Source organism: Onychomys torridus, chromosome 7 (assembly GCF_903995425.1).
Source record: "Onychomys torridus chromosome 7, mOncTor1.1, whole genome shotgun sequence".
Classification (NCBI taxonomy): Eukaryota; Metazoa; Chordata; class Mammalia; order Rodentia; family Cricetidae; genus Onychomys; species Onychomys torridus.
Window position 1 is genome coordinate 78,272,846 of NC_050449.1, and position 72,089 is coordinate 78,344,934.

Consider the following 72,089-nt stretch of genomic DNA (forward strand, 5'->3'; position numbering starts at 1 on the left):
AATTGAAAAAAAATCTAGTGCTTATACATATAATAGATGGTTAGTATCTAGAATATAAAAAGAACTAAGTAAACCAAACATCAAAAAACACAAAGGAAAGTGAGGTACATAGCAAAACAGTTCTCTCTCAAAAGATGAAACACAAATGGCTGAGAGACACATTTTAAAATATACTCAATATCCTTAGCCATCATGGAAATGCAAATTAAAACTACTTTGTAATTTCATTTTATCCCAGTCAGAATGGCAAAAGTCAGTAAAACAAATGACAATACTATGATACTGTCATGGCTAGGATGTAGGGGAAGGGAAATATTATTTATTGCTTGTGGGAATGGAAACTTGTACAACCAATGTGAATATCATACTGTAGGTGCCTCAAAACCTGAAAATCTATCTACCAAAAGACCAAACTATACTCTTTGGACATATCACCCAAAGACTCAGCATATCTTACTCCAGAGATACTTGCTCATCCACATTGCTGGTCTGTTAATAGTAATCAGAATTTGAAAATTTGCTTGCTCTTCATCCACTGATGAATGGATAATGAAAATGCAGTACATTTATACAATGGAATATTATTCAACTATTAAGAAAGTGAAATCATGACGTTTGCAGGTAAATGGATTGAGCTAGAAATAGTCAAAATGACTGAGGTATCTCAGATCACAAAAGACAAATATTGTGTGCTTTCTATTATATGTAGATGCTACCTTTTAAACTTTAGATATGTGTATTGTAATAAGAATAACTACAGAAGGTAAGTAGCTAATAAGGAATCAGGAGGGAAGAGGGATTCTTTCAATGAAGGGTAAACAAGATGATTATTATGAGGAGGTATAAGGGTAAATAGATTAGGATTAAATAGGGAGGGGATGGGAAACAAGGGACAGGGGTCAAAGAAGGAATATAGAAAGGGCAATTAACACTAAAGGCTTTTTGAAAAGCTATATGGAAGCCTACTACTGTAAATATTACTTATACATGGCATTTAAATGGAATCGCCATGTATTAGGAGAGACAATGCCCCAACTATGCACCTTATGCCAAGTGTCCTTTAATGTGAAGAATGGGTTAAACCTTGTTGAGTATCTGGCCAAAAGGATGTCATAGACCATCTCCCAAGCATCACAGGCTACTACCAAATCTACTGGTTACTCTCTACAACACTAGAGTAAGGCCCTATTGATGAAGACATCACTTACTTACATCACTAACACAGAGAAATTGAGCTGGTATCCAGCTAGAAGCTCTACTCCTAGTGACTAGTGTTCATGGAGTTAGAAGTTACTTTGCATAGTACCAGGGGAGAAGAGTGATGAAGGCCTCTTTTTATCAAAGGTTTCTACCTTGCATCATATAGAATATTCTCAATAAAGGGTAGGCAAACAGTAGTATCTGTTATCAACACATACTCATTTTATTCATAAGTGATTAGTTGTTTATATGAACTTCAAGGATGAAATCAGAAGAATGGGCTCCATAGTGGATGGTAGAAGTGGATTTTCAATTATATTGAAATTTTTATTTAAACCATTCTAATCAAGTATGAAAAATTATCCCTCTAAAACCATCCATCACTCACAAAATGATTTATTCTTTATAAACCAATCCTGTCATCCAAGCATTTCTCAACGGGTAAAGAAATATGATTGAAACATTTATGAAACACAACTTTTCTCCTTTCATTCTAGCAATGCATCTACATTTTTAAAATTTTAGCACCTCAAAGACAAAAAGGACCATTTAACTAGCAATTATACATAGTAAAAGCCAATATTAGATTATCAAAATGAAATTTCTTCTCTCAAGTAAGTATTGTTCTGGTAAAAAAATGAGCAGACCCAATTGTATAGTCAAGGAGTCGAACAACTGAAATGAAATACTGGAAAAGCTTTTGGAAAATGTAGGTTGAACACCTGGTGGTGTTCACTGGACAATGAAATCAGAGAAAGAAATTCATCTAAGAAAGAGCTAAGATACTATAATGAGCCTTAGGAAGGACTTTCAGCATTTTAGTAGTTTTAAAAAACAACGTACCAAAAGCAAACTACAGATTCAATGCAATCCCCATCAAAATACCAAGACAATTCTTCACAGACCTGGAAAGAATAATACTCAACTTCATATGGAAAAACAAAAAACTCAGGATAGCCAAAAGAATCCTGGACAATGAAACAACCTCTGGAGGCATCATGATCCCTGACCTCAAGCTCTACTATACAGCTACAGTAATAAAAACAGCTTGGTATTGTCATAAAAACTGACATGTGGACCAATGGAATCTAATTGAAGACCCTGACATAAGTCCACATACCTATGAACATAAAATTTTTGACAAAGAAACCCAAACTGTACAATGGAAAAAAGAAAGCATCTTCAACAAATGGTGCTGGCATAACTGGATGTCAATGTGTAAAAGACTCAAATAGATCCACATCTGTCACCGTGCACAAAACTTAAATCCAAGTGGATCAAAGACCTCAAGATAAATCCAGTTACTCTGAACCTGATAGAAGAGAAAGTAGGAAGTAGTCTTGAACGCATTGGCATAGGAGATCACTTCCTAAATATAACACCAATAGCACAGACACTGAGAGAAACAATCAATCAATGGGACCTGTTGAAACTGAGAAGCTTTTGTAGAGCAAAGGACACAGTCAACAAGACAAAGTGACAGCCTACAGAATGGGAAAAGGTCTTCACCAACCCCACATCTGACAGAGGGCTGATATCTAGAATATATAAAGAACTCAAGCAATTAGACAACAAAACACCCAAAAGTCCAATTAAGAAATGGCCATAGAACTAAACAGAGAATTCTCAACAGAGGAAGCTCAAATGGCTGAAAGATATTTAAGGAATTGCTCAACATCCCTAATTATCAGGGAAATGCAAATCAAAACAACTCTGAGATACCACCTTACAGCTGTCAGAATGGCTACAATCAAAAACACAGAAGACAGCTTATGCTGGAGAGGATGTGGAGCAAGGGGAACTCTCCTCCACTGCTGGTGGGAATGCAAGCTTGTACAGCCACTTTGGAAATCGATATGGTGCTTTCTTAGGAAATTGGGAATCCATCTCCCCCAAGACCCAGCAAAAGCACTCTTGGGCATATACCCAAGGAATGCTCAATCATACCACAAGGGCATTTGCTCAGCTATGTTCATATCAGCATTGTTTGTAATAGCCAACCTAGATGCCCTACAACTGAAGAATGGTTAAAGAAAATGTGGTACATATACACAATTGAGTACTATTGAACAGAGAAAAACAATGACATCATGAGGTTTGCAGGCAAATGGATGGATCTAGAAAAAATCATCCTGAGTCTGGTAACCCAGACTCAGAAAGACAAACATGGTATGTACTCACTTATAGGTAGATACTAGATGTAAAACAAAGGATGACTAGACTGCTACTCACAACTCCAGCTACCTAGGGATTGCCCAATGACAGAGAAATGGATGAGATCTACATGAATAACCTGGATGTGAGGGGGGTAATGAAGGGCAAGGGTTGAGGGAAAGAGAGCTTAGGGGAGCAGGAGAGCCCAGCTGGATCAAGAACAGAGTGGGAGAACAATGAATAAGAGACCATGATAAATGAAGACCACATGAGAATAGGAAGAAGCAAAGTGCTAGAGAGGTCCCCAGAAATCCACAATGATACATCCTCTGTAGACTGCTGGCAATGGTCGAGAGAAAGCCTGATCTGACCTAGTCTGGTGATCAGATGGCCAAACACCCTAAATGTCATGCTAGAAATCTCATCCAATGACTGAGGGAAGCAGATGCAGAAATCCACAGCCAGGCCCCAGGTGGAGCTCCAAGAGTCCAATTGGCGAGAAAGAGGAGGGATTGTATGAGCAAGAATTGTTGAGACCAAGATTGGAAAAAGCACAGGGACAAATAGCCAAACGAATGGAAACACATGAATTATGAACCAATAGCTGAGGAGCCCCCAACTGGATCAGGCCCTCTGGATAAGTGAGACAGTTGATTAGCTTCAACTGTTTGGGAGGCACCCAGGCAGTGGGACCCAGACCTGTCCTTAGTGCATGAGCTGGCTGTTTGGAACCTGAGACTTATGCAGGGACACTTTGCTCAGCCTGGGAGGAGGGGACTGGACCTACCTGGACTGAATCTCCCAAGTTGAGCTGAATTCCCAGGGGAGTCTTTGCCCTGGAGGAGATGGGAATGGGAGGTGGGCTATGGGGGAGGTGGAGGCAGGTAGGAGGGCAGCAGAATCCATGGCTGATATGTAAAATTAAATTCAATTATAAAATAATTTTTTAAAGAGCTTATAAAAATTATCTATAAGAAGAGAAATTCTAATGTAAATGGGCTTACTTGAGGTGACAAGAAGCTTGAAACCCTACCAATAGGCAAGGGAGACACCATCTGGTCATCCTTTGAGGTCATCTAGCAACCTATGGAAGACTGGACAAAGGCAAACAATAATAAAGGAAAGAAACACTGAAGATGGGGGCAACAAACAAAGCAGGGATGATGATGTGTTCGAATGTAGGAAACAAATCTCAGATGTGTTGGGATTGACCATTGATTGATTGATATGGGATGTAGACATGGCAATGTATATGAAGTACAATTCATGTACTGAAATTCATTTTTAATGTTACAGTAATACATGATTGTACTACTTTCTTGCTAAGGGGATAGTAATTCCTTTATATAGAAAAATGGAAGCCATGAAATTAAGGGATCTGTTACAACATTATTGAAACTTTGGTATTTAAGCCGTTTCATAAAAGGTAAGTGAAGACACAATCAAGTAAAACTATAAGGAAGGAATCAAGGCAGCTGATATTTTGCTGAGGCCATAGATTAAGTATGAAGTATAGACCTACTTCAGATTTGCTTAAAAGATGTGTGAATCTTTTAGTTGCTCACTGTTCTTTTTCAATCTGAGTCTGTCCTAAGTGAGCGTTACCATAAATGGTCAGCCATTAAAATGATCTATCTTCTATATCCATTTCAGTCAAGACTTCAGATTACTTGGTCTCTATCAGGCATATAACTGAACACACATGAGACCCTATTGATAAGAACCTTCTATCCCCACCTGTCACAATTACATGAGAAAATGAATAGTTTCATTATAATAGGTTTCAGTGCAGTTCTTTATGTAGCTGTGGCTAACTGGAGAAATCTACTTCTTGTTCAATTTCAGTTATCTCTTTCTTGAATGACTTTCTTTCTCAACTTTCATTGTCCAATGAATACCACCAATGAAAATCAGTTCAACCCATCTCTCTCCCAAGTTTTTATTCCATTATTTCATCTCAATAAAGTATTAGTAAATGCCTACTGTCAAACTCCATTGTAAAGAAGGGAATCTTTAATCTTCTCTATATTCCTTTACAGAATAATTCAAATCTCAAATAATACTTGTTTCTTAAATGAAGCATCACATCTCCTTTACACCTTAAAATGATATAAAAAGTAAGTCAGAAAAGCAAGAAGAAAACCATCAGTCACACAAAACTATTGTTTAAAAAAATCTTTAAAATTTAGCACAAGAGTGGATTATAATAACCCACCAGACACTTCTTAGTGTATATATAGCATGGAGCATGTTGGAAATAGAGTATTTATTTGGTGTGGATCTTATTGTATTATTACCCCAACTGCATTGAAATTGAATGCTTATATTTATTGTCAATTGTCAGCACCTGAATCATGACAGTTCCCAGAAGTTTGATCTGTAAGACAATAAATAATGAAGTCTCCTATTAATTCAATATTTTCTATTCCTATTAATGACAAAATAAAGCTCCTAATTTCACTGCACTTCACTTACCACATACCACTGAGTATGATTGGTGAATGCTATGATACTTCTATCCTAAATGTTGCCTGTAACTTATAGCCATATCTATAGTGTATCAGGGTTCCCTTTTGCAGATTCTTTCTTCCTTTCCTTGGGTTGCCTTTCATACTACTCTTTATTTCTTTGATGTATAGAAGCTACCAGTTTTGTTTTTGTTGTGCATGCTTGTACTATCACAGCAATACATTGCCCAGATCAGAGTTTTATATTGTAGATATTCTTGACTTTGCCTTATACATTGATCCATTTTTAATAAGATTTTTTTGAAGTGTGAGATAAGGTTCAAAATCATTCTTTTACCTGTGGATATGCAATCTTAGCAGAACCATCAATTGATGCAACAACCCTTTGTCCATTGTATATTTTTATAAACATTGTCAAAGGTTAGTTTTCCATATGTGCATGCATTTATCATTGCTTTCTACTCAGTTTAACTGGCCCACTTTTTGTGTGAGATAAATAGGAGACTGCAGTTAGAGTTTTCCTACCTGGCCCAGAGTCAGGACAAATCTCTCTCTCCCTCCAGGCCCATAGACACTCAGATCCAACCAAGTAAACACACAGAAACTTATATTGCTTACAAACTATATGGCCATGGCAGGCTTCTTGTTATCTAGTTCTTTTATCTTAAATTAATCTATTTCTATTAGTCTATACTTTGCCACTTGGTTTGTGGCTTAACTGTACCTTACATCTTCCTTGTCATGGCAGCAGCTGGCAGTGTCTCTCTGCCCCAGCCTTCCACTTCCCAGAATGCTCTTCTCTTTTGTCCTGCCTATATTTTCTGCCTGGCCACTGGCCAAACAGCATTTTATTTATACAGAGCGATATCCGCAACAGGAGACTCAAGACAATCACATAAAATTCAGGAACAAGGAAAAAAATCTCTATCTGAATTACTACCTTTATATTTTGTGATACTTACTCTACCTGAGTCAGTGTTCATACACACTTGTAATCATGAGAATTAAATAAGAAGAGAAAAAAATCTCTACCAAGTAATTTAGACATGCAAAACAATATAAATTGCCAAGAGAAAAAAATATCAATGCAATAAAATTGATAAATAATGGGGAGACAGACGCCCAACTGGACATTCTGTGTCACCAAATGAAGCTTCCAGTGCCAGGAATGAGTCACATCTTAACAAATTGTAGGCCAATGCCATCCAGTAGGAACTCCAGAACACCATGCTGTTGCCAAAACTATAGGTTACCCTCAACAAACTGAATGCAAGGCCCCATTGCTGAAGATAACACTCCCACAACTCATTGAATATGAAGTAATTATGTAAGAGTATAAGAAGGAGTTTAAGAGTCAAAGGAGATGGAAGACACCAAGGAAACAAAGCCTCTACACGTGGTACAATTGATGCACATATGAATTCACAGAGGCTTGGGTGGTGTGCACTGACCCTGCATGGGGTTCTAGAGCTGAGATGAGAAGTGAACACAGAGCTCCCATTCCTAATCCAGAAGCTAGCTTCAGCTGATAACCACTTGCAAATGAAAAATTAGTTTTCCTGGTAAAAATCTCAGGGAAAACAAACCACTCTTAAGTGCAGGCTGCATGCCCCCCACTCAGTATATGGTCAACACAAAACAAATTTAGTTGCATTTTGTTTGGTTTGGTTTGGTTGGTTTTTCTTTATTTTTTTCTTTTAAATTTTACAAGTCCTTTTCTTATCTTATGGCTTTCAGTTTTGGGCTTTATGGGATTCCTATGTGTGCGAATGAGTGTCTCCTGGTTTTTCAATGGATATTTTTCCTCTGTTTGTTTTCCCCTATTCTGATTTGTTTGGTTTTGTATTGTATCATTGTACTTTATTATTATTTTTGAGATGGCCGTCTTTTTCAGAAATGGTGTGGATCTGGATGGAAGGAGAGGTGCGGAGAAACTGGGAGGAGTTGGTAAAAGGGAAACAATGATCAGAATATATTGTATGAAAAATATTTTCAATAACAGAAAAAAGTCAATCAGGGTTGGGTAGATAGATTAGTTGGTAAAGAGCTTGTCCTGAAAGCATGAGATCTTGATTTAATCTGCAAACTCAGAGGAAGCATTATACAACTATAATACAAGCCCCGGGGAGAAAAGGACAAGAAGATCCTTGGGGCTTCCTAGCCAGCTGGTCCAGGTATCAGTGAGCTCCATGTACAACAAAAAACTCTTGTTCAAAAAATAAGATGGGAACCAATTGAGGAAGACATCCTACCACAAATCACAGTCTCCAGAAATATCATCAAAGGACAGTACACTCACATCTACTTTCACACATGCATGCACAGAAACACACACACACACACACACACACACACACACACACACACACACACACACACACCACACACATACACACATACACACACACCAATAAAATAATTAAAATTGGAAAGCACACTGAAGCACAGCTGTTACTGCTGATTTTTAGTTGATGCCACCATCAACAAACGTTTCCCTCTGCTTAGTTATCTGCACCCTCTCTTGTGATTATGTGTAAATTTTCCATGTGTTTCTGTAAGATTTTCCTGCTATGTATCAGCAATTACAGGGTTTATAAAAGGAGAAATCTACTTTGTAACTTGACTCCCTATCTCTATAAAGTCTCTCCCTCCATGTGCTTAAACTCTTGGATGAGATTCATCTTTTTTTGTTTGTTTGTTTTGTTTTGTTTTGTTTTGTTTTTCGAGACAGGGTTTCTCTGTGTAGCTTTGCACCTTTCCTGGATCTCACTCTGTACCCAGGCTGGCCTTGAATTCACAGAGATCCACCTGGCTCTGCCTCCCGAGTGCTGGGATTAAAGGTGTGTGCCACCACCGCCCAGTTCCAAGATTCATCTTAACTAATTTGATCATATCTCTGTAACGTAAGCATGAATAGGAGGCATGGTTCTCCCAGTTGCTCAATATCTTCTTAGTTTCATCTTTTTGCCATTCTCCTCACTGATTTCCACCCCTTGCTCAGTGTTCCTCATCACCAGTTCCACTTTGTACCCAGGGTAGAAGCCTCTGAACTCTGCCCTCCCACCTCAATGACATTATAGATACTTATCTGCCAAGCTTTCCTCTCTCCTCACCCATTTCACTTCCTTCATTGAAAAAGTCTTAATCCAACACTATCTTATTGTCAAATACTCAATAAAAAAACTTCATTGCATTTTAAATTGTTACTGAATGTCCTCTATACTCTACGAGTATAATTTCCCACTTAATATAATTCTAATTCTAACCTCTTTTTATATCATTATGTACTCATCTATCAAGTAGAAGCTCCTCTGTTACCAAGAATTAATTCTAATGTGTACCTCACCAGCACCATGTCTCCAAGGGCCAAAGAGACTTATAAGACCCACAAACATTCTACTCTGGAGAGGTGAGAGGCACATCCAGGCATTAATTGGCTGAGGGAATACAGCTAACTCTTTTCTGGTTCTTCTGGGAAAAAGAGAGCCTAATAATTATGAATTCATTCGTGCATCAAAGACTCTATTAAAACACATCATACAATTAATAAACAATGCATTTGCATGTGGATAGGAACACCATGACCCAGAAGACAAGAGCAGAGTGAATATTTTAAAGACGATCACTTAGCCCATGCCAAAACAATATGACTTAAATCTAACAGTGACATGAGACAGAGGCATCATGACAGCCTGAAAACAGTTTCCTGGCCAGGCTAAGTTTGTATCACACTTTCAGCAGACACTTCTAATAATATGAACTCAGAAATAGCACATTTTGCAAATGTTTCCCCAGGCACACATGCTTTGACATCAAACACACTTTTTGACAGCCTTTTCTGAGAAAAGTATCACTCTACTAACAGACATCTAAAATCTGATTTCTACAGCTCTGTATTTTCTGCGCAACAGTTAGAATTTGCCAAGAAGAAATAAAGGAAAAACAAACAAAGAAACAATCAAAGGAAAAACACCTTCAATTAAAGATGGAACTGAGAACAGAACATCAAACAGTTAGTAAAGCAATATAGCTCTGATAGTGTTATAATATAAAGATCAGTCCTCATGGATAATAAAGAAATCCAGAGAGAAATACAGTCATGTGTATCTTGAAATTCTGTTTTCTTAGCCATAAGAATTGAAATAAATAACTTCCAGATCTAAAGTTTTATGTAAAAACAGTTGCATGAGAATATAAGCAGGAAACAACTCTAAATTTTAAGGGGATTTTCTTCTATCAGTGCAAAGACAAAAGACTGTGTTCTCTTTCTTTACAAAAATGGCATAAGTTTCTCTTGTATTTTTAGTTTAATTATTTAACTATAATTTAACTATAAGCATTTATAGTTATCAATAGTAGATTCCATTCTCAATAATTAGAGATTTTTAAAACTCAAAATGTTTCACAGAACAATATTAAAAATTAATCTTAAGGGACAAATATAAATACAAGCATAGTATTGCTGTATACATTTCAATAAACATTTGCTAAGGGCCTTGAATAAAGACAGAACCCATCCATTCTGTAAACATAGCATAAAACTGAAGAGCTTTATACACAGACATCTGTTGGCTTGTTACTGAGGGGTCATATGTAAATGTACGTGTGTATGTAAGCAAATATGCTCATAGCCCACTTAAACTTCCCTCATCCATCATTCCAAAATTATTCTCCCTCATATTCATATATTGCCATTCTCTCCATAAGTGTTCACTGGGTCACCCTTGAAAACATTCCTATATCAATTTTATTTTAAATAAGGAAATATTTTATCATAAATGTATGTAAATGAAAGATATTTTAAGTAATACTTTAAATCTACAAATTTCTGAATAGTTACTGTGTGCCATTATCTATTGAAAGTACATCATTTACTTTGTGTTATTATCGCTCACAGGTTAGAGACTGCCTTGGTCTCATAATAAATTTGAGCATTTGGACAATGTTAGAACTGGCAGATTATAGGGGCTTTTGAAGTTGAACTTCACGTGCTGTGGATTAGGACATGGTCATGCCTACAATGTCTATAAGAGGAGGGCTTCAGTCTGGATATGAACTTCACCTAGTCTAGGGAGGTTATAGAAACTTTTGGATATGGAGTCTAGCTATCATATGTGGTAGTACCATAGGAACAGGATTTTAGCCTTATGTGCCATCACTGCTTCCCATCTATCTTTTTACTTCCTGTTTGTGTGGTGGAATCATTAGCCACACACTCACCACCAGATACTCACCCATTTTAGCCTCTGTGCCTTTCCTTCCATGATGGACTACATCCCTTTAAAGTGTGAGCCAAAGTAACTCTTTTCACTCTTAAGACGCTCTTGCTAGGTATTTTGTCATGAGGAAATTAACTAATTCTTTATTGAATTTTGTGTATTTGCAAAATTTGGTAACAGAAGTTCTAATGAAAATAATTTGCAGTAGGAATACACCCTCATTTTCTACCAAATAAGAGTGTATCACCTCTAAAATCTACTACAAAGTACAAGCTTATTTTCATGCCAAATATTGCTTCAAATTCCACTATAAAGCTAGCAAGTCAAATGGAACACATGCAAGATGAAACATTGTAAAGGCTTTTTTATTCACATCATGCTAATCTCCTCTGCTTCCCAGCTGCTTAGCTCCCCCTGACTCCCATTTTAGAATCCATTAGTAAGAAACCTGTTTCTTCTCATATCTTAACAAGTCATTTTATCTGAGTACATCTCATAGCCACAACTAATACTCAAAATGTTAATCATCTTATAAGTATTTCTACTAAATGTACTTTAAAGCACTGCTGTCTTTTATCCTCTTTATTTACAGCTTGTCTACTTATAATCAATTCTCTTAACGCAATTATATAATTGGCAAAATTTCCGGAAACTTCTGCAGACTCCACCAGCTTATAGGATCATCTTTCCTGATAATGAACCTCACAAATGATGTTAGTTTTCACAACTATGAAAGGAGGAAATGCAGTTGAACATTGGATTTATTCACTATTCTCTTCATTCTCACTCTTCTGAGCTTTATCACTTCCTCATAATTCTAATCTTTGCATGGTTTTATGACCTTTATACAAAGCTTCCCAAATTCATGGGCTCCAGGCCCTGCCCTCTTACCATGCTGTGTGCTGGCTATCAGATCCTGACCTACCATATCTGATGGACCCCTGGAACTCTGCCGGTTTGAATTGAAGCTGGCTATGCTGCTCCTCCAGTAGGTTCTTCTGAGGCCTTCTGTTGTCGTACTGCCCATCCGGTCAGCCAAGTTTAAATCTCTGGGGGAAAGGAGCTTTTCCTTCTATCGCCACTCACTTGCTTAGTACTGAATTTTGTTTGGTTCAAGCCACTCAGTATCTCTTGTTTTTTTTGCTTTCATTATTAATCAATGGCTCAGGTCTGGGTCTTTATAAGATAAAGTCTAACTAGATTCCTAACTCCACCTCACTCCCCAGTAATCACTAGCTACCATTACATTAAGCTTCTCAGACCACAAAATCAAGGCCATGAGTCCTTCCTCATATTACATAAAAACATTAAAATTTTTCAGTTGAGATCCACAGCCTTCCAAGCTATAAATCAAACTTCCATTTCCATTCCTAAGAAATGGCATTGCTATCCATCTGTCCAATTGCCCACTTCTTAAAATGATACAATTGTTAAATATGTGAAGTGTTTTGCTACATGTCACATGTCCTAGTTACTAATGTGACCTACTCTCCATCCCAACATTAAAGTACTGGCTCTCAAATTAAACCTAATCATTAGAAAAATCATCCTAATTTATTCATTAAAACATCTGTTTCAATCTGCAGAGCCATATACACATTCATTCTATACATACTAGCAATGTATCTAATTAAAGCACAACAATTAAGTAATAAAATGACTAATGAACATGAATAAAGAGAAAACTGCTAGAAGTCAGGATTCAGAGAAATGAGAAAAGTATGTGCTATTAAATACCAAATAATTCTGATTATTTGCCATAAAATGTAAATAAGTTTTTTTTCTTTTCATATCTTTTACATAGTTTAACATGATACCTTGCACCTGGGAAGAGATTAATAAATGTTTTCTAATCAGCTTTATTGCCTTTAATCATTAAAAAAAATAAACCAAAAGTCTTGAAATGTATTATTTTTGTCCCTAGCAAACAATTTTATTTCTTAGAAAAATCAACTTTATTTCTGAATATTAATGTTCATGAGTATGTCTGGGTATTAAAATGAATGGAATTATAAGCAACTTATAGTCTAACAGATTTTTAGAAATATAAAAAAGCAGACTGGAAATGCTCAAAGGAACCTGCTGTGATGTGATGGAAACTCATTGTTTGTTTTGTGAAGCCAATTCCTGGGACACAACACCTGAGGTCTTTGGAATCTCCCAACTGCTAAGTGTTTTATGAAATCAGAAGGATGCTTTAGGACCCCACAACAACCTGTGGATAGGGGCCCTGGTGCCAAGGAAAATAGCCATACGGTTAAAGAATTGGGACTTTAATCCCCATCCCCTTACCTCCAAGGAAAAGAGCGGGGCTGAAGCAATGATCAAAAATTTAATTAAGCATAGCAGCATAGTGAAGCCTCTAATGAAGCCTCCACAGAAACCCAAAATGATAGAATTCAGAAAGTCCTCATATTACTGAAAATGTCAATGTCGTTACTATGACACATCCCAGTTCCACAGTGACAGAGGCCCCTGTATTTCTGTACCCTTTCCTTTCATAGTTCACTAGACCCCTCTCAAGTATCAATCTGTACTACACTGGTAGCAAGCTGGGTATTTCCCCCAAGTTCCACAAGTCATTCTAGAGCTAAGAGGGAGACTGTAGAAATCCCTGATTTATGGTCAGTTAATCAGAAGTACCCAATGCCTCAATCTGAAGTGGGGGACAGTTCTGTGGGACTTAGGTCTTCCCCTGCAGGGTCTGATTCTAAATCCAGGTAGACATGACCATGTCTGAATTTAATTATTGAACAGTGGCTTCATCTGGTGTTGGAAAACTGACTAGTGAGCAAAAGAGCCCACAGAACTGCAATCACAGAAGTTTTATACATTGAGTGTCAGTAGTAAGGGACAAAGCACTTTTTCCCCCCCTGATATGTTTGTATGTGGGCATGTAACTTTTCATTCTGAGGTGTACAATTATTTGCTCTTCCAACAAATATATTCAGGGCCTAATGCTCAGGGGAAAGTATATGCTGTCAGATTTTTTTCGAGACAGAAGTACTCTACCTATTTAAAAATAAATAGTCAGTTGAGCCAGTCATGGTTGCACATGCCTTTAATCCCAGCACTCAGGAAGCAATGGCAGGTGGATCTCTGTGAGTTTCAGGACAGCTTGGTTTTCAAACAGAGTCCCAGGACAGCCAGGGCTGTTATACAAAAAAAGAAAAAAGTCCAAATAAATAAATAAATAAATAAATAAATAAATAAATAAATAACAGCTAGTCAAGATGAAAAGTAGATTACAAACAGCTTGGGTGAAATGCTATTTCCTTGGTCAAACTTTCTAAAACTCAGCATCTACTTCTCTTTTTCTTTTCTTTTCTTTTCTTTTCTTTTCTTTTTTTTTTTTGAGCTGAGGCTCGAACCCAGGGCCTGTGCTTACTAGGCAAGGGCTCTACCACTGAGCTAAACCCCAACCCCAGCATCTACTTCTCTGACTTCACCTTGACTCCTCCTTGAACAGTCCTGCTCTGTGGCAAGATCAATGTGTCTTCTCCAATTCATAAGGAAGTCTAGAATAAGAGCAAAGTGCGGTTTATCCACATAGAAAATAAGTAGACAGGTTAGTGATTCATGTCCAGCTGGACAACCAACAAGCGTGGAAGGGTGGGTTTTCAGGAGGAAAGGGCTGTTGACAGGGAGGCAGCAAGGTGAAGTAACTTATTTGAACAACTTTCTTTCACCCCATTACACAACTTGTTTTGAACGGATTGGTCTTGGCCCTAGGACCTTGTTTATACATTAAGCTATACGTGATTGGCTCCTAGGGCTCTTTCATAAGCTTTCCAGTGAGGAATGCCTTACTGAGTCAATCACGCGCCAGTAGAAGCTCTGTGGTTGCAAACTGATAAAATCCGTTATCTTGCCAACACTGTCTCTCCAGTGACCATACTTACCTGGAAGTTAAAGATTGAAGGACTTTTATCTGAAAGCAAACTGCAGCCTGTCAAACGTGATCCTTGAGGTTCACAGGTAAACTGTTCTCTCTCTTGGTTAAATTCCAACTATCTTCAATTTTATGGCCATACCTTCAGCACAAACCAATGTTTTATATCCTCACTTTAAGTGAAACAGCAAAAATATTTTTTCCTAATTTTTTTCAATTAATTATTTAGGTTAGTAAAACAATTTTTCTTCCAAGTTCTTTCTACTTTTTTGCTTTCATCCACCCTCCCACCATAATCTTGTTCCTGCCTCAGTCAGGCAATCAGAAGCAAACTACACCTCATGGGATCAGCAAGTCCTTTGAGGTAGTCAGCTGTTGGTCATTATGACAAAATGCTTAGATAAATTAATTTTTAAAAGAATAAAGGTTCATTTTAATCCATAGCTCAAAGGATTCAGCCCATGGCCACATAGCCCTCTTGATGCCTTTGGACATTTCGTAAGATACTACTTAATGTTAGGATTAAATGGTAGGAAAAACTGTTTTCCACACAGACATCAGGAAGCAAAGATGGAGACAGAAGGAGGCAGGGTTCCGATATCATTTTCAATAGCATGCCACCTGTGACTTCATTTCGTTCCACTAGTCCCTACCTCCTGAAGGTTCTGCCATTTCCCAATAATCCCACAGACTGATGTCCAAACTGTTAACATGTGGGCCTGTGAGAATAATAACCAAACCACACCATTTTTCTTCACCCATGGTGAAAGAGGATCTTCTGATTTTGTATGATGCTGGATAGTTTTCAGTCAACTCAGCTAAAGTCGTCTGAGAGGAGGGAATAGGCCTCCATGAGACTGGGCTAGAGGCAAGCCTGTAGAGCATTTCCTTAATTATTGATTGATGGAGAGCCCAGACCACTGTGGTTGGGGACATCCCTGGACTGGTGGTCCTGGCTTTATCAGAAAGCAGGCTGAGCAAACCATGTGAAAGCAAGCCAGTAAGCAGCAGCTCCTGCCTTCAGGTTCTGTCCCTGTTTGAGTTCCTGTTCTGACTTCTTTCAGTGATGAACTATCATGTAGACACATAAGCCAAATAAACTCTTCCTTCCCCAACTTGCTTTTTGGTCATGGAATTTCATTGCAGCAACAGAAACTCTAAGATATATATATAAAATCTACATCATAAGCTTCCCCCATTCTCTAAATATTTTCATATTACTTAAGGTCAATTACTTATTTCTATGCCTTGACTCAAAATTACAATGTAAGAGTTTCCTTAACTCTAAGAGTTGATGCTGTGAAACTATAAGGGGAAAAGCACATGAGAAAGAACCATGACATTGGTCTTGGCAATAATGTTTTGGAACTGACCCTAAAAGTACTCCTAACAAATTAGACAAGTCAAATTATTTGAACAAAAAGGCTCTTGTAGAGAAATAGAAACAATTGAAAAGGAGAAATAGGAGTGGAGTGAATGTGATCAAGGACATTTGTACACTCCTGTGGAAATATGATGAGATAAATTATTTTGTACTGCTAACTAACATGATATTAAGAGCAAAATCTAAGTAATTTAAAGAATGTGGTAAAATATTCCCAAACTATACCTAGGAAAGTTAATGTCCAAAAATGTATAAGCGCTCAACTTGATAGCAAAAAAAGAAAAAGAATGGGGGGGGGGAGGGGAAGAAAAACTGAGAGCAGAGAAAATGGGTAAAGAACTTATATAGACATTTTTCTAAAAGTGTCATCCTAATGACCAACACATGTGTTCAAAATACTGCATATCACTAGTTATTAGGAGATGCATATTGAAATCATAAGGGCACATCACCTCATACCTGATGGAATGGCTGTCCCCAGAAAGAATAGCAAATGTTGCTGAAGATATAGAGAAAAGATAAGCCAATTGTTCACTGCTGATCAGAAAGTAAATTAGTAAAGTCGTTATGTATTACAATTAAAAATTAAAATTGTAACTACCATTTGGTTCAGCAATTCTTCTCCTCAGTATATATCCAAAAGAAAAAAATCATTCTATCAATGAGATGTCTACAGTCTCATGTTTACTACAGCATTGCTCATGATATCATTCAGTCCAATGTAGATGGGCAGAGGAAAACTAAAAGGGGCACATATATATTGTGCAACACCATTTCACCAAGTAGTGAAGAGAGAGAGAGTCAGACAGAGAGAGAGAGAGAGAGAGAGAGAGAGAGAGAGAGAGAAGAAAGAGAGAGAAGAAAGAGAGAGAGAGGAAGGAAGGGAGGGAGGGAGGGAGGGAGGAAGGAAGGAAGGAAGGAAGGAAGGAAGGAAGGAAGAAAGAAAGAAAGAAAGAAAGAAAGGAGAGAGAGAGAAAGGAAGGAAGAAAGAAAGAAAGAAAGACAGGAAGGGAGGGAGGAAAGAAGGAAGAAGAAAGAGAGAAAGAAAGAAAGAGGGAGAGGGAGGGAAGGAGGGAGGGAGAGAGGGAGACAGGGAGGGAGGGAGGGAGGAAAAGGAGGGAGGGAAAAAGGAAAAATGGACCTAAGTACAAGGGGCACCCCTATAATCTCAGCACTAGACTCAGGCAGAAAAGGACATAATATCAGAAGTTGAAGACCAGTTTTTGTCCAGTTATTTTTTGTCACTTTGACACAGACCTCTTCATCTGGGGAAAGGAAATCTCAATTGAGAAAATACCTACATAAAATTGACCTGTAGGCAAGTACATGGGTGGCATTTCTTGATTAATGATTGATGGCAGAAACCCAGCTCACTGTGGGCAGTTGTACCCCTGGGCAAATAGTGTTGGGTTGTATGAAGAAGCTAAGCAAGTCATGGAGAACACACCAGTAAGCAAGGATCTTCGTGGCCTCGGCTACAGTTTCTGCCTCCAGGTCCCTGCCATCAGTTCCTTTCCTGACTTCCCTTTAGGATGGATTGTTACTTTTGGCCATGGTCTTTAACACAGGCATTGAAAACAAACAAACAAAGTAAACTGGGACAGTAGGCTATGTGGGGTCCTGTCTCAAAACCACAAACAGAGGCAAAACCAACCAAACAACCAAACTGGAAGAAAAAACCCTGTCATTTGCAACCTCACACATGTTAGCTGAAATACGTCAGACATGTAAGTAAAAACCCTTCATAAATTTGTATACTTTTAATCCAAAAATGTCACACTTGGGGGCAAAAAGCAGAATGCTAGCTGACAGAGGCCAGATAGTAGCACAGATAATGGGAAGACATTTATCAAAAGATTGATGATGGTAAAAGAGAACAGATGTTCTGTGGTATATACGTGTTTTAAAACATTATCTAAATTTCTGTATTATGTTTCATAGTTGGTAATCATGATGATGAGGAAAATGCAGGCAGTAGAGAACACTGTCCATTTGTGGTTATAGTTTTACATAAGACAGTTTAGTCTTCATATATCTGGGAAAGAGAAGTAGCAGGATTTCCTGACTGAACGTGAGTAGAACAAGGTGCCTTACACTCAGTCCTTCTTTTCTCACTCTATACTCTTTCTGTTGGCAATAGTATTCACTTGAAATATTAACCATCCAAATATTTCTTGCTAGCTAATATTTCTCCAATAACCTAGACCTGTGACCCCCTGACTGTATGAAATGAATCTCAAACTTAGTACATGCCAAAGTACACTTGGATTCTCATCCTCAGCTCTGTCCCTGGGGCTCTGTGGTTCAAACCCACTAACTGATATACAAATCTTCACAATCAACCAGCAAATGATGTCTGTGTTTTGTCTCTTCTACTAAACTGTGCTAGATCACACTATCCTCACAGGTAGACTCTTCTCCATTACCTCCAAACTCACTGTTGGTTTTAGTTTTCTTCTCTCATTGCTCTGCAATCTATGTCTCATACAGTAGCTAGATGGACAAAGTAACCCTTCCCCCCCATCAACTCTAAAACATCTTGGGTGTCCTCCAGGGGCTCTCTCATCTTGACCTACCTATTCTTCCTATTCAAACTGGCCTCTTTCAGTTCCTCAAATGTATCTTCCATAGTCTGACTGTTCCACTGATGTTCTTCTTTCTGCTCAGAATGATCTTTGTGTATCTCTCTACATCGCTAAAACTCTGCTGGGTTTGACTTTTAGTGTTGACTAAAAGATATATTTCCAGGTTCTTCCAGCAGCTCTTTGCTTTGTCTTCTAGTACATTTTGCATATTTCCAACTGGATTAAATCATTAAATAGTTAAATAGTTCTCTCTCTCTAACTCATCAGTTCCATGTGGAAGCTCACTTTTTCACTCACCTTTGTCTAGATCACCAGCACAATATCTGGTGTGCGCACACACACACACACACACACACACACACACACACACACACAAATACAATTTTAAGGTAGGAGAGATGGCTCAGTGGTTAAGAGCACTTGTTGCTCTTCAAGAGGACCCAGGTTCAATTCCCAACATCCACATGGCATTTTACAACTGTCTGTAACTACCGTTTCAGGGAATCCAACATCCTCACACAGACATACATGCAAGCAAAACACTAATGCACATAAAATAAAATTATATTTGTAGATTTGAGCCTACCATAATCATCATCAGAAAGGATTCATTCAGCAACTGAGCACATGCAGAGACTCACAGCCAAACATTAGATGGAGCTTGGGGAATTCCATGGAAGAGAAGGAGGAAAGAGGGCAGGAGCCAGAGAAGTTGAAGACACCACAAGAAAACACAGACCACAGAATCAACTAAGCAGGACTCATAGGGGCTCACAGAGACTGACGTGACTTTCAGGGAGCCTGTATGGGTCAGAGATAGGTCGTGTGCATATATGTCATGTTTGTGAGGGTTGATATTCTTATGAGACTCCTAACAATGGGAGTGGCGTTATGTCTGATTCTTTTGCCTGCTTTTGGGACCCTTTTCCTTCTACTGGGTTGCTGCTTCCAGCCTTGATATGAGGGTATGTGCCTAGACTTATTGTAAGTGATTGTGCTTGATATCCATGGGAGGCCTGCACTTTTCTGAAGGGCACCAGAAGAGGCATGGATCTGGTGGGGAGTGGAGGGGAGAGGAGAAACTGGGAGGAGTTGAGGGAGGGGAAACTAAGGTTGGGATGTAACATATTGAGAGAAGAGTAAATTAAAAATTCAAATAATTATTTTAAAAATACACTTAAAATAACCTTTAAAAAGTCATCAGTTTATGTAATTATAAAGGCCTTAATAATAACTATCTGATGGGGCAGCAGCGGTCCATTGGATTTCCTATGAAAGTCAGCATTTATAAACCTAAAGAAAAAACAACCACAATTGATCAGAAGTAATACCTACATGGATGAAGGCCAGAAAGGCAGGAGTCAGTCATTAAACACCGCTAGACCTGGTGCTCCAGCCTGGGAAAATACTTGTTCTGTTTGTTTGTCTGATGAAAAGGTTGGAATCACGGTCCTCAAATACGGTAAAAATGGGCATAGACTACGAACTAAATGGTCTCAATAGTCCCCTAAAAACCCATCTCTAGCCCGGACCTTATCTTACAAAGCAGGAGCAATTGTGAGAACTGGGGCTAAAAGCTACCTGTTAACAGCGAAGCTCCCAAGAGAGTTTGACTGACCGCAGGACTTTATCAGCTGCACAACACATGCTTCATCTCACTCATAGGCTGAGTGCCGCCTTTGTACAGGGACCTGCTGGCCCTTGGTTCCTAATAGGTGCTAAAAACTGAGCTGGGGCCACGAAGCCTAATTGATTGTAATAGTAGAACAGAATGTGAAAATTCTAAAATTTCTACAAATGTTAATATGACTTTCCAAAGGCTCCATCCTACATTCCAGAAGATATCTGTTCTAAGTATTAAATGAAACTGTCTGTTCTTAGCATTAAAACTTAGCACACAAATATCTTTTCAAAACATTTTAGAATAATTTCACCTCTCAAAAAAATTCTCAATCAATATTTGGCTACCTTTGAAGAACCTGGCAATCTTTCATTTGGTCATAATGAGGATCGACCCACTCACTTTCCTTCTGCTTTTGAAACTATATCTCAAGAATATTGTTTTTTTCCATTCCCCAAAAACCATCTGGCTAAGTCTATTCTCCTTCTCAATTGGGTTGAAAATTGGTATGGTCATATAGCAAGACAATCATATTACTAAATAAGCCCAAGCAACTCTAAGCATAATGTAAGTGGAACAGTAGAGAAAGGTAGCTGAAATGTATACCGAATCAGAGTCTTGGACATGTAGTCAAAGCACACACTGTGGTACCTGGTGGCTATTTGTTCCTCTGAAGGTTCTAATATTATTCTATGGTAATAAAGCACTCCATGGGGTGATAACACATTGCTTTCTATAAAAAGTTCATTGCTGAAACATCATAAACTATGATTATTAATGCAAATGTCCTGTCCTACAGTTAGAGGGAATAAATAAAAAACACTGACCTTCAAAACAGTAGAAGCTGAGACATTTATTAAGATTATATGCATGTTTGAGTTAAAAAAATTACTGATTAGTCATGAAATGTGTGTATATCTTAAATAGTGAATTTCCTGTTAATTTTTGAAATCCAGCTATGTTTCCTTTAGATGACAGTTAAGTCCTTATAATTGGGATTAACTAGTTTAGTCCTGTGAATGACTCTCTGAGGTATTTTATTAGAGATCTGAATGATCAAAACAGTGAAAGAAATAAGATAAACAGAAAATATGCCAGGATATAATTTGCAAAATCATTCCAGTAAAAATAAATAAATAAATAAAAAGGTACACCAAAGTATGTATTTGTAGAGGGAGCAGGTAGAAATAGTCAGTTCCCTAACTTATCATTTATACCCCATGTATTGCACATCTTCTCAAGCCGAGGCCAGATTCTGTATACCAAATGAACATATATCGTACTCACAGGAAGTTTACAAATTAAAGAGTTAATCTCATTGAGAGAGGTAGAAATAAATGATGTTACAAGGACATGTCATTGCCAAGTGACTAGAAGTCACCCTAGAATGGAAATAGTCTATACAGAGAATAGTGACAGATGCCAAGACAAGGATAGGTAACTACCTAGATGGAAAGAAGAAGAGTTGAATGTCTGCATTAGCCTTCAGATGAGTGACAGTTATCTTCCTTTTGACAGTCGCTTTGGTATGATCATAGTTACATTATTAACCTGGTACTGATGGGTCCTGTCATTTACTGTGAGAGGAGCCAGAATCTTACAACTGAGAAGAAAGGTAGTCCTTTCTGACATCATTTTTCTCATATAATTTTTAGTCCAACACCTAGAGGGCAACCCTCTGAGTGCAGCATCACTTAAGGGCTTTTAATGCTGTTTCAAGAACAATAGTCACAAACTCCTCCAATAACTTAGACTGTCCCACTGTAATGCTACATCCTCTTGCTTCTAGTAAGATGTGAGTGGACGTGTTCCCTGTTCTAGGTGTTCTCTGCACGCCTCAACCGCTGTTTCTCTGGGAGTCTGTGGAGCAAAACTAGCCAGCACTTTTCCTTTTCTTCAGCACATCTGTCTCTTCAGATGCTGATGAATGGCCCTACTCCTGGAAAATTTCAGACTCCCTGGAAAAACATCAAATTACATAAATCCAGAATATATTAGTAGGTAGAAGATTTACACTCTCCTTCCTTTAGTTTGGCATATTTGGGTAAAGCATCGAGACACTGTAAAGTCTAAGAAAATGGAAATCTTAATTTGAAATCTCTCTCTCTCTCTCTCTCTCTCTCTCTCTCTCTCTCTCCCCCTCCCTCCCTCCCTTCCTCCCTCCTCAGAATCCACTCATGTTTTCTTCCAGTGACTTTCCAACAACCACAGTTAGGTACACCATCAAGTCTCTGTGAACTTGGAAATAACCCCATACTGTGCACACACTTATGCACTTCTTTTTCTTTAACATGTGTTTCAGTAGGTTGAGCAATAGGATCAAGCAGGACTTGGTTCTTGCAGTCCCGGGAGTACTAGTATGAATCAGACAGTAGGGACATAAACACATATAGAGACATTTAGACAGCTGTGCAAATGCAGAGCAATGAATAATGCATAACATTTCAAAAGGTTAGTAAATATGGGTGTTGTGGGGAAAATAAAATTGAAAGTGAACTGGAAAGCCTTTAGGCTGGTAAAGGTGGAAGTGACTTGGAGACCAGTAAGGTATTCGGAAAAGAAATTCCAACAGGAGCCAGCAGAAGACCAGGAAACCATAGTGCATCTGCCTGTTCGTAGAAGAGGTCAGATCCCCTTTTATAACAGGCTAAATTTTCTCAGTACCCTAAGTATAAGTTAGACTCTCTTTGTCAAACCATGAGACAAATGACAACCTCATATGATAACCAAGAAAAGGGAGTTGAAGAAAATGTTTAGCTGTTTAGGACACTTGCTGTTCTTCAAGAAGAACCAGGTTCAATTTCCACCCCCCCACAACAGACAGCTCACAGTTCTACTTCCAAACAATATGATGTCTTTGGGTCTCCACGGGGACCTTCATATACCTGTTGTACACACATACAAGTGGACACACATACACACATAAAATAAAAAAATAAATCTTAAGACATTTAAAGTGATATCGCCAAAAAAACCAACCCTCTTTCCATTCCCAAAACCATGCCAAATCAAGAGGGCATTGAAAGTAGGCCTAGATCAGAATGCTAGATAAAGAATATCTGGAGGGCTATGCATTCCCTCCCATGTATCCTGGGAATTTGGGCAAACTAGTGTTATATTGAAGACAACCTGCTTCCTGCACAGATGCCAAGTTATATTCCTCCAAGTGCTGGTCATCTAAGAATAAGGCAAGCTGAGCTCATGATATCACTTCTTATTTAGTCTAACCTTTAAAACCTCCTCCCTGCAGTAATTAGGTACAGTAAAAATCACCAGTAAATGAAGGACCATTGGTCTAGCAAGTGGCCACTGGACCTTTGCCATGGATGTGGTTGCCACACCAACTCTTGGTATGCTTTTCTGTCCAGCTCATTACCACTAGCTGATTTGGGGAAATTCGCATCTACCCCACTACCTCTCTGCTCTGCTCAGATGTCACTAGACATTTAATCTTGTCAGTCAGTTCATCTGCCACATTAGCCTCATCCATTCAGCCTTGTCTCAGGGGCCTCCTGCTGGCCTTTATTTCTCTCTCTGGGTAACCCACTACTTCTGCCACAGCAGATCTATCAACTTGTAAATGTTTATCTGAATGTATTAAATGAAAGCTGCTAAATTACTCTATCAGTCTGGGAACTTTCTTCTGTGTGCCTTTAAACACATCCTTTCTCAGAATCATACATTTTATGTGAACCTTGGACTGTCATCCTAACTAATGTCCCCAGGTATTTGTTAGATTTTTGTGGTGGTGGTTGTTGTTTTCCTCAAATACACAGAAAACAGCCTCTGGCTGGGATGGATTTCAAGATTTCTTTCCGGTCAGTGTTTCCAAGGAAGTGTTCCTCACTTTGAGAATAAAGGTTGGTGGTGCCCTGTAGTTCTGCTACCAAACACTTTTTTTTTATGTGTATGCATGATTATGATGCATCCGTGTGTGTGGAGGGAAAGGGCGAGAATGGCAGAGATGGAGAGAAAGACCAGATATGTGCATGTCATGTGGAGGTCAGAGGACATCTCCAGATAGCAGTCTACACTTTCTATTATGTTTGGCACGGGTATCTACCAGGTAGCTAGCACACAAGCTTTCCAGGCTTCTGTCTTTAGTATTCCTCTCACCATGGGAGCACTGGGATTAAAGACACATACAGGGGTGCCGGGCTTCCCGGAGCTTTTTGGATTGGAACTCCCATTGTCTTGTTGTACAATGACCACTTTACCCAATAACCATCTCCCAGTCCCACCCCTTCGTTTCTCATGGTCACAGCCCATTTTATACTACCAAAGATAAAGACCATGATCCTCAATTTTAACAAGCCAAATTCAAGATATCTTGGTACAGTGGACCACAAATAACCCATTTTACTCCAAACATTGTATCTATACATGTATGAATATGTATATGTGTGTGTGAATAAGTAATATTTAAAAATTACTTTTACCTGACATAAATGCAAATTTGATTTTTAAACTACAGCACAGTTTTCTAAGTAGTAGGATAAGAAGAATTTGAAAGAAAGTTGTAACAGGAAAATGTAGGAAGAGGTCCCATTTTGGAAATACTGTTAAATTCATTTACTACTCAAGGTTGTCATCAGCATGAATCCTGACAACACCATCCTTAAAATAGCCAGCAAGGAGTCCTGCAGCTCAGCGTGCTCTGTCAAGCTTACTCATCCACTTCCTGACTCACAGATCATGGCTTTGTGTCATCAGTCTGAAGCATTTTCCTCTAAAAATAATTTGTGGCGCTCCATGGACCTTGAGAATGGAAAGGCACAGCATGTTGTTTCAGAATCTATCATCTTGTTTTCCCTTATAAACATTCAAGTGGCAAATTAAGCCACTCTAATTGTCAGTAAAGTCCTAATTCATCCTTCTTATAAATTAAGCCACTGTAATTGTCAGTAAAGTCCTAATTCATCCTTCTTATAAGGTGGCTCCTCTATATCTCAGTTTATCACTTCTCTTTGGGCATTAATAGAAAGCTTAAATATTTCATTCTTTCATGAGGTCTTACTTGATCCTATTTCTCCATAAATAGCATCATTTTATCTAAACAACTAAATCATTAGAATTATGGATTAAAAGTTTTTGCTAAGAAGTGATCAGCCTATCATATAAAAGCTGGAGGAGTGTATAACATTACTTTTATTTAGTTATCTGAAAAATATGCAATCTACTGCTTTTTCTATTTTGATGAGAAGCTAAATATATTTATCTGCTAAATCACATTCAATGATCTATGAACTGGAGGGAGTTTGACGTCTATCCCAGTAGAAAGTACTCAGAACAAATAAAACACTGGGAATAAACTGGAAAAGAAAACTTACATGAGAACCAAAGATGGGTCAAGCTTGGGTTAACTAAAATGAGTAAAGGAATAGTTTACTATTGCTAGGGTTTTTTTTAACTTTTAAATTTTATTTTATTTACTTATCTAGATTGAAGCTGTCACTGTGTACTGCAGGCTATCTTTGAATTTGCTATGTACCTCAAGTTAACCCCAAATTATCATCCTCTTGCCTCAGCCTCCTGAATGTGCGAGTCCTACATATGTGTTTCCTACCATACCTGGCTGTCTCTGATGTTCTGACATTGAAAGCAAACTTCTATTATTGCATCAAGAAAAGGATTAGTGAGCTCTATCACCTCTGTAAAGACTCGCCAGAGTCAGTAGTTACTTCCATTCCGTTGTGCTAGCAGCCATGAGCTAGTATCGTGGCTAGCATGCACAGAGCTCTAGCAGCCATGTTCTAAGGGTGTACCTCTACCAGAGAGCCCTGCCTACTGCACAGGGGCTGAGTAGCCATTTAACCTAAACCAGTCTTTGATTTATTGCAATGTTTTGCTCACAGAATATTCTTTCTCAAATGTCACAGTCAAGAACCACTGCCTTCTTTTATTTAGTTATTATTGTTAAATCATTAATTAGCATTCTACTAGCTTATTTTCATTTCATTCTGGAAGTATTTGCAAATCTCTGATTTTCTTTGAGTTCCAAATTGTACCAATTGTTTGCCTTTATAAGTCTAAACCCTGGATTTGCCTTTCTTTGATTAATATGAATTTTCTTTTTTTGTTGTTTTGTTTTCTTTTTGTTTGTTTGTTTGTTTGAGACAGGATTTCTCTGTGTGGCTTTGGAGCCTGTCCTGGAACTCACTCTGTAGCTCAGGCTGGCTTCAAACTCACAGAGATCTGCCTGCCTCTGCCTCCTGAGTGCTGGGATTAAAAGCATGTGTTAACACTACCCAGTTTAGAAATTTCATTTTTTAAATATTAAATAACTTCTATGTTTTTTTATGTCCATAGTCTTTCAAAAACTATAAAAATATCAGTTACTGAATTGGCTTTTCAATTAATTATCATATCAAACTTTTTTTCTCAAATTCTTGTTCTATGCTTTATGTTTATATATTTTATATTTAATAACAGATTGTTAATTTAGTATATAAACTTTCTATTGCTTTTCATCTCAGTTTTTTCAGAAAAGGTATTTATTGTAGAAAAAAAACTCACTTGACTTGGATAGTTGTCTTTTAAGCTAATTTTTTGTTTTGTTGTTTGTTTCTACTTCTATTTTAAGGTAACTGATATGCATCCCAGTCTCTCTGAGAATGTGATCAATGTATGTTTTTACTTTTAGCTTTTTTATTTTTTGTTTGTTTTATTTTTGTCTTTCTGTTTGTTCTTTGAGAATTTTTTCCAATGTATTTTGATAGTGTTTGCACTCTATGCCCTCTCCACCTATGTCCATTCCCCTTCTTCTTCTTCTTTTTTTTTTTTTAGATCTTTATTGACAGATAATTCACATAGTATACAATTTTGCTTTTTGCACAGTTTGATAGACTTTAGTCCAGCATCCTCATAGGCCCATGACACCATCACCACTTCCTGTTTTAGAACATTGCTGTCTTCAGTTTCTTTTTCTTTGTTTCTTTGTTTCTTTGTTTGTTTCTTTCTTTCTTTCTTTCTTTCTTTCTTTCTTTCTTTCTTTCTTTCTTTCTTTCTTTCTTTCTTTCTTTCTTTCTTTCTTTTTAAATGCCGAATGCTGTTTATTAAAGGAGGGAGGAGGTCTTAAATACAGGCTTACAGCACAATGGGAGAACACTGAGGATACACTGACAAGTAGCTTCCCTTAAGCATTCTGGAGGGTGGAACCCCACAGGGAATTAGCATAGGGAGAATGTCAAGGTCAAGGTCAGCAAGCAAGGCAACAGTTACCCAAAGGGGAGGGGGCGGGAGGGGCCCTAAAGGTCCCTCCCTTTTACTAAAAAAATGAGCTTCTGATTTAGGTTGCTTGGAACATCAGCAGGTCACCTTATCCATCATGGAGACACCTGCCCAGGCCACACAGGCGCTCTGTCTTAGGTTGGTGAGAGCCCCCCAGACATTACCCATCTCTGAATATTCATTATCATGTGTGAGCTGTTTCTCTTCAGATGGTAGAAATCTTTCAACTTTTACCTTTCCCCTTCTTTATCCACTCAAATTTGTGTCTTTAAAAAAAAAAAAAAAAAAAAAAAAAAAAAAATCTATCAAATGTTGCCCATATATTCTTGGATATATGACCATCAACCTACCAGGAACCATATTTATAATGAAAAATCCCTCTCACAGAACCTATCAATTGCCGGTATCTCCTTAGATAGGGATGGGACTTCATGCCTACTTCCTCCTTCTATGCTGGGATTTTGTCTGGCTTGAGTTTATGCAAGTCTTCTGTGTGCTAACTGTCTCTGGCTCACACAGTCTTTCTTCTCCCTCTTTCAAAATGATCTCTGAGTCTTGGTAGGATGGGATTGATATAGAGGTCCTGTTTAAGACTAAGCATTCTGCCGTCTCTTATTCTCTTCATTTTGGCCAGGTTCAGAGTCTCTGAAGATTCTGTTCAAGCCCAGTACAAAAGATACAGAGACCATTGTGTCATAGTCTTTCCAACTGAGGGGAAATGTTTGGTTTGACTCTGCATACAGGATAGACAAGACCATTGTAGCCAAGGAACAGGGTGGTAGTTAAAGGATGGAAAATTGCTAAGAGGAAGAGCAGTGGGAAGGCAAGATGATAAATGTTTTCTGGCTAAACCAACCTATGGAGAGTCTTACTGAAAATACCTAGGGTGACTATATACCCTGAAGGGGATGATGTGAAGGGGCTCAGAGGGTAAGGACCCTTATTAGATGTCCATATCAGTCAGAGATGAAGAGCTGCAGGCTCTGGTTAAACTATTCAATACACTTTGGACTTTACAAGGAAATGCACATAAGAAGGTTTAGCACTAACTAAAGTTTGACTAAGCAATTAATCTTTGTCAGGAAATAAGCAAGATTTGCCAACTGGTAGGAAGCATTTAAGATGTATGGCTAGGGAGAAAGTGAGTAGGCTGCTCAAAGGTCAAAATAACACTATTACTCCGGAAATTGATGTAGTTTTTCCAAGTGCTATTTTTCCTAAATTGAGGGTTATTTATTTTTAAGTGAACCCTGTATAAGTATAAAGCCCTGACATGCCTGGAAGAAAGATCTACTTTCTCAAGTGGCTAATGTCACACGAAATATACTAGCCCAACTTGTGTCCTCTACTTAATAACTTTACAAAGAGGTTCTCTGTTTGGAGCAAGTGACTAAATGTCATTTCTGTCATTCACAAAGGGGAGGGTCTAAGGAGCCACCTTGGTCCCGTTAGCTCACAACCAAGTCATGATTCTGATTACTGTTGTACATACTTCCTTTCCACCTGTATCTCTTCCCTCCTTCTCTGCAACTGGAGCCTTTCCCATCAAAGCCATGAAGCCTCCTTTGAGCACACTGGACCCTTACAGGCTCCCTCTAATCTGGATTATCTGTCAGTGCAGTTTTGTCTTCAATTAATAATTCAAAAGTTAAAATTCACTTCTATTGGTCATTTGCTATTTGCAATGGCACAGTTTTCTCACAAAGGACATGAACCTACTTGATATGTGCCTTTAGTTCTTAGCTGGAGTTTCAATTTAACTCTTCACTTGGACTGTGGACCTGCAAAGGATTTGTTATCTACTGTATATTTAAATATTTATTTAAATGATTTGCCCTACACTAAAGACCCTGAAGTGTCTAATTATTAATCTTTAGAAATCTTCTACTCTTACTGAGATACTTACAAAAACAAAATTCATAGAGATTGTCTTTTGTGAGCAGTAATTATTTCCAAACACATGAAAGTCAGTTAAATTCAGGTTTTGGGCAGAATCTGATGTCTATATCATGGATTTTAATGTGGTTATTAAGATTAAAGTAGAGGAAAGTTCCATTAATACATATCATAACAAGTAGTCTTTTAAATGCTTTTTAAATCTTCTAATTAATTTTTAAAAATACATCTAAAGTTCAATAAAATCTGAACAATTGTGATCATATAGCATATAATATAGTTAGCACAGATTATGTATAATAGTATTATGATTCATACATTAATATGTATATTTTAGTTGTATGTCAATTTATCTTTTAAAAAAAAGCAATGATTAAGATGGTTTTCTCCTAAAGCCCTTTCTACCTTTTGCAAATTGTCCTTCTAAATCAGAGACCTCTCCATGTTTTGTCTGGAGTTCCTGACTCAGTGTCTCTTTAACTGGGGGCAGTTTCTTCTAATTTTGCAGCCATATGGAATGAGCAACTCCACCTTTTTTGGGTGCCCTGGAATTACAGGACATGCTCTTTGGAAGACAGTTGCTCCAGCTTTTCTCTCTTGTCTGTTATTTAAGTTTGATGTTATTAAATAATGCAAAATTAAAACACTATTGGCTTTTACTGCATCAGAAAAGAAGGTGGGCATTTTCTTTTATTTGTTAAACATAGCAAAACAATACATTACTCAGAACTTTTATCTTTTTCTATTTCTAACATACGTTAAATCTCCTTTCACATGCTGAGAAGATATTTTAACTTCTATCTAAGCACAGATTCACTGTGAAACTAATTCTAATTCCCACAATCAGCTAGCAAAAATAAAAACCAATGTGGGACAACAATCTTAGATTTTCTGATGAAAAGGGCAATTTATATCAGTCAGATAATATAAAGTTTGTAGATCATAAACAATCCATTTTACAAGGCAAATTAAATTAAACTTAGACTGAATGTGGTAAATAATACTATATACAGTAGCTTTTAAATGTGAGATAAATAAAGTTTCAATGTGTTGAGGTGAGCCAAGACATACCTAGTACCAACACTGAGGAAAAGATGTTGTTTTTAATATCTCATTTTCAATTTTGTGCACTTTGGGACTTGATAAATTTTTAATTTTTTAAATCTTGAATAATAAAGTTAAAATGGCTAGTTTATATTCATCACCATTAGGGTACTGTGAATAAATTCTGTGAATACCCAACTTAATCATTTGCTCTGAAAAAAAAATGTTTTCAAATAGATGACAGCGCTCCTGCAAATAGTTGTCTTGTTCTTTCTCCAAAAGGAAGACTAGAAAGTGAAGAGTATGGACAGAATTCAGACTATAGTACTAGGGTGGTTTCTGTACCTCCTTATAAGGACATAGAACTATTGGATGCTTGGTTATTAAAATAACAAACTTATTAAATCATTAATTAATGGTGGTATCAAATTGCAATTATTACATACAGTCATTTCAACTATCAGATTAGATTGTCCCTCCCGAGAGAACTAAGCTATGTTAACATTTATTTATTTATTAGTTTACATGATTTCTTCTACTAGTCTGTGGTATTCCTAAAGGCAAGGATTTTGTATTAATTATATTTACATTATCAGTGTCTGGTAGGGTTCAGGCATTGTTGGATGATCAGTGTTTTTTATGTGCATCTAAATGAAAGGTACTGGCTTCAAAAAAACCAAAAACCTAATTAAGAAGATTAGGTAATCCTTGACTCCATAGGCTGTTAAACATGGTATTTCCTGCAAAAAGTGTTTAGAGATATCAATTTCACAAAACCTGCCATTTTCAGAGGATAAACTCCATTAAAAAAAAATAACAACAACAAAAAAAATCCCAACAATTGAATCTTCTAAATTCATATGTTGCCTTATGGATCTGGTTCAGTGCTTTATAATTGTGAAAGTTGAATTTGTCTCTTCCTTAAATTTTTCACTCAGACCTTTCTGTCTTTGGCTTGATAGTTCTGCATATGTGACATGGCTTCTCTGAGGTCCATCATTCACCCACTGGGTAAAGTTCCTTTCTGTCTCCATAGCCAGAGTTTCCATCTAAGCCAAGGCCCCAAACACTATACATGTTCAATTAGCAGCAACTTAACTCTGAGTTCAGTCAACAAAGTGACTGGGTGAGTTCCTGGTCACTGTTTGTCATCCAGATCATGATGGACTCACTACTGGCCTTGGCAGTGATCCTAGTACTTAAAACAGCAAAACACACGAAGATGCTACCTGAGCCAGTTGTGCACATGTGCAAATTCACTCCCAGTCTGTTTCTCTCTCTTCTCTTGAACAAAACTTCTCAATCATTGAAATTCCCCAGTCACTGTTTACAGAATCAATTATTGGGCGAGTTGACCTTAGTAATGAATAAGCATGTATTCTACTGTGGATTGAGGGCATTGTCTGCTTTTGGATGGGCCTTTAACTTGAACTAATCTGTGTTTGTGTTTGGAGTACCTGTTTCCCCAGAGGTGGGGAAACCAACTGTGGGAAACCAACTGTGTGCCCTTTATTTTTCTAGATTACAGACACAATAGACTTGCTTTCAAATATTTGGGGAGTTGTTTTCTTGTTCTTTGAAAGTGGAACTAGAAGCAACTTTGAATATTCCATATAAAACATTAATAATGGGGAAAATATAAAGTGCCTGTCTTAAGCTGTCTTGTTCTGTGTCTGCTTATCTTTGAGAAACTCACTATACAAAACAAGAGTAGTAACATATCTGAGAGGAATACTATATGTTCAAATGAAATATGACTTACAGTACAAAAGTGATGTCATAAGATTTGAAAAATTAGTAATAATTGTATGCAATTATCTTAGTATAGAGTGTGATAAATTAATTACTCTCCAATTTATAGTAGTCACTCACACATCCACATGCAGATAAAAATTAATAGAAGAGGTTAAAAAAAATTGAATTGAATAAGTAAAAAATTACCCAATCCAAACAAAAATAAAGGAAAGGCAAGATGAAGACATTTTAAAAACTGAATAAACAGAATAAAGCACTTGTGTATATTTAGATCTCATGATGCTGATAGGCACATTAAATATAAATGGTCTAAAATGACAATCAGTAGGTAGAATGTTGGCCTGATAGACTGGGTATAAACAAGCAAACAAACAAAAACAAAAGAAAGAAAAGAAAAAATATAAAACAAGGCCTAGTGTGTACTAGTGATATGAGAAGCAGAGATAGTGGGTGGATAGCAGAGTTTGAAAGGATACACTTGCAAACATTAGTATAATAAATTTTATGTGGCTTTACAATTGGTGGGCCAAGAAAGAACGTTTTAAGACAATGAAGAGCTAAGTGAATACAAAAATAAACAGGGACTTGGGGAATAATAAAAGAATTAACCCATCAAAGAAGTATATGACTACCCTGAATGTATACACGCACTTAAAGATTTAAGCCCTACTTATATACTTGAACTAACTACAGTATGCATTATTATGTTAATACATTTCAGTTGCAATGCAATGTATTATGTATAGTAAGTCTTGCATAGGCCAATCACATAAATCTTGAATATAAAAAGAAAATTTAAAACTATAGAAAATATATTCTCCAGACAATTGTTAAGGTTGAAATAAGTAATCCTAAATCATGTAGGTTCGAAAAATCCAAACTATTTGAAAAGAAAGTCACTAGAGATAAAAAAAAAAATTATATAAACCAAAAGGATAATGCTTTGGGCTGAAAAAATAAAATACTATGAGTGTGTAAAAGTAGTGTTTAGAGAAAGAGATATAGCTTTGGATAGAATCATAACTGAAAAGTGAAAAGATGGGAGACTTGGCAGAAAGAGAAAGCATCCATTCAAAAATCTATGAAAAGAACCAAGTATACTCCAAAGCAGCAAAAGAATGGGAATCATGGAAAGTCCCAAATTCATAGAAAAAGAGACAAATGATGACTACTCAGTGAACTTTAATTGCTGTGTTTGAGGCAATAGCATCCTATGAGAGCAATTAAAGTCCAATTTAACACTAAATGTATGTTCATGTTAGAAATGCAGGTGTATTATCTATACCCTGGCTTCATATTAGTAATCTATTGGTGCACAAATATTTAAAAAGCACAAATGACAGAGGAAATGAAAAACTGATTACTTTTTGAAAAGCCTAATAAACTGACTAACCTCAAGATTTAATAAAAGTACAGATAAGAGAAATTGTTTCAGAAAAGCAAGGATTAAGACTAGTAGACGGTGGGAGGGAGGGCTGGGGGATGGGAGGAGGGAGAAGGTGGGATCTGTAGGTGATAGGTAGTGAGTAGAAAAATTCTTAATAAAGAAAAATGAAAAAAAAAAAGACTGGTAGATCCATTTGACACCTTACATGCTATTTGACACATTAGATGATAACTGCATGTCCCTTTAAAGCCACAGATTATCACTCTCAATGCAAAATTATTCATAAAACTAGAAAATCTATTATTTTTAACAAAATTAAATTTTAACTAAAAACCTTTCACAGTGACTACGCTCATTTCAGAAGCTTCCTTAATGAACTGTATCATCTATTTCATAAAGAAATAATACAAATCGTACCCAAAATTACAAATAGCAAGGAGAGGAAAAAGTATCCTCTATCTATAGGGCATTGATATTATTCAGGTACAAAAGAGCAAGCAAAGTTACCAAAAGGATAATAAATTACAAATTACCTCTCATAAACACCTATGCAAAATTGTTAACAAAACAATTGCACATCAAACATAGCAAAAATTAGTAAACAACAGTAATAAACATCAAATAATGAATAGCAATTGAATGCATGATTCTTCTACTATACAAAAATTCAATCTAATTTTCCAATTTACATAAATTAAAGAAGAAGATGGAGCTTATGGCTATTTTTAAAGATACAGAAAATTTACATGGCAACATGGCTTATTTGGGACTGACACCTTTAAAGATACATTCCTTTTCATTTATATGTATTTGCATGTACATGTTTGAGTACATGTGCACCACATTTGTGCAGGAGCCCATTGAGGCCAGCAGATGGCCTGATTCCCTGAAACTGGAGTCATATGTGGTTATGAGATGCCATGTGAGTACTGGGAAGAGAACTCAGTTCCTCTACCAGAATAGTGAGGACTCTTAACTACTGATCCATCAATTCAGCCCTTGTGATTAACATTTGTAACAAACTGAAAATAAACTTTACAATCTGACATGCTATATACAAAAAGATTAGCTAATATTATTCTCTGTGGTGAAACATTATTTTTCCTCAAAGTTGAGACAGGAAAGCATTTTCCATTCTTTAATACATGCAAGAAAAAATAATAAAATCAAGGCTATGAAAAATATAAAGAAAATGAAAAGCACTATTCATTTGGTGATATGATTATGTGTATTGAAAATCCTTTTAAATCTATTAACATACTACTAGAGCAAAATTGAATGTGCTTTTAAATACTAAAACAAGTAGAAAATGTAAAATTAAAAGTCTAATTTAAATTAAAGATACTAATTAGTTTAGTATCAGTCGTGATTAATGTTATGTCAACATCACACAAGCTAGAATCATCTGAAAGGAAGGAACCTCGATTGGGAACATGCCCCCATAAGATCTGGCTATGCCTACATTTTCTTAATTAGTGACTGATGTGATAGGGCTCAGCCCATTGTTGTTGGTGCCACCCCTGGACTAATGGTCCAACATTCTATAAGAAAGCAGTAGGTCCCTGGGAGCAAGTAATTAAACAGCACCCCTCTGTGGCCTCTACATCAACTCCTGTCTCCATGATTCAATCCTCTTTGAGTTCCTGTCCTGACTTCCTTCAGTGATGGACTAGGATGTGGAAATGTAAGCCAAATAAACCCTTTCCTTCCCAACTTGCTTTGGTTTCATTAAAGCAATAGTAACCCTAACTAGGGCACTATCAAATATCTTAAATATTGAAGGTTGAATCTAACAAAATATATGTAAGGCTTCCTATTTTTAGGATCCCACAAGATTGCCAGGTTGCCCTGAGGATTATCAAGAAAACCCAACTGGTGGAACCATTTCCTAAAAAGTAAAAACTAAAAAGCAGAAACAGGAGAGTAACACCTGTCATGTGGTCAGTCATTGCTGGCCCTCAGGATCCCCCCTTTGAGGAAGGGACTTTTAATATTTATTCCTTCCAGAAGAACACCTAATGGCAGCACATGAAGTACATTTCATGATCAAAACTTATCATTCTATGTAGACAAGTTGGAAAGAATATGTTTAGGTATTTTGAAAGATAAGTGGTCCCCAGTACTGCAGAATTGCATGGTTCTGCTATCAATCCAAACTTTTTTAAGTGTTCCTAATCCAGATGACCCATTAGCAAATGACTAGTCAAGCAGTAGTGGAAGAACAATGAAGCCCAAGCCACAGAGACAGCTGCAACACAGACTAGCCTGTACGCCAGGAATAATATTGAAGTTGATCAGACATCACATGTCCATCACTTCTCCTGTTCCACCAAGACTTCTTCCTTTTTGTTTGTTTGTTTGTTTGTTTGCATTTAACAGATTCAGTTTTAGGAAGATCCACAGAATGAAAGCCCGGGCATCCTCATCTTTAGTGATTACCTGCACATTAGCAAATCTATGTCTTACCTTGGTCCATTGTTGTAAAAGCATGAGCAGAGGTTGGAAATATCATCAGAACTGCTGTGAACTGTTTGAAAGCAGCTCTTTGATGTGTTTTCCCATCCTGGTTTAAATACAAAGCATTGTGAATGAAGGTAGTTGTCAGGCTTAGCTGCCAAGGCTATGGGTGTGTTTATCTTATTTTTGGGGGGAGGTGTCTTTTAATTTTGTGTTCTCCTCTCCCTCCCCCTTTATGGGATCTCATTGCAGTGGTTAAATGCAGCTAACCACTTCTTTAGAATGTGCTCTTCAGCCAAGTCTAACAGTAGACAGTGTAGATGGACAAGCTTGATTTCCTGCACCAAAATGAGAAAATTAAATAAATAAACATCATAGCCCTCACTAATAATATTGTGACTTTGCTGTTAAGTGTAGATTCTCTGTCCCTACCCACCTACCCCCAAAGAAAAGAAAACAGCTGGTGACTATTTTCTATGGCATGTCTGGAAACTTCTGTAAATATTACATTTTAATAGAATATTTTTGTTATTCTAAAAAAATAAAAATAAAAGATAATGAATTTAATGAAAAAGTAGTGGGTCAATGTAATATAGTAATAATTACCAAGCTAAGCATATGTATGTCCAGTTGGTTTTCAGCCATTGTGAAACAAACAGAATGGTGGGAAAACTACCATTTTAATCAGGGGCGCTGTAACAAATAAGTGTTGTGGGGAAAGAAAATAAACATTCTCTTCAGATTCCATCTCAAAAATTCAAAGTGGGTCATGCTGGAAATCAACATAGAACCACTACAAACAAGGAAAATCTGTTCAAAACAAAGCACAACTTCAACTTCTGTACAACATGAACAAAGAGAGATTAGATTTACTCTCTTCACTGAACCAAAAGCCACAGAAGACACGTGAGAGAACAATTTTGAAGACACCAAAAACTGGAAAAGAACAGTAATCACTGCCTTGAGGGAAGGCAGGACCCCCTTCAGACCATGCAGAGCCCTCCTTTAGAAAGCAGAGCTTGGAGTACAGACCTCAAGGGATCAGGTAACTGGAGGGTGGTACATAAAGAGAGAGCTACCAAATGTCTTGTTATGCTGTGAGTTTTCCCACTTTCCTTCCTGAAGGTTATTAGATAAATCCAATTACTTGTTCCTCTTCTAGCCATCTTACACAGGCTCAAAACTGAGAAGTTGAAATAGTCAGTGTGGTGAATTAGGGTAAATCATTCTTTACCTCCTGATGGCAGTGAGAAAACAGACGGCCATCCGAAACACACATGGTAGCTATGCTTCCCCTGTGGATGGCTTAGCTTTTCTATGTCACAGTTCAGTTCCTTTTATGTTCTCTCCTAAAGCACAAAGAGAGCAAAGTGACTTGGTGCCAGCAGCTGCTCTGTTTCATGCTCAAACTGACAGCTGAATTTTAGCAATGGATGAAATCACTTTTGCTGGCAAAAATGAAGGTTCACAGAGCTCTTTACTACTAGAGCTGGAAACTTTATAAGGCATATGACATATATCCACCCATCATTTCCAAGCTACTTGTAAATTAAACAATGTCACATCTGTTTGGAGTTAGAACGGTTCTTTCCACTGCCTTTCCATTTCATCTTCATGCTCCCCATTCTTATAAATGTGTACATGTGACCAACTAAATTGCAATTAAATTGAGATAATTGTAGTCATATCATTGTTTTTTTATAAAAATATGTATGTTCTACATATATCATTTCAGATGATATGTAGAAAGCACTCACTCTATATGACATGGAAAATGACTGTGTCTTATAAAATCCTACTCACACAATTCATGACTTCAACAATAGACAGTGAATTTGCATCAAGCAGACATTTTTATGATCCAGTGGAGAATAGTGAACATTATATCTATCCTTCTCAAATATATTCTACCATTTTTAAATGTAAGTTCAAGGGATTTGCAAGTAAAGATATTGGTAAACAAAGTAAGGCTAGAAGAGAAAGTAAAGTGTGACGTGAAATTTATAAACTGAAGGTCAGAGTGTAGCCACAAAGATACACAGAACCAGCAGAGATGGCTTTAGGGATGTGGAAAAGGAACCACATGTTCAAGAAGAGACCACTGGACATTGGGGTTGGACACATCAATGGGACTTCAGTGGGGCCATCAAAACCTCAGTGAGAAGGTAGATTAAGGATGTTTCCTGTTTGTTCCAAACTATAAATATTTCTCTGAAGTTTGTACATATTTTCTGCTCACAGAATGGAGTTTCCAAAGGCTCTTGGTGCTTATGTCTAGAATGACTAAGAGGGTTTTTTTTTTTCTTACAGACTCTTGTCTGCAAATTCACAGAATCAATGTGTGCTGTCTGAGTTCTTAGGAACTTTAAAACTTTTTTTTTCTCCATTGTGGTTTATCGCTGTTCATTTCATCTGTATGAACCTGGGGAATTAGGATTATACTTTTGCTATGCTTTGGTTCTATTCCTCTAAACCTGTGTGTTGAAAACTTAATCTCTAGGGCAACAAGGTAGGGAAGTGTGTTCTCATGGGTGGTACTGAGTCCATGAGAGAGATATGCCTTCAGAATGGATTAGGGTCAGTTACAGATCAGCTTAAATATGCAGGATGGAGCTGGTTCTCTCACACCCTGGCATGCTATCTTGGGTGGTCATACCACCCAGGTCTGTGCTTCATATGATTCTCTCAGCATTTGACTTTTCAGCCTTCAGAACTGTATACCTAATAAATTCCATTTCTTTATGCATTGCCCAATCCCTAGTATTCTTTTAGAACAATACAACAGTCTTAGACAGTCTCTCTTGATAATCAAAGCATCAAGCTTTCTCAAATTCACTATCACACAATATGATGATCTGTGCTATGGGTAACCAGCCAACAGCCTGCCAGTTATTCTGCTTTTATCAGCTTCTTTTTGCTCTTCACTTTCTCGGATCTTCATCCTCACTTGAGGTCAGCGAGTGTTCCATGTTGACAATCTTATTCTGAAGATTTTCGTTCCCTTTTTGTTTCCATGGCATCTTTTTGTTCCCATCACATCTTTTCTCCCCCTAACTTTGAGTTTCTCCTTTATTTTTTTCCCAAATTTGGGTTGCTTTATTTCCACAGCACTCAGAAAAAAACACTATGCACTTTGGAACTGCATGGTGGTGTTTTGTTTTTGTAAGGTTGAGAGTAAAAGTGCTGAAGGAAAAAGATGACATGGGCAGGCTTTTGGGAGCCTGGGAGCCCAGGTGCCTGCGGTGTGACACCTTGTGAAGCCTTGGTGCGGTGGGGAGGGGCTTAGACTTGCCTGGCTTAGTGTGCCTGGCTCTGCTGATTCCTCATAGGATTGGAGGATGTAGGGATGGGGGGGTGGCTTGGGAGGGAGGGCTGGGGAGTGGGAGGAGAGAAGAGGTGGGGTCTGTGGGTGGTATGTAGAGTGAGTAGAAAATTTCTTAATAAAAAAAATAAGGAAAAAATAAAAAAGCTCACCTTACAACGACATGAATTTAATCCTCCAAAGATGGTGCTAAGTGTCCCCCCCCTCCCATCACATCTTAAAGTCTCTGTTTAAAATCATGCTCACCTCTGCACATCCTTGTACTGTTGATACAATCCTTACTATGGCATCTGTTGATAATACCAGAATTAATAACTGTCAGTATTGCAAATGTAACAAAATGCAGCAATCTGACAATAGTGAACATGTTAATGTCTCACTGGTCAATCTGTCAGGTACAGTTCAGGTGCTCTTCTTATGAATCACAGTTGAAAGATGATTTGATTGAGACACACAACTGTAGACAGCTACTTTCATTGTGTCCCTTCCAAGAAATTGAATCATATTAAGCATAACTCATATTCAATGTCTTTAGTGTGTCACAACAGCAATCTTCCATAAGAATAATGTTTTTTGGGGGGGGGGTTTGTTTTTTGGTTTTTTTTTTTTTTTTTTTTGGTTTTTCAAGACAGAGTTTCTCTGTGTAGTTTTGGTACCTGTCCTGGATCTTGATCTGTAGACCAAGTTGGCCACGAACTCACAGAGATCTGCCTGGCTCTGCCTCCTGAGTACTGGGATTAAAGGCATGGGCCACTGCCGCCCAGCTAGACAAACTTTTTTTAAACCCAATATATCATAAAAATTTCTGCTTTCAATGAGTGAATAGAAAATGTTCTAGAAATGTATTTCTATATATGATATGGGTCATCTGAATCCCCTGGAGAATTTTTTTTAGTTTCACATGTAATATCTTCTCCATATCATATAGATATTATTTGAGAATTTTCCAGAAGGATTTAATATGTCTTTGACTATGTACTTTTGAGCTTTCTTATTTCTTTTATTATGCTACAATCAGAAATACTTTGGAAAACAATAACTGTACAATTGTATGTACACCACACAGAGAAAGTGTGGGTGGGAGATTGCACTGAGGCCGATCTATTTAAGTGTTGTTAACCTTTGCCCCTGAATATAAGGGTGAATTGTGACTTTCAAATGGCTTCCCAAAAGCTGTAAGAAGTTCAAGAGAAGATAAGAGAAACTAAGTTGTTTTTTTTTGTTTTTTGTTTTTTGTTTTTTTTTTTTAAATGAAGCTATATTTTCTTAATGTGGTCCTCACAACTCTGGGGATTACATAAAGTGTTGTAGTGGTCACTAGGTGTCATTTCTGAATTTGCTTACTAAGTCACGCTTAATGATATGGCAAATAAGTTTAATATCCATACAAATTACAAGTCTAATGATGGTAGGAGTTCAACTAAGTCCTCATACAGAATCATCTCATTTCCATCAAGTGTACTGCAATTTTTTTCTACCAAATTATGCTAGAAAATTTGCATAATCTCCAAGTACTTAGTAGGTTGCTTCTATGGAAATAATGATATCCCTCATGCCCTCCTCAAATTTTTGCTGAGAAGGAAGATGCCTTCTCTACTCACTGTGTCAATAAACCATAAATAGAGTAAGTTCCAAAGGGTGACTGACAGAGTTACAGCCCCGTAGTCACAAGCAGAGTACTTTGGTTCTGGGTCTGGTAATATTTTTCTGGGTGTCATCGTATATTTAAATGTAATATTTTGAATTATTCCTTATGCCAATGAATTAGTGAACAAAGTAATGTGTTTATAATTTACAAATGTTTTTCTGCCTATATAAAGGTATATCTGAAAGTTTTATTTCAACCATTTAAACATTTAATGACACTAGCCTCTTACTGATACTCCAATACTAAGTTCAGACTTAAATACTGAGAATCTAGTAAAGCTAATAATGTTGGCACATGCCTGCCATCTTAATACCAAAGGTGCTGAGGCAGGAGAAACAGAAGCTTGATGTCTCAAGAAATGAGAAAGTCATAAAATGCTGTTTTTTATTTGTTCACAGTAAGAATGGTCCAAAATCTGGAGCCAGGCTTCCTTATCGTTCCTTGTGGGGAAGGTTTGTTCCTGTGTATGTGTGATGAATTTTGATGTTGAGGTGTGAAGAATGGATTTAGAAATTTGTAAAGATAGTGTGGTAGGAGTTGTGTTCCCTGAAATATTGTGTGTTCCCCGAAATAAACAAATCTGGGGTCAGAGAACAGATAGCCACTAGAACAAAGCCAAAAATGGTGGCTAGAAAATGGGAAGAGTAAGCCATAACAGAAGTTGGGGGGTGGTGGTGCACACCTTTAATCAGCACTTGGGAGGCAGAGCTAGCCGATCTCTGAGTTCAAGGCCACTTTAGAAACAGCTAAGCATGGTGACCTACACCTTTAATCCCAGAAACCCAACCTTTAATCCCAGAGAATGGGGGCAGAAAGAGAAAGATATATAAGACGTGAAGACCAGAAACTAGAGCAATTAGAGTAAAGCATGTAGTTAGTTAAGCATTTGGTTGGTTAAGCGTTCAGGCTTTGGAGCAACACAGTTCAGCTGAGATTCATGTGGAGGAGGACTCAGAAGCTTCCAGCCTGAGGAAACAGGATCACCTGAGGAACTAGCAAGGTGAGATAGCCGTGGCTTGTTCTGCTTCTCTGATCTTCCAGCAATCACCCCAATAACTAGCCTCAGGTTTGTTCTTATTAATAAGAACTCTTTAAGATTCATACTACAAGATAGTGCAGGGAGTTTCAACACACACTTTCTCGAATGCTAACTTACATGTCATAGTTCCTTAGTTAAACATGGGTACAATACTAAAGGTGGTGTTCAGATTCCATTAGTTTTTGCTAATGTTCCTTTCTAGTTCCAGAATCAAGTCCAGAACATCCATTGAAACTGGATGCATGCTCTAGTCTCCTTGAGAGTGTGATGATTTCTCAGTCTTTCTTCGTTTTCCATGACTTTGGCAGTTTTAAGGAGCAATGCTTAGTACTTTGTAGAATGTCTCTTAGTTTGAGTTTGGGTGATGCTTGCCAAGCAATTAGACCAACGTTATGGACTTCAGGGGAGAATCCCAGGTAAGTTTACTAGTTATCTTCTCCTCACATATCTGTCAGTACAGAAGGTGAACATGCATTATCGCAGATGATATCACCTTATCAGTTAAGATGATGTCTGAGAGCCTTTTATAAAAAATTCTTTCCCTCCGACAATGGTTCAACATTAGTCATGAAGTCCAGCCCACATTCAAGTGATGCAGGATTCATTTTATTATGACCTTTTTACTTAGTAACAAAGTTAATTTTGTGAATTTCAACATAATGCATTGATGCATTTTCTCTAAATAAAAAAGTTTTATAAAACATTAATTTTACCATAAGTACCTTTTACTCCATACTGCCTACTTTCTCCTTATGTATATCTAATGTAGGATAACCTAATCATTACTAAGGGGTAAGAAACAGTTAATAATTATGTGTAAATATATGGGAAAAAGACTGGAAGAAAAAGCGTGTAAGAAACTGTTAAAATTGCACTCGACACAGTAGGAATTTATCTTCAACCCAGTGAGTGTTACTTCTAACTGTGTTATATCTGAAAACCTAAAGTTCAAGAAACACGAATGGTTCCACAAATTTTGTCCACAGCAGAATTTTAAAGAATGTCTTATAATTACAGTTTTATAGCGTGTGCTTTCAACCATCCCTATTTTTAATAACAAACACTACATGCAGTTAAAGTTCCCAAATCCAAGCATGCACAACTGTGTTTGCTTGAGCTCAAAAGCTACGCTCCCCTGGATTTTAGCCTTTATAACTCAGCTACATGAACTCTGACCACAGTTATGAAAGTGATCTTGTAAAAATTCACTGTGCTGGAAAGTAGCTATTTGCTCACCAGAGCATCCTCTCCCCTGACTTTTCAAAGCAGCATCCTTGCTCTCTGCTTTCCTTGTTTAAGAAGTGGTAGCCTCTAGGTAATGGTTTGTGCTATACAATTCTGAGACTACTGGAAATGATCTTTCTCAAACAACAGTTCTACAGATGTGAGATGTTCTCCCCCACATGCAGCTTGAATCTGGAGGCACTTGGAGTATGAAGTAAGAGTCTTTACTTTATTGGCTCTCTGTGGGTTGTTTGGTTTCTTGGCAGGCATGTTTTGCATGTTGAATATTCCCCATGAATACTTTCTTTTTTGTTTAGTGTTTTGTGGCCTCTGGTACTAGTAGGTAACCAATAAATTAAGTAAAACAAATTAAATATCCCGTTCTTCATGCTTCGGTTGTGCACCTTTAAGAGAGAAGTATTTAGAGCCTAAATTTTCTACTTAATTGACTAAACTCTAAATTTTTGTTTTGCTTCTTATAAACCCTCAGCAAGTTTGTGATTTCCTTTGAGGGTAGGGATTATCTTGTTTATTTACTCCCACAAGGCTCCATACAGCACTCAGAACAAAATCGAACTTCAAAGTGGGAAGAAGAAAATTCTTTACTTTAGGTTTTACTCATTCCTAAAAATGTTGTGAAATGTTTGCCAAGAAATTAATACTGTAAAATCAAATCAAGGAAACAGTTCAAATATCTAATGGCCAAAAGAGTCACTAATGATACAGAAATATTCTCTTATATGCCTCTTACACTATATACAAATGGCTTTTATTTACCAATGTAGCCATTTTCTGAATTTTCTAAACTTTGAATCCCAACATTAAATGTCTATGTGTGTGTGTGTGTGTGTGTGTGTGTGTGTGTGTGTGTTTGTGTGTTTAACTGTTTCTTGCCCTTCAGCTGTTCTCTGTGCTGTTGTGCCAAGAAACCAACCAAACATGATGAATTATAAGGCCCCGGTCCACTAGTGTCTAACCTTGCATGTTTTCTAATTGTATCCCTCTTTGTTCCCATCTCCCCAAGCTTGGCTCTTCATCACTAGTGCACCGATCATTCATTTTATGAGTACCATTTAGATAATACTATATACAAAATGGTGGAACATGCAGGCATGGGAAAGAGCTTGTCTGGGAGCCTATCTCAATTGAGATCCAGGAGGCAGAGAGAGAGAGAGAGAGAGATACATTCAGAGGTGAAGGTCCAAGATGACTGTTGGAGATGGAAAATGAGGATGCAGCGTGAGGATGGGGACTAAGGAAGACAAAAGAGTACAACATGCTTTGAAGCTGCTTGTTAGATGATAACGTAGATTGTCTTCTCTACTGACAAAGTGGCAACACAACACTGAATGTCACACTTGATTGGAGGGGAAGGTAGTTGATGGACCATGACTTAAAAAGCAGGCTGGGTTTTCTCTTGGTTTATTTTTTCCCACTTTGAGGTGGAAAGTCCTGTAGAATATTCAAAAGCATGTTATTTAACATGAATTAGGCAAGATTCTGTGTGATTTTTTTTTTAATTCCCGTAATAGCCAGTACATTTTCTTCAGTTTTTAATAACCATTTCCTTAAATAAATAAACAACTGTGAATGAGAGAATAAGTAAATGATTGTAGTCAGGTCCCCAAATAGCAGAAAGATGTTTATAGCTTTCCATACTCCATCCTCTAAGTTGGCTCATGGTCACCTCCAGGAGAGCGAGTCCTTTGAGGCAGCAATGGACATATCCCATTTATCTTTGCCATGGAAAGGACTAAAAACAAAATAGACTTTTCACTGACCAACCTGTAACTGTCCACCTTTATTTGTTCTTTAATTTTCTGTTTATTAAATTGTTTTGTTCTCCACCTGACTTTTCTAAATAGCACTAATAGTATTTCAAAGCTCGAGAAAATCTGTAAAAAAAATAGGCTGTTCCTGGCAGAAGGCATCAAAATAATATGAGAAAACTAGCCTTTAATTTGGGGGTAAGGATGTTAAAGGACAATCAAATGAAATGTGCCATGACATAACTAAATATAACTGTTCTGTTCAGTTTTGAAATACTTAATAGTCTTGTGGCACCACGACCAACCAGGAACTTATTTTATGTCTTCTTCGCAAAAAAATGTAATCCTTCAGCTGCACACCTCCTCTCTGAGGCAAATAACTCTCACTGAGTAAGTACTTGATGAATTAATAAACTTATCCATAGAAACAAAGCTGTGTGCATGCTAGCTCTGGCCTGGTTAACTCACTGCATTTTGTTCTGAACTAATACAGTGATTCTATGTTGGAGCAGTAAAGCACAGGAAACCTCTTTCAAGAAAGTTATGATTCCATGCCTGTGTGTTACGCATTGATAAATGGCCTTGCCTTCCTACAGCTATGTTTCTCCCAAGAAATAAACATGGCAGCACTTGTCTCCTTAGGTAAGGATCAAAAATGATTGTGAGCTAATAATTTAGCAGTCCTAGTCCCGTAGGTCATGGTAACTGCTATTGTCTTCTCAAAGAGCACTTGTTGATTCCCAAAGAAATAAAACAGAATCACAAATTTGTGATAAAAATAAATAACAGCCAAATACCCATAAATGCCATCTTGGCAAAGAATGAAGGATGCTTTGTAATTCTGCTTTCTCCATTCTAATCAATCATTTGTCATTTGCTTTGAATGTACTGAAATCCAGGGCTCTTTGTGCAGATACTCAGTGTCAGCCACATGTGCCTGAGTTACTCAGAGGATTTCAAGTCTGATGAGGTCCTTGCCCAGAGACTGTGCAAGCCTAGTGACTTCTAGGTCCCAGACAATTCTGGTGAGGGCTGGAGAGATGGCTAAACAGTTAAGTCTGTACAGAGCTCTCTGAAGAGGACCTGAGTTGCTAGCATCAGCAGTAGGCTGTTTACAACCTCCTGCAACTCCAGCCCCAGAGGGATCAGATGACCCTGTCCCATGCTTACCAGTAGCAATCCATAATATTAATTATTCTTTTAAAAAATGATTTACTTCTAATTATGTGTGTAAGTATGTGCACATGGGCAGCTTGAGTGCACATGTCCTTGAGGAGGACAGGCAACATGAGTCATCACTCTCCTAGGGGTCCTTTCCTGCAAAGGTAAACAACAGGTGCCACTTAAAGGACAGAAGAGCGTGACTCACTGTTCTAATGTAGACTACTTTCATGAGCAGGAATCCAGAAGGGAGACAAAGCCCCTGTTATTTCTTTGGCAGCTCTTTTGTTTGTTTTTGACTCTGCTTATCTCCAAATTAGATAAAGTAGCAGAAATAGAGGCAAGGTTTCTAGAGAGGCCAAGATAACAGAAAAGCCTGTGAAAAAAATGTGCCTGAAGTAAGACAACCGCCTCCTCATGGGAGCACAGACTTTTTTCCTGGGCAGACAGGCTGGAGAAAGACACAGACTCTCTAGTCTCTGTTTAATTATGTCCCCAAAGGTGTAAAACCGAATGCACTTTTTTTTTTCTCAACTTAAATATTACTGTTATAGGAGGTTTTCAAAATATGTTTTCTATCAACCCATATTAAAACCTTCGATCTCTTCCTAGGGGATTGACAAGTCCTTATCTTTTTGTTCTCCTTTCAGTGTCTTATTTTGGTTTACAGACTTATAGAGACCAGATTAACAAGAAGTGAGGATGACTTGAAACAGGAACAAACAAAAACGACAGCCAGGCGTCAGGCTGATGCTGGGGAAAGAAAGTATTGTTTGGGGTCAGGAGAAGGAAAGCTACTGCACGGGTGCTGTGGGGCAGCCAGAAGTAGGTGAGCATCAGCAACTCAGCACACAGGGTCCTCTATGCTGTACCAAAAATAAAGCTTTCAATCCTATTAAAGTATATGTTGCATTTTACAAATATACAAGAGGGATTTCCATTGCCTTTTCTGTAACTAAACAATCTAGAGAGAACATGGGAATACATAAGCATATCCCTCAAAGACTCGGAGTGTTATCCTTTAAAAACATGTTAAAAAAAAAAATAAGGAAGCTGGCCTGATTATGCCTAGGTAGCTCTCCCTATAGATCTCTCTCCCAGCAGCTTCGTAGTTCCCCAACTAAAACGATCTGAGACTGTTTCCGCTCATCGTCCCAGCTGACTGTTGTTTCTGAACTCAGTCCAGAATTCTTCTTATCACTGCCTGAGGCTCCATAAATTAAAGTTCTGGGAGTCCTTCGCTGACCTGTTTTTAAGGGCTGTTTACAGAGAGTGGCGCTGGTGTGCATTCGAACAGCAAACTAGTGTGCAGAGACTCAGTCAACAGAAACGGTGGAAGAAAGCTTCTCTTGCTGGTTTTAAAAGTAGTTCAACACTCTTGGAGCGAAGGCTCCGAGGGTACAGCACTTGTTGCTCATGCTCAGGACGGGGCTTTGGTTCCCAGCAACCACTTGGTTACTGACAACATCCCTAACTCCAGTTCCCAGGGTCCAACACCCTCTTCTGGACTCTGAAGGAACCAGGCTCACATGTGCTGCACAAAACACTCATAATGTCAAAATAAATATTTCCTTAAAAAGTAGCTCAAAGTCCTATTGTAGGGATTTTAGGATTAGGGAGAGCAGAGATTCCCAAAATACACAGAGTGAGCAACACAAAGACTAACCCAAACAGGCTCATGTCAAGTTTGCAGGATATGGGATGTCCTTATTGAATGGCCACTAGGGTGTAGTTTTATGTAAACTATACTTTATAGAAGCAGAGCTCTAGAAGTTATCTGAGAAAAAAAATCCAACAAGAAGGATGCTCATCACAAGCAGCACGATTGGTTCATGTACTTCTCTAGCTCATCCCAAATGTACCCCCACTCCTCCCTCATAGAAGATGAGGTGGAATCAATGCAGAATAAACTATTTGCAAAAGTAAACCACAGCTTGAACACATCTATGTGTAAGTAATTTTGGTTTTTAGCAACCACAAGATAATTTCTGAAATTAGTAACCACAGTTTAAGGATTATAAATATGGAGGCAACAAGATGGCTCAATGGCTACAGATGTTCGCTTGATCATCTGAGTTCGACCTCTGGGAACCACATGGTAGAAGACAGGTGATTGTGTAAGTCGTTCTTTGACTTTCACCTGCAGTGGTACGTGCACACGGTGCCATCGTCCCCACACACAAGTAAGTAAATATGCATAATTTAAAAATAATTATAGTAATTATGCCAAGCATAGTTCAGTTTTGTGGTAGGGTTTAAGGCCTAGAGGAAAACATTTAATAGAATGAAAAGTTCTCTGATTAATTAAGAAAAAAAAGCCTGTCAAATAAAGGGAAATTTATAATTAGAATATACAACAATTCTATATTTTTTGTCAACCTTTACTTACAATTTTAAAGTTCATAGGTGAGAAGTATGTGTTAAAATATGCTGGCCATGCAAGCCTGGGAGAAATGTTCAGTGTCTCCAACAGCCCTCTGATAAGTCAGAAGATGACCTGAGATTAAGGTTCCAGGAAGAACACAAAATGCAGATTACTCTAGTCAATGACATAAGTGCCACCTTCAGGGGAGCCCAGAGGACAAAGGAAACAAAACTGACAGCCTTGACTAGTTCAGGTTGTTAATAGGGCAAAAAGTGTCAGAATGTGAAAATTGTAACATTTAGTGGAGATAGATAAATGCTCTCTCACTTTGACTACTTAACAGTACAAGCCTTTAATTTTGGGAATACTGAGCAATGGTATACTGCAATTCTTAAAAAACTGAAATCCTATGGAAATCAAGGGTTTCTGTAATTCTCCTTCTGCCTGTTCTCTAGAAGTTGTACTCTGGTGTGTTTTTAGTTACAGGCTTTACTTTCCCAGAGAGGATCAACATTATAAGAAAGTCAGATTCATTTCCAAACTCTCAAAATTAAAATGCATGCTATGCCCTCTTTAAGTATTTAAAGCTCTGTAATATAATTACCTAGGAAGAATTAATATAGTTTACAATACTAAAACCTGGAAGGTTATACTATTTGAAGAAATAGAATGAATTTAAAATGGTCTCTATTTCCCAGTTGTTTCAATAGGACATTATGGTTTTCAAGTCTTTAAACTTGTGATGAAGAGAACTGGAACATTTTGTTAAATTCATGAAGAAAATGACCACAGGACATTTTCTCAGCTTCCTATCAATATATGGAGAAACTTGTGACAACCAAATCCATTGAAACAAAAACCTTCCATGGTTTCTAGTACTATTGTTTAATTTCATTTCTAGTTTGGAGACCACGGCAGTCTCATTTTCAGTTCTGATAAGTGAACAGAGAGTTCCATTCCAAACCTTACTGGTTTCTCTCAGTGATCACTTCTTCAAAGTGTAGAACGCTGAGACCAGAATATCAGCACCAATTTACTCCCTGAATCATATTACATTTTACTTGTGCTTGTCTGCATTTGTGAATGCAGTTCTATACAAGTTTGTCTGGTGTGTAGTTTGATGCAAGCAACACTGTGACACTACAGAGCTGTGCCGTGTGCATCAGGATGCACTGTAGGACTGTAGGACTCTTCCTTACCACACCCAACTTCTAGCCTTTTATCATACTTCTGTTTCTTTAATTTTCTCATTTTAACAATTGAAGGGGATCATATTGATGGCCTCTTTATTTGCACCCACACACCTTGGGGAGGAGCACATATTTCCTGAGTTCATTTACTATATATAGCTCATCTTACGACAGTCAGAAGGACTGAGACCAACAAAACAGTAAAAGCTTAAGAGGATGTATGGAAACAGGAGTCCTCAATCACTGTTGTTGAGACTGCAAAACTGCTATATCCATGATAGAAATCAGTGGGGAGGGTTGTCAAAATGCTAAAAATAGATTTACCATATGATCCAGCTATACAACTCCTGAGCATGTTCTTCAAAGGACTCAGTGGCCTACTATGGGATACTTGTTTGGCCACGTTCATTGCTGGTCTATTCACAATAGGTAGGAAATGGAAATCAGATGTGAATTGGCTGATAAATGGATAATGAAAATGTGGTACATATACACAATGGAATTCTATTCAGCTACACAAGAAAATGAAAATTTCAGATAAATGGATAGAACTGCAAACTATTATGAGTTTAGTAACCCAGATCCAGAAAGACAAAATTAAAATGCCCTCTCTTGTTGTTGGAGTTTTCTCCAGTCCTTCCCGGACCCGTGGTCAGGACAAAACTCTCTCACCTGCCAGTCCTATATCTGCTTGGACCCAAGTAAACACACAGAGACTTACATTACTTATAAACTGTATGGCCATGGCAGGCTTCTTGCTATCTAGTTCTTATATCTTATATTAATCCATTTCTCTTAATCTATAAGTTGCCACAAGGCTTCAGGCTTACCAGGACTTTACATCTCGCTTCTCATGGTGGCAGCTGGCAGTGTCTCCTGCCTCAGCCTTCCACCCTCAGAACTCTCCTCTCCGCTTGTCCCGCCTATACTAAACTTCCTGCCTGGCTACTGGCCAATCAGCATTTTATTTAATCAATCAATTAGAATGACACATTCACAGCATACAGAAAGACATCCCCAGCACTCCCTTATTTAAGGGTCTTATGTACACTTCAAGGATACTTATAAATGGAATTATGTAATATGTTGGAGACTGGCTTTTCAGACTCACCATAACTTCCTTGCAACTAGAGATGTATGCACCAATACAATTTTAAGTGTTAACTACTAACTAAAAAAGACAATTCTAATCCCAATCTTAACACAGCTTTAAGATTACTAACTTTTTATTCTGTGAATGGTCTAGCATAGCTACTCAATCACTAAGAGAATTTGTTAAACAAAATTGCAGCTTGCTAAACCTTCCCCTTGAGTTTCTGGCTAAGTCCTTTAGAGATGGCCTTAGAATTAATACAGTTATATTTTTTTTAAAAAAATTCTCCATGTGGCTGATGCTTCTGAGATCACTTTGAGAAGCACTGTATAAATTTATAATTAAGAGTCCATTATAATTCTCATTTGATTGTTCTGGAAGAACTCATTTTCACTCATGCAGGATTAGAAATTGTGCATCTAAGAAAGAAAATAATATATTTCTTGGGCCTCTGAAGGAATCCGCCTCTAAACAGACCATGTAAATCAGACACAAAATGAGCAAATGGAAAACAGGCATTTATAGAAGAGGAAATATAAATTGTCAATAAACATATGCAAATGATTTTTAGTAAAAATCAATAAAGTGTAACTTAAAATGAGCTCATAACATCTTATTGGCAAATACTTCAGTATTTGATAACATAATATGCTGTCAAGGGAACAGAAAAACTTGGAGTGTGATAGCTAGCAGCTTAGCTTTTTCTGTGGTTATTGTTTATAACTTACCAAGGTTAAGTATGCTTCATGGTTGAGCTATTGCGACAGCAGATCTCTTCTCCATAAACAGACAAAACGGTATTCACAAAAGTAGAGTCTAAAGTGGTTTCTTACAATTCCTTGAAGAACTCGGCAAACCTAAACATCTATCTCTAAAGAGAAAATTAATTGATAGCATTCAGACATTTTCCCTAAAGGAAGTCATTCCTCTGAGTGTAGTGGTTCACATTGCTAACTGCAGCACTCAGGAGGCCAAAGGACTACAAGCTCAGGCCGCAGAACAAAATTCCATCTCAGAAAAGCAAAAAAAAAAAAAAAAAAAAAAAATCAAAATAAAATAAATTCATTATACACTCATTTAGTAGAAATGTTTGACACATGATGTGTCAAGTTCCTGACAAGCTTGAGTTCCTGCCTCGGCTTCACTCCATGATCCACTGTGATGAGAACACAGAAGACAAATAAACCCTTTCCTTTCCAAGTTGCTTTGAGTCTTGGTGTTTAGCGCAGCAACAATAAGCAAACTAGGCCACAGAGTCTGTCATTTAAAATAACATTTGAATGATACAAATAATAGCAAATAATTATGTTTAGTTTTATACTAAGTGAATTGTATTTGTAAGTAATCATTATATTGCAGCCCTATAAACTGAATCTCCTAAGATCATAACTGATATTTCCAATTACTTACTATGTATGCTAGAGATTGTTTGATATTATTCAATAGTAATATAAAATAATGATATTAATGGCTAATACTTAACAAAGTACTATTTTAGGCATACCAGAAAACCCTATGAGGCAGGTATTATTTTTCATGTATGCATTTCACAGAACCCAAGCAGGTATTCAATAGGCTTCAGTGAGAATATGAAGCAAAGTGAGGCTGGGAGCCTTCGCAGCCATGACTTCCTTCACTTGAAAAAAGGTGATGGTTCTTTCAAGAGGAGGGATCCACTGACAAGAGACTTTGTCTTCTGTCAAAAGTCAAATTCCCAATGGGGACGCTCAGGTTAGCTCCCGCCAGGGACGTTTCCTATCCTATGAATCTGTCACTTCTGTCAACAGTGGCAGAATCACAAAGTTCAGACCTGTCCCCTGGAGCCTGACCTACGTGTGCTGACTGATCTCTGAGATGAGAGGAGTTGAAGAGCAAAGGGCAGGAACATAATTCCAAGCCAGGAAGTTCTTCCAAAGCCTGTCTGTCTTAGGAAATGAAGCTTGTGGAGGCCGCTAATGGTGACTGGACACTATAGATTCAATTAGGATTTACAAACACATCCCAAGCTGGGTCTGACAGTACTGCATTGATTGTTCTATGAACATTTTTAAGTAGACTCTTCTCTTTTCCCAGCCTCAAAACAAACACAGGGATGTAAGTGTAGCAGACAGCATTCTGTCCTGCCTCTATAGATGAGGAAAGTCAAGCTGACACATGGCTGGCTCAGGAATCATGTGTAAGAAAAAGGGAGTGGTACCACAACACTGAGCCAGGACTTTCTACCCATAGACTATTATCTTCCTTATAGATTAGAATAATCAGGACTGACTTGGGAAAGAAGAGGTACTAAGAGCAGTTGATTTCACTGAGAAAGAGGATGCTAACATTCAAGGAGGTGAGTAATAAGATCTGGATGAAAGATTTCATCAGCTATGAAACAAGAAGGGTAACAAAGGGGAAGTTTATCCAGAAAGATGCAGCCAGTTTATTAATGTGATTTATATGATAAATGAAAGTAAAGAGTAAGATAATCTTTAAGATTAATTTAGGAACCACTCTATGTGATATAAACAGAAATTTCCTCAGATAATACAAAAACACTCCATGTTTATATCAAGATAATGAGTGGTATTACCATGATGGCATCAGCTTAAAGAAGAAAATCAGTAGTAAAAATGAAGGGCTTGAACTTAAGACTTTTAGGGGCAGCACATCTAAGGAATTTTTTAATTAGTACTTGTAGATACTCTTCACTGCATTCAGCTGTCACATAGAGATTAGATTAGAATTATAGAACAAAAGAAGAAATTATCAGCTAAACATGAAGGTCCCCTCCTTAGCCAACTCAGTCTGTGAGCAGGAAATGGTCCAGTCCTTCCCTGAGTAGAGTCAGGAATAGAAATAATGAGAATAAGGACTTGGCTAAGTATTTTTTTTCTTTTAACTACAAAGAAAATAATTATTTCTCCATGTTTCTTTCCAGGAAAATCTGATGCTAGCTCTAAACACACCCCTATATAATAATAATGATAATAATAATAAATTGTATATATATTCAAGCAAAATAGAAGTCATTCTCAGGGTCTCCTCTTGCTGTACCATGAAGGATGACATTTGTCTCTTTAGCTACCAAGTGAAACTACTGAGACTTTAGAATTCAACATGCTGATCACCAAATGTATCCTGAAGGTGGGTTTCAAAGACTGTGGTCATTCACTGAATGATTGGTGTGTAGTCTCTCTCATTCTGTGACAGATGTTGGATTGGTTTAATTTTATTAGCTTATTCTCTTTTAATTTAAAGAAAATCTTGTGTGTGTTTGTGTGTGTGTGTGTGTGTGTGTGTGTGTTTCTATGGTGCTAAAAATTCTTTCATACTTCCAAGATCTGGAAAGCTACAGAACAATGCCCCACATTCATAGTGGGTGATCATTGTCTGGCACAGGGGAATAGCTGCCAGGACACCAAGCATTTGAGCATTGTTATGTCTGGGAAAAGGAGGGAAGAGTGAGGCAAGTGGTGGATGAAAGTGGAGGAGCATTTTTTTTTTCTAAATTTTTCTGTGTGCTTTGAATCTTTTGCAACAATAACATATTTGTACGTGACTTGTGTGATTTTGAAGACAATAAAATATATAAAAAAAAACTTCTATTAAGTCAATGAGAAGAGCTTTTGTCGCATTAAGTTGGCTAAAGGTTAGTTTTTGGGAGATTATTTGTTCAGTTTCTCAGGCCATTATTTGTAAGGCTATGTATTTTATTTTCCTGAGAGATTTTAATTTTTTTCAATTGTTTGATATACTATGGTTAAAAATATTTTTTAAACGTACTTAAAGTCCTAACTTTCAATGTTAATACACAAAATCTCTGAGAAGCATGGGAATACAACCAAAAACGTAGAAAATAAGCTCAGCTGTTCTTCTAGTACTCTTTTCAAGATGAAAGTAGGAAAACATTTGTTTTAAAGATGTAGTTAAATTACTTCTTCCTCTTTTCACAGATTCTTACCAACTTAGGAAAGTAGCCTAAAGATTGCCTTTGCATGCCTGGAGCATTTCTTTGTTTTCTTTATTGTTGTAGACTACTAATTGATGGCAGGGTGTTTGCTCAGGTACCTTCATTGGGAATCACAGAAGAAAGAGGAGCGCCAGTCTCTATGGTGAACTCATAGTTTTCTACTTACACCGTGGATACTGAGACCCTGGCCAGATGTCTGTTTCAGATCTTCTCTACCTCTGAAGCGTTTCAGTTAATTTCTCTTTACTCAAGTTCTCCTCCATGTGTAAGCTAAGTAATCTCTAGCTGAGGTTTACATACCAGATTTTCCCACAAAACCATCAGTTTCTACCTCCAACCACACTTGAACATCTTTAAGCAGACGAACTCTGGAAACCACAGACTTACAAGTTGTAGAAATAGACTGACGGCTTTCATTCTTAAACTAACTGTGCCTTTCATTTGCCTGATTGTTCTCCACACAGGACAACTTTGTCTGCAAGTGACCTTTGGCATTATCTGGAGCTATATATTTTTTTTATTAAGAAAAAATTTTTATTCATTTTACATACCAAAGATCTCCCTCTTCCCTCCTCCTGCCCCTACAGCTTCCCCCTCCCAACCCACGCCAATTCCCTCCTATAAGAAGGCAAAGCCTCCCATGGGGAGGTACATTTAGTAGAGGCAAGTCCAAGCCCCTCCTCCTGCCTCAAGGCTGTGAGAGGTGTCCCATCATAGGTAGTGGGCTCCAAAAAGACTGCTTGTACACCAGGGATGGATTCTAATCCTACTGCCAGGGGGCCCCTTAAGCAGATCAAGCTACACAGCTATCTCACTTGCAGAGGGTCTAGTCCAGTTCCATAAGGCTCCACAGCTGTTGATCTAAATAAATTCGATGAGTTCCTACTAGTTTGGTTTGGTTGTCTCTGTAGGTTTCCCCATCTGGAGCTATTTTTAATGATCATAACTAGAGGTAGGGTGGCACTCCTGTCTATGATTCAGGGATCCTGAGAGGCTAACAAAGGAATTTGATTTATCAGAAATTGCTTTTCACATATACAACTAAGACTTTTCTGTCCCCAAATGTAAATAGAACCAATATTATACAAAGAAAATTCCTCAGATGACTGAAATGGTTAGAGTAATGCCTAATTGGTTAATTCTCAGAGAACAAGGAAACTACTATCCATCCCTGACATCATTCTCTCCCTCTTGCTTACTGCTTCTCAAGGCTCACCTGTCCCATCTATTCTAGATTCAATCAACCCTTGTGTTTCCATCACCAGTGCTTTCACCCAAAGGAATAAAGGTTCCTATATTATATACTACTTTCTCTTCGTTAATCTCTTCTCTTTCAAACTGTTTCACATTGGGCCTCTTACTTCTGCTCAGAAATTTTCCAAAAACATAAATATCCTCAAGTCACTTTTCTGTGAAGATTGCCAATGACTACAACCACCATATGATTACATCCATTCAAGGAATCCTCTCCTTCCCTGGTCCTTTCAGACTTCTGGCTTTAATTTTTTACTATATGTATTGTGTGTGTGTGTGTGTGTGTGTGTGTGTGTGTGTGTGTTGTTGTTGTTGTTCAAATCTTAGATGGTCTTATAATAAAAAATCCAGAGCCAGATATCAGGGTGAAAGCTGAAAGATCAGAGAAGCAGAACAGACAGCCACTAGTACTTACCTCTACTTAGTAGATGCCTGGCCCCCCAATTTGGGTAACTGTTGCCTAGCTTGCTGACCCTAACCAGATGTCCTTCCTATGCTGATTCCCTGCCATTACTTCTGCTGAAAGCTCATGGAGGTCCTTTGTTCATGTATCCTGCATTTAGTGTAAACACCTTAGATGCCTTAGATGCAAGAATGTAGAACATTCTTAGAGAACTTCTGCCCTCCAAGGTTCCTCCATTGTGCTGTAAGCCTGTATTTAAGGTTTCCTCCCTCTTTCAATAAAAAGCATTTGGCTTCTGCTGGGGTGAATGACACGCGGTCTTTTGTCTCTTTTTTTAATCCACAGCCCATGGTTTAGACATGGTGAATGGGTGGGCGAAATGCAACATACTTAATCCTCAACCTAAAGAGAGTGAGTTCCTGTTTCCTCAGGCCTTATATACCTTTCTCTGCCCTGCAATATTACTTCTTGAGACAAAAGGCATATGTGCTTCCCAAGCACAGGCATGAGATCTCAAGTGCTGGGATTAAAGGTGTGTGCCACCACTGCCTGACCATTATGTCTAATTTAGTGGTTGGCTCTGTCCTTTGACGCTCAGGAAAGTTTATTAGGGTATTAGGGTATACAATATATCACTCTGTGTATGTGTGTATGTGTGTGTGTGTGTGTGTGTGTGTGTGTGTGTGTGTGTGTGTGTATGTGTGTGTGTGTGTGTACTTATATGCCCAAAAGGGCGACTTGTAGAAGTCAGTTCTCTTCTACCATTTGGGTTATGGGGATACATCTGAAGTTATCAGGCTTAGAGACATGTGCCTTACCCACAAAGCCACCTTACCAGCTCATTAATAGCCCTTTAGTCCTTCATCTCCAAAATCCTCCAACTCTATGCTGTTTCTCCATCCTCCATACATGTTGATTCTCAAAGACAGAGAATTTCTAGCTACCCATTAGCCTTGGTGACTTCATATCATAGAAGTGCCATCCTGTAGGCAGAAGTTTCTCTCTTGCCTGCCTGCCTGTTCCAAAATACCCAGCAGCCAAATCTTAAATAATTCCAAGACTTAATATTACTTATAAATACTTAGTAGGTATCTCAGGCTTATTACTGACTAGCTTTTAAACTTAAATTAACCCATAATTCTTATCTTATCTACCACATGGCTTCATACCTTTTCTCAAAACGACATTCTCATCTTGATTCCTCTATGTCTTGCTGGCGACTCCTGACTCTGCCCTACCTCTTCCCAGAATTCTCCTAGTCTGGTTGCCCCACCTATACTTCCTGCCTGGCTACTGGCCAATCATCATTTTATTAAACCAATTCAAGTGACAAATCTTTACAGTGTACAAGAGCATTATCCTACCACACCATCCATGTACTTTTCCTTTTTATTGTTATTAAAGATGTTATTTGGGGTGGCCTAATGATACTTTGAACTCACATGATGGAATGAGATGACCAAGACCTGCAAGTTGTCCTCTGACCTCCATGTACCACAACATGCATGTGCCTTCATATGTGCAAACACACACACACACACACACACACACACACACACACACACACATACATACCAAAAAACTAATTAAAATTTAAAACTTATTATTCAACACACAAGTCATATTTAACTTTGAAAATACCTCCTCCCACCCCAGTTAATCTAAATTGCTGCAGAAAATACCTGTATACATCACTGTTCATGGTTGCAACAATAGAACAAGATTGGAAAAAAACTTAAGTAGGAAAATAATTTCTTAAAAGAGTATTAGTAACTCTAATGGGATGAACAAAGTCTCCCTAAAATTTATGTCCACGAAAAACCTCTGAATGATACTTTATTTGGAAATAAAATCTTTGAAAGTGTGATGAATTTAAGATGTGGTCATACTTGGGAAGATGGTCCTTAACTCACTTATTGACTGGAGTCCTCAGAGGGGAAGGAAATTTGGAGCAGGAGGCATAGGGGAGAGCACACTGTGCATGGGAGATAGGGAGGAACTGGCGTGATACATCTGCAAGCCACAGAACTGAAGCTCTTCCAGCAAGCACAGGAAGCCAAGGAGAAAGGCCAGGATCAGCATCTCCAGAGCCTGCAGAAGTCAGTTCTGACTCTTGATTTTGAACTCCTGGCTTTTAGAACTGTGAGATCATATATTTCTGTGGTTTAGGATTCTATGAGTGATGATTATCACAGTAAAGGCCATCATGGCCTACACTATCACCCTAAGGATTAGGTTGTGTTTTTTAGGTGGTGAATTAAGACAAAGTTAAAACCATGCCCTTAAAATAATTTGCTTAGTAAGCTGTCCTGAGGCTTGCTTGCAACCTTGGTGCTCCAGAGACATTCCCATGTTACTGGACTCCTTCTCAGCAGCCACATTCCTTAACTGAATCCTCACCTCAGGTCCAGACAGCACCAACTGTTCTCAGATAGTCCTAGGATTTTGTCCCACTATCTTAAAAGTGGATGATATAATATTTTTTTTTCTAATATAACATGAGGATCCCAATATAACTTGGCAAATATGGGGCCTTTTATGAAAAAGCATTAATAAATTCAAAACAGTACCAAAGCATGAGACCAAGCACAAAGCCCTTCTTGCACAGATCACTGCTGGCCTAGCCCCGACATGCTCCGTGACGGATGCAAAACAGACACTTGAAAGGGCCCAGGACATCTATCCATTTCTTTCTGTGTTTACTCCAAACAAAAGGATTCTCACTCTCACTAACTCGAATTCTTCCAATATCAGAATGTGATCTGATGCATGGTAAAGAAAAGACAGATTTCCACAGGTAAAGGCTGTCCACATGATTCATAGTGCTGCATGGTAACTGACTCTTATATCTGCCTCCCCTGCTAAAACTGTTAGACTGCAAACCTGAATTGGACAAGTAAAGACTTCATTTCCTGTGGCCAGCACTTTAAATCAGAGATGAATCACTTAATGATACGGGAAACTTGCATTTAAAAAAAAATACGTGTTGGTAATTCTGATGCTTTTATTTTACATGCACCAAATTAACATTGGGAATGATTTCTATATGTCCTTTATCCTGAAGGCACAATAAATCGATTAAAACATAAACTGTTTTCTATGTTCTCTCATTTGGAATATCAACCATTTTAGGCCCAAACAACTTCCATGTGTCTTGTTTCTTTCCTACCCACTAGGAAAGGACTATCATTTCTGACATCCCCCAAATGACTTCATATGTTCTTCCAGTTTCTGTTCAAACTTTACTAGGCACTCCAATGTCTGGAAAGATTGGATCTCAAAACTGAATGAACTCTCCACATTCTCTTTTAAAAGATAAACACGCACTCTATAAACTTCATCGGCCTAAACAACAGGAACATCTGTTTAGATTCATGTGCAGCATTTTGGCTACATTCAGCAAGAGAGAGGCTTAGGAAATGTGTCATCATCCACTGTGTTCCACAGCACCCAGACATCATTGCTGGTCACAGTGATACACTGAGAGATTACCGAGCCTGGGAATAACTAAACTGGGTCACTATTCATAAACAATCTTCAGTAAATGCTATTACTCTGTTCTCACATCCCATGGTTCTGTCTTCAATGAAAAAGAGCAATATGGACATAAATAAACATGAAATGTAAAAGACTGCTGAACTGGTTATAGTTGTTCAGTCTTTTAAATAAATAAACTATAAATTTCAGGAACAGAACCCTACAAGAGCCTTCTATAGCCTGATTACTCCCCATTGCTATGATCAATCACTTTTAACAGATAAAACACATTAAAAATTAAATAAAATTATTACCTTTTGCTGGTTACAAATATTGTAGGAAATACCATACCAGAATGCTGACTGAATATTCAGTAGCAAGCGTAGGGCCACCTATGAGTACTATATGGCAGCTTCTCCAGGGAAAAAACTGTTGAGTTTGTCACTCATATTAGCATACTATACAGTAGTCTTTAGTATTTTCACTAGATGAAACTAAGAACTAGAGGTTGCCTCAAGGTAAAAAAGCTAAAATACTGGGAAAAAAATCAGTCTGTAAACCTAAATCTCTTAAATCTACACCCCTTTAATTTTTCTGATACTGCTATTATTTTCATGTGTCACATAAATTATCAAATTTCCAACATGTCAGACATCTACATTTTATCTGTCAAGTATCAATTATTTGCCCCAAGATAAGTTATGAGGTAAGGCTTTCCATTGTAGGTCGTCAGTAGCCAATTTCCAGAGAAGAAAAAAGAGACTCTTAGAAATGCACCAGGAATGGCCAGAGACAAGCCCTCATAGGGCTTTGAGAGCACTGAAGAGAATTCATTTATTTTACATTTTAAAGACCAGGTTCAATTCTATTTCTACACATCTCTACTAGAAATTTTCAAAGCACACAAGTAGAAAAGCATACACCCAACTTTATAGAAACATTTATGAAAGTATTTTATGACTCTATTTGGGTTCCTTAAGGTTTTATGAGATATATATGTTCACAGATACCATGCATCCCACCCATGAGCCCCATTGTTCTAAGTAATAACACTTTTAACATTATTTATTTATACTTAAGATTATTGGGGAAATATTGTAATATGTGTATCCATTACATTTTGTAAGCCTACAAAAAAATCTCTGGCTTTTATTTCACATTAAAATTTTGGCAAAAACAAGCAAAGACTCAGATTCACTCCATCACTATACAAACCATGACTGTGTCATTGAGATGCAAATTACAATACAGCCGACTGAATGTAATTTAAAATCTGAATCACCAGATCATTTTACCTCAAGAAAAAGAGCAAATCACTTTGTACTTCTTTTTCCAGAACTATTACTCACATTAAATGACTAAAAATAAGGCTTGGAAGGCTTAAAGTCAGATATTTCTTAATTTAATAAGAAAAGAAATTATTTGAAATTGTTAATCTGTGAGCCAAAAGTTTCATCAAAGTGCATTTATAGAAATATTGTTAAAATTAAAAAGTTAAGGTATGTTTATCGAAAAGATGAAATATATAGAAATTTCTATATCATTTAACATTCTTTGATTCTTAATGAGTACAAACAAGCATACAGTCTCTTAGTCGAGTGGAAGATACAATGAAGTAGTCATCACAGTAGCATGAATGATTACTTTTTTAATCTAATAAACTAGTTTTTAAATAATCTCAGAGAAAATGTTATGAAAATGATGAGGAAAAAAACCAGCTGTGGGGCTGGAGAGTTGGCTCATTGGTTAAGAGAACTTGTTGTCCTTCCAGAAGACCCAGGTTTAATTCCCAGAACCTACACGGCAGATCACTAATGTCTATAACTCATATATATGCACAGATACACAAAAAGGCAAAATACCCACATAAATAAAATAGGATGAATAACTGTAAGAATTAGTTGTACTCACACCCCTCATGTAATAGCGATGCCATTTCTTATAAGAGCATTTTTGTGTCATTCACTGTACACGATGCTGATGTCATTATAGCCTCTTGTTTACAGGAAAATATTTAAAAGACAAGATAGAAGAGAATGTTAAATTATATGGGAGTCTACTATTGTAGAAGCGTGTGTGTGTGTGTGTGTGTGTGTGTGTGTGTGTGTATAATCAATTTAAATGGAGTTACCCTATAATAGGACAACAAATAAAAAGCCCAGTGGAGTCCCATAGACGTCCCAAATATTACAGCCTATAGCCATGGCTCTTGGTTACCATCCAAAACTTGACAGTAAGATCCTATTGATGAAAATGCTACATAATTGAGTCACGGGACATAGAGAAATCAAGCTTCTATTCAATTGAAGCTTCATCCCTACTACCTAACTTTCACGTTGCTGGAAGAAGCTGTGTACTCCACCAGAGGAGAAAAATAGCCATCAGTCTTACCTAGATGTGAGCCCAGTGGGTTACAGTAACCACCGGTCTGGTAAAACATTCACTGGTATAAATAATACCAACACCAATATTGTTGGAGTAACTACCACTGTCTTATTGGATTTAAATCCCATGCCACAAGTTGAAAGCTATAGTGACACCATTGTAGGATCAAAACAACAACAACAACAACAAAACAAACACCTATGGAGAGATGGGTCAGAATCCTAGGAGGAGAAACTACTACAATTACTTTATTAACTGGACATAGTATTAAACTGACTCACTGACTCTTAATTTAACCTGACACAGATTAATACATCTCTCAATTATTATCAGAGAAGCTTCTATTTGCAGAAGATGAGCATTAATACAGAACCCCAAAACTGATCAAGGAGCAAAGAATACGAGATTGCAGAATTCTTAGTCCTAAATAGGATAGATATAGATATTTATATCTCAGATTCTCCTGTCAAGAGAGAAAAAGGGCTGCACATAGGGACTCATGGTGGACTGTGACAGCATTCACGAGACCTGCTAAGATTCAAGTCAGACTAAACACTAACATAGAAAGGGGAAATGGGCATGAAATCCACCTCTAGTTGGGAAGCTACTGGCAACTGATAGCTGCTTGGGAAGAGGGAATTAAGCTTTTGTTTTTAAAGGTGACCTTTGGTAGGTCAACAAAGTTTCCATTGGAAGACCACACATTCAAAAGTATATGGACAGTACAAATTGCCCTTGATGGTTTATAGAAAAGAGAAGACATACAATTCTGTGGGCAAGGAAAAGGGCATGGATGTTGGAGGAGTTGGGTTGGAGGACGAATATGATCAAACACATTGTATGAAATTCTCAAAGAACTAATAAAAATGAGGAAAAGATTGACTTGATGCAAACAATATCTATCGTAGCTGTTTATTATTTTCTAATTTTAAATACCTTCTAAAAGACTCAGTTCTTTCAATAAGATTTTCAGTGATTCATTAAAATGTAAATTAAAATTCCTTATAATTAAAAACAGCCCATCTGTGTGGTTTGGGCTGGTGGATATAGCTCAGTTGATGACATGTACTTATAATCCCAGCACTAGGGAAGTAGTAGCCAGCCTAAACTTCTCAGTGAGCTCAAGGCAAAGGAGAGACCCTACATCCAAAACTAAAGTGGATGCCTCCTGAAAAATGACACCCAATGTTGTCTGCTGGCCTACACAATCAAACACACTTACACACACACACACACACACACACACACACACACACACACACACACTATTGAAGAGACATTAAATCCTATTATACAGCTTTTGGTTACATCCAAAGATATAAGTGTCTTAGTGATACCTGGTATTGTGGATCATTGCTGTAGTTTATAGATATCACTGCTTCTAGAAGGTTTTTGCAAAGTTTATTAACTTTTGTGAGAGTAAGCAAGAATAGGTTAGTAGCTCATAGCAACAACAGGTGCATACTATTAACATTAACACTAATATCCAAGCTGAGTAAAGTTAAACATATCTGATCACAATTGTCATGGATTTTTTTGTGGTACTTCTGCTTCACAAGTAATTCTACAAACTTTCAGTGTGTTTGTACTTCCATGAATCTTTTGTGTCTTCCTTTGGATTAACTGAGTTGAATATTCTCAGCTTCAGGATTCATTTGTATTAGAAATGTCACTTGCAGCTGAACTGTTCATAATGCTCAATATATTCTAACTGCCATTAGTTAGATAATGGTAAAAACTTAAATGCATAAATAAATTATTTTTCCTAGACACCATTGAACTAAAATCCTGTCATATTAAAGGGCTGAAATATGAAGGAAATTAGAGCTAGATATTTGGAACTTTGACCAAAAAATGTAAGACTTGAACTCAGTTATGTTCCACATCAACAAATTAGTAACCTAATTCTTTGAAAGCATATTATGGTATAATTGAGAGAATTTTAATGTGAAGTGCTAGAAATTTCTATCATATGTCTCTTACAACTCTTTTCTGTTCATAAAAAAGTCCTAGTTGACTAGTTTTATAAAAATATCTAATAATATCTCCCAAGTGGAAAGCATTCTGAAATCTGACTAACTGTTTTTAGTCATGTAAGAAATCCATTGCCGCCTCTGTTACACCTACTGTGCCCAACAAATGCCTGTATTTGTTGATAGAAAAGGTTTTGGTATCTTTCTTAGTTAGGGTTACCATTGTGATAATTTAACCATGACCAAAAGAACTTGAGGAGGAAAGGTTTTGTACATCTTGTACTTCTAGATCACTGTTCATCATTGAAGGAAGTCAGGACAGGAATTCAAACAGGGCAGGAACCTCAAGGCAGGAGCTGATGCAGAGGCCATGGAGGAACACTGCTAACTGGCTTGCTCATCACAACTTGTTCAGTCTGCTTCTTATAGAACCCAAGACCACCTGGCCAAGGATGGCACCACCCACATATGGTCCTCCTCTATCAATCACTAATTAATAAAATGTTTTTCAGCTAGATCTTATGGAGGTATTTTCATAATTAAGGTTCTTTCCTTGCAGATAATTCCAGCTTGTGTCAAGTTCACATAAAACCAGCCAGCACAGTACCTATATCTTTACAAGCCCCTGGAAGTGCTTTAACTTTCTACACAGCTAAATATTGGTTTTGACACTTTTTTTTTTTCGAGACATGGTTTCCCTGTGTAGCTTTGCGCCTATCCTGGAACTCACTTGGTAGCCCAGGCTGGCCTCGAACTTGCAGAGATCTGCCTGCCTCTACCTCCCGAGTGCTGGGATTAAAGGCGTGCGCCACCACCGCCCGGCTTGGTTTTGATTTCTTTAAGATAAAGTTAAGAAGGTACATAAGAATCTTAAACCACTGTAGTTAGAGTTTTCCTGCCTGGCCCAGTCAGGACAAATCTCTCTTACCCGCCAGTCCCACAGTCACTCAGACCCAACCAAGAAAGCACACATAGACTTACATTGTTTAGAAACTGTATGGCCGTGGCAGGCTGCTTGTTATCTACCTTTTCTATCTTAAATTAACCCATTTCTGTTAGTCTATACTTTGCCACATGGCTTGTGGCTTACCAGTGTCTTTACATGTTGCTTTACATGGCAGCGGCTGGTGGTGTCTCTCTCCAGTCTTCTACTTCCCAGAATTCTCTTCTCTCTTGTCCCGCCTATACTTCCTGCCTGGCCACTGGCCAATCAGAACTTTATTTACACAGAGCGATATCCACAGCACTTCCCCTTTTCTTTTTTTTCTTTTTTTTTTTTTTTAAGGAAGGTTTTAACTTTTACATAGTACAATTACATATAACAAAACAATTATCAAGCAAGAATTATAGTTATAATATTAAAGAAGATATCCTATCATATTTGTGAGTCTAAGGTTTTATATCTAACTTATCTTTTATCATAATTGAGGAAATTATAACTATCTAGTCTTCAACCACATCAAAGACCTCAGAAGGATATAATATTACCTGAGAACCGGGAGAAGGATACAAGCAACTTTCGGGAGTCTTGCAGGGTAGACAGAGACAGCTGGCAGCCTGGACAGTCACCTAATGTTCCTTTGTAAAGTTGGGGCATCTGTCTTCAGCCCACAGGGCTAGAGTCTCTCAGTCACTTCTCTCAGTGTCCTGTAGAATGTCTGGCAGTTTCTTCTGTGAAGCAGGAACCTAAAGGACCATTTTGTCAAGCAAAGTTGAGTGGTCACCTTCCTATGGGTCCTGTATGTCCAGTCGATCAAGTAGTCCAGGCAAGAACAGTTTCTTGCCTAAATGGCTATTTTTGCCAAGGTGAAGATAAGATATGAAGTGTCTTCAATGCCCATCCTCCTCTCTGAAGTAAATTGGTGTTGCCAGGAGCAGACATGTCTCACTGTCCAGAAAGTCTAAATTTTAAAAATAGTTTAAATGTCATATTCTGTAGACCTTTGAAGTGTTTGAAGATTACCTATGTATCTGAAATATCTCTGTGCATACCTAGAAGACTTACCTAACATGGCTACAAGTATGATTATCGTAGATGACTAATTATTAATCTATTTTTAATTATCCATTATAATTTTAAATGAGCTGTACAAACATAATACTTTAAACAAGAGAAGAAATATACACACAGTACAACAAAATTAACTTTAAGTTTATATCAATAGACTAAAATCTATACCAATGTAAAACATTTTAAACAAGTTGTTGCTCTTTAGAAATAAGTTCCTTAATCTACCCTTTCAGACTATTATATCTATATCATATCCCCTTTTCTTCTTTAGAAAGAGATCACATTTATAATCAAACTGCTTTAAAGAAAAATATTGGTTTTTTTCTGTCCCACACCAGAGGGCTCTTCTGATTTGGGACACAAGAATCTCTTAACCTTTTTTTTTAACAATATGTCTGGGTTTAGAGAAGGAGTGAGCCAATTCTATCTCCAAAGCCAGCTTGATAATTTTGGGAATGTGGGCGTAGTTTCTCTTACTACTTCCTGCTGGAGGGGGGCGCTGTATCTTATGGGGATACAAAGAAAATTTTAGGATTATAGAGTAGTCCATTAGGGTGAACCTCTGAGCCAGTTGCCTTGAAACCATTCTGGATGTCAGATCATCTGGGCCATGGTGTCATTGGAGACCTTTCAGGTGGTCTTGGCTGATCACACCTGATGTATCTTAATCTGGAACAAATCCACAGCCTCAGGCTTTCTGTGGAAACAAAAGCAGAGACTCTTTTCCAAAGCAACATGTCCTTATACAAATCCACAGCCTCAGGCTTTCTGTGGAAACAAAAGCAGAGACTCTTTTCCAAAGCAACATGTCCTTATATCCAAATTTTGAAGTCAAGCTACCTTTAAATTTACATACTTGTTTAACTCAACAGCTTTTATGGTCAAATCTTTTTCTGCAGTTAAAAATCCCAAAGACAACATAAACCAGATTCTCTGTGTAATATCCATCTTTGTAAGACTGAAACACTGCTGTGGCTGCTGGCTCCGCCCACCTCTGCTTCCCAACATGGCAGCGGTACAGTTTACCACCAGCTCTGGGTCTGGAGCCATGTGTACCATTAACTATCAGAAGCAGTTCTATCAAAGCAACGCATAGCCCAGAAACCCCCCCCCCTTTTTTTTTTAACTAGCAAAGGCTAAATCCACCATGTAGCAGAGTAAAGTGCCGCTTGTAGACTCCTCATTCATGCCACACTGCAGGTCAGACGCACACACCAGGAACCCGCCATAGTAGCTCAAACCAGCAGGCTGCAGCTAACTTGAGAGAGACAACTAGGAAGCTGTTTTTAGCTCCGTTTTAGAATCTTTTTTTTCAGGTTTTAGGTGGAAATTCTTGCCAACATGTTGGACGCCATTTGTAGTTAGAGTTTTCCTGCCTGGCCCAGTCAGGACAAATCTCTCTTACCCGCCAGTCCCACAGTTGCTCAGACCCAACCAAGAAAGCACACAGAGACTTACATTGTTTAGAATCTGTATGGCCGTGGCAGGTTGCTTGTTATCTTCCTTTTCTATCTTAAATTAACCCATTTCGGTTAGTCTATACTTTGCCACATGGCTTGTGCCTTACCAGTGTCTTTACATGTTGCTTTCCATGGCAGCGGCTGACGGTGTCTCTCTCCAGTCTTCTACTTCCCAGAATTCTCTTCTCTCTTGTCCCGCCTATACTTCCTGCCTGGCCACTGGCCAATCAGAACTTTATTTACACAGAGCGATATCCACAGCACTTCCCCTTTTCTTTTCTTTTCTTTTTTTTTTTTTTTAAGACCGAGGATCAAGAGGAGGTCGCTCTCTTGGTTCGGGGACCCTGGACGCAGGAGGTAGACCGAGAAGAGTTCTTCAGAGAACACCGCCGGACTGCGCTATACCTTTGCCAGACCCTGCAACCTACCCCTTCATTTGTAAGTTACCCCACAAAATAAACCTCCCTTTTAACTACGTGGAGTGGCCTTAATAATTTCACCAATAAACCACAGGCAGATTTTGTTTCTGTTTCAATAAAATTAGAAACATTATCCCAATTTTGCTTCATAAAACATTAGCAGTTACCTTGTAGCACTAGTGTCCTCATAATGATCCTGCTTGGACTACAGTTCCAAAAAAATGTCTGCTCTTCTCCTGTTTTCTCCACTGCAGGAATGAAAGCTATTTAAAATGGACAATTGCTATTGTTTTCCATATCCATTTCATAATGCTTTTTCTTCACTGTCTTTTGTTTCACTGTTTCCCTGCACAGATTTTGCTCTCCATTTCAGTGTGAAAATCAGCGCTAAGACTGAGATTTGGATGTCCTGGACCTGCTTCTCAGCGGTGTACTTTTCACTTCATCCACATCACTTCTCTGTTTAGTTTCTTTTTCATTATCTCCAAAGTGCAATACCTCTCCATTTTACACAAATTAAAACTTCCTCCATGCTACTGAGAACATTCTCCTTGATCTTAAGAGAGAGCTTTGTGAAGTGCAGCCATAGCGCTTTGCTCCACCTTCAGAACGGATTCCTCCAAAAGGAAGAAAATACACAAACTTATTTTGGATCCTGATTATTTATTGTAATATAATATGCTTTTTTTTTTGTATAGCCAACAAGGGTAGAAAAAAAGAATACCTAATGAAAGAGTATTTGATCAATGGAAGAGAAGACTAAGAGGGAACAAAATAAAATAAGATTTGGGATAGTAGTTAGTAAATAATAATCTTATAAATATCAAATTTATTAATAAAGTACATCTGAGCTGAGTGCTCTAAGTAGGAGACCAAATTTGTATCATATGGCACTTATAGCAAAGGCAATTTAAATCCAAGGACAAAGAAAGATAAAAGGTTTAAAAAGTAGCAATATAAAAGCTGAATTATATGTAATAAAGCAAGCAAAGCCACATGGAAGACATGAAGCATTGTTCAGAAAGAAAGTCATTTGTAATGATAAAGAATTCATGCACTAAAAAGCAGACTCACTCTCAACATGAATAACCTGTAGCATAGCCTCCATGAGTATTTAAAAAGAACCAAAAGAAAACACTTTATACTAGACTACTTTTGAAAACTTCAGTTCCTCAAATGAAACCATTACATAGGGAAAAGACAAGCCAAAGAGAAGAAGTATGAATTTGAACCTCACATGTTGGGGACTCACTTTCACACATCCAGAAATGGAAGCATAAAACTAAAGTTCTTTAATTTTGTGTTCACAAGCCCGGTCCAGAGTTTGTGAACTGAGGACATGTGCAGAAATCCCAGCTTGTTTGATCCCTTGTGAAACTTGTTTCCCCATACAATTCCCTGGGTCAGCATATAAAGAACATCCTCACCTTGGCAACTGTCCCACTCCAGAAGTTAGAGATCTGCAGATTATTTTATTGGTTGTGTTTTGTTTTTATTTCTGCAAGTAAAAGAAAAGAACTATTCAATGTAACTGAAGCAAGAAGCAGCTTTATAGAGCCCCAGTGAAAGGGGCTCTTTTGTATGGCTTATCTCTACTTGCTGATTGCTTACTCTGAGAAGATTCTCCTCTATGAATATTGGAAATGAGTGTCACTGTGTCTCACATTACATGTGCTTTCTATTGCCAGTGAAGTAGAGTCTCCTTTTTTCTGTAACTCTTAAAACCTTAAGTAAGGATCCCTATAGGAATGTATTTGGGCTTCCACATCCACACGAGCAGGCTATAGCCAAATACTGAGTATTTGACATGATATCCAAGATGGCACAAAAACATGTTGGAATTAATTTAATGACAGAGCAAGAGCTGTCCTCTACAAGAGCTGATATGCCCAGAAAACGGAAAAGAGTATTATTCTGGGTTAAATTGTGTATCCCACACATAATGATATATTCAAATCTTACTTCTCAGTACCTTAGTATGTGACCTTGTTTAGAAACAAGGTTACAGGTACAATTAAGGAAATAGGTTATAATGAAGTGGTATGACTCTCTAATTCAATATGACTGATATGTTTATAACAAGATTGTTACACCAAAATGCAGGATAAACAAAGAGAAAGCTGGGGTATAGGTTGAAATTGGATTAGGGAAGCTATCAGCCAAGATGTACAAGGCTGACAAACCATTAGAATCTAGGAAGTGGCAAGGAAGGGATATCCTTTGCATACCTGAGGGGTACCAACACTGCTGGCTCTCTAACCTCTAGAAATATAAGGCATTGACATGTTTTGTTTTAAGCTGTTCAGAATGGCGTGTCACTCTTTGACAATAAATATAGGTGCTGAACAGAAAAATTTGCAATTCCTTAATGTGTTGCTATCTGGGAACTAGCTGAAAGAGGGGAACATGGAAACACCAAGGATCTCAACTCATCATTTACACACAATGCAGCATTTCTGAACAATATGTCAAGTGTGTTAAAAAATGTGTACATGGCCAGAAGCCACTTGGTGGCTTTGGGGGTACTCCAAGGAACCGAGGAATGATCAGGAAATTTTTAATTGAAGCATCATCTTGCAGTTCTGGAAAACCTTTAATATTTTTCCATTTCAAAGATTGACTCTAATTTCTTTCCAGTTTTTTCTTCCAATTTTTCTGTAGAAAAAAAGAAAATTATTGAAATATTTATGTAGCATTTTGTATGCATGAATAACTTCCATACACACAAACCCCCTTTTAAATGTAGCAAACAGATGTATAAAGTTACTCCTAACAGACAATATTTGTCTTAAGAGTTTTCTCTAGTTTTAATGAGCATCACTGCTTACATGTTCTATTTTAGATTTGAGAAAGGTGTTTTAAAAGGCAGATGTCTTCTGACTAGTTGTATGTTAGGCCTACCTGATCATCAAATTTTTAAAGAATAAAATAACCATTATAATATTTCTTTAAGTTATAGGATTGGATAATGCCAACCTTTTAAATGATGGCATTATCAGAAAGAGTCCCATATCAGCCTAGTTAGACATTACAATACCTAATCTGAATTAGAAGAAAAAAAACTGGTTTATGTTTTTATTTATTTCATCTGTGGTCATTATTTTGGATAAGATTTAAAGTGCCCATCCACTTGCTTCACCAACCAACCAGCTGTGTGAAACTTGACTAATTCATCAGAGAGTTGTTTGATTGAAAGGAAAATGTGACATGGAAGTTGCACACAATGAAGATTGCTTGTGTTCATCTGTGTTTGTTTTTTTCTGCCCAAGATGAGAGCCCTAAAGATATAAGAACTTATGATTTATGTGCTCTTGGGAAAGGAATGTTGGATACCATTCATATTGTGAAGGACACAGGAGAACCACAGTATCCTAGGAAACAAAGAAAATACTGAGATGGGACACAGACATGATCTTGAGATGAGATAGCTTCTTATACAGTTTAAGCCCTCTAAAAAAGCTAAATATATTCATATGTGATCCAATAATCAGTGTATCAAGTAGCCAATGACTTGAAAACTTACATCAAAACAAAGAAATAGATACAATGTGCTTGGAGCAGCTTTAATCTCAACTGATTAAAATTTGAATCAGCAAAGATATCTTCTATAGGCAAATGGAAAAAAAATACTGTGTATATTCTTACAATG